The 72,089-nt window shown below is 46.3% G+C and overlaps 1 protein-coding gene and 1 pseudogene across 1 annotated transcript; both read right to left on the reverse strand.

The window, feature by feature from the left end:
• Positions 1-12,150: 12,150 nt before the first annotated feature.
• LOC120639746 lies at positions 12,151-14,448 on the reverse strand. The gene has a single exon (XM_039915630.1). It carries the CDS (start codon positions 14,396-14,398, stop codon positions 12,419-12,421), a length of 1,980 nt encoding a protein of 659 aa, XP_039771564.1. The 5' UTR covers positions 14,399-14,448; the 3' UTR covers positions 12,151-12,418.
• Positions 14,449-38,991: 24,543 nt separating this feature from the next.
• On the reverse strand, positions 38,992-46,044 carry LOC120639901 (annotated as a pseudogene).
• Positions 46,045-72,089: the final 26,045 nt, after the last annotated feature.

The following is a 72,089-nucleotide window of genomic DNA, read 5'->3' on the forward strand; positions in this document are numbered from 1 at the left end:
ATCCTAGCGATGATGCTGGTAGATGCCAACAAGCATTTTTAGTGCGGGCAGGCATAGGTTAAAGTTAAATAGGCAAGGTAATAAACAAAATCGAAATTGATATTCGGTTGCTAAACAGGCTAACTTGGCTTTGTTTTCTTTTTTACGTGAAAACAAGGTAGTGTATGACCAGTTTCGATCTGCCGTAAAATTTCACTCCAAATCCAGAGTCACTTTTGAGAAGAGTTTGACCTCGTGTCGTACCTCCTCAGATCTCACTCTCAGCAGTCGAACCAGTCACCCCAGCATCATCTGCTTCTCATGCCATGGCCCAGAAGATGCTTCACAATTACTCTACTCCCTCTGCTACCCAGGTCCCTACCAGGCCTGAGGTCAACACTGGAGGAGAGAATTTCAAGATCAAGATGGGTCTCATTACGATAGTGCAGGCCAGCCCTTTTTGTGGCAAGGCCAACGAGGATGCTGGCGCTCATCTTTAATAGTTCTTGGAGCTTTGTAGCACTTTTGTTATCAAGGGTGTCTCTCAGGATGCGATCTGGCTCCGTCTGTTTCCGTTCTCTCTAATAGGGAGGGCGAAGCAATGGTTCTATGCTAACAAGAGTTCGGTAGACACTTGGGACAAATATGCCAAGGTGTTCATCATGAAGTTCTTCCCGATGGGCAAAACCAATGCTCTTCGTGGAAGGATTTCGAATTTCTAGCAGGCATCTAATGAGTCAATTACCGAAGCTTAGGAGAGGCTTCAAGAATACATCCTTGTGTGTCCGCACCACGGGATGGACAACTGGCTCATTCTTCAGAATTTTTACAACGTGCTGACTCAGACTACCCATGATCATGTGGATGCTGCTGCTGGTGGAGCTCTCTTCTCGCTGACCACTGATAGAGCTACATCACTAATCAAGAAGATAGTGTCCAACCAAGGTTGGAGCGATGATCGACTCCAACCACGCCAGCGGGGCATGCACACCATCAAGGAGATGGACATGCTCGTTGCGAAAATTGATCCCCTCCTCAAGAAGTTTCAGGACTATTCCCAGGACAAGGCTCAGATGTGGACACTTCAAGCCTTGAATGCTCGCATGATGTGCGAGGCCTGTGGGAACACCAGACATTTGGGCAATGACTGCCTAGAAACCCAAGAAGAAGCAATGTACCTTAACGGCAACAACAACAACGGGTTTCTTCCACAAGGAGGTCAGGGGTGGAATCAACCATGCCCATACTACCAAGGAGGTAATGGAAATTCAAATTCTTTCAATCTTAACCAACCTACCTTGAGGAATCTTGTCTACGGCCAAGCAAATATCAACAAGTCAATTCAGAAGAAATTGGCCGCCAACAACAAACCCTTGGAGACTATCCATGCCAAGATGGATGGCTTCTCCATTGCCATTAAGAACCAACTGAGTTTTAATAAGATGCTTGAAACTCTACTTGCTCAGCTGGCCACTGCTACTCCTGCTACTGAATTAGGGAAGATCCTGGGGCAACTCGAATCTACCCTAGAGAGTGTCAGTGCTGTGACTACTAGATGGGGTAAGCCATCTAGGAAATCACCTTTTACAAGCTATGTAGAGAAACTCACACGACCCAGAAGAGGACCATGGGGAGAATTGGCAGCAACAATAACAGAGGATCCCGGAACACAAATGATCACTTGCTCAATATTTGATTGCATCTTCGATCAAGCTTTATGCGATCTTGGAGCAAGTGTCAACATTATGCCCAAGGTAACATTTGAGGAACTAGGCTATCCTGCACTTTCCCCTACCATAATGTGTGTGAAGTTGGCCGACTCCACCATAAGATGCCCCGAGGGAATCGTTGAAAATCTCTTGGTGCGAGTCAAAGACACTTTCATACTCGCGGACTTTGTAGTCCTGGATATGGAAGGAGACTTAGGAATTCCGCTCATACTAGGGTGGCCATTTCTAAGAGATGCCAAGGCCAGGATTGATGATGGAATGGAGAAGATCTGTCTCCGCATCATGGGAAAGAACATGGAATTCAGGTTCCAAAATAAGAAAGAATTGTTTCTGATTCATGAGGATAGCGAGAGACAAGGGCTATGGGCTGAGTCCGATTGGGAAGATTGGGAAATTCATGACCCTATATCCAAAACCGCATGGGAGGATTTAGAAATCCTCAGCCCTTAAACTTAGGATCTAGCTCCCACGCCACCTACAACACTAAAGAAGACCAAAAAGGTGTGGCGCAAGAAGAAGATGTCGACGTCCACTACTACTTCTCTTGGTACGGACGAAACGACCTCAACCTGATCGGGTATGGAGAAAAGTCCTGCTCGTCGGACCCTAAACCAAGTGCTAGCTTGGGAGAGGTCCCCTCCCCAAAGTCAACTGTATCCTTTATTGCTTTTGAATAAAATATAATAAAAACTCATAAAAATAAAATAAATATTTACTGCTTTATTTCCCTTTTTTATATGCCCGGTAAGAATGTTTTAACTTCTTTGAAGTTGAAAGGATGAAATTTGCTCAGTTCTGCTTAACCTGATATGTCTAGTTTATGGCTTAGTGTTCTCTTAAATTTGAGTTTGTTGGCTTTCTTAAATCTTTGCCATGAGCTTTGAAGTTTTGTGGGTTGCGAATGTTTGATCCAAGTCTAAGTTGTTGTGAGAATAGATATGGTGACTAGGGATTTACAATCTTGTTCTAAGTGATGCTTAAAATCTGGAGTTTTGTTTTTAAAAATACAAAGGAAGACAAGTTCCTCAATGATCATAAATTCCTACTAGAGCAATATGTCTTATATCATGAAAAATCCTATACATATGCTACTTGTCATTTCATTGAGTTTTGTCAAATTTTATGACCCTAGTGAGAATCCTTTCATGCTCTCTTGATCAAGATCATGCACACGCCCACATCCACTTGCGAAATTCCTACACTGGAAATTAGCATTTCCACCATCCACAAATAAAAGCTCCATGGGTTGGCAAACTCTCTCTTGGTAACATCTCTGGAATATAAAAGATGTACACTATGGTTACCCCAAAGAAAAAGAAGGCATGCTGAGAAGCATGACCCAAAAAAAGGGGGGTAGCCACGTCTGAAAAAAATGGGGATGAAATAAAGAGAGAGAAGGTCAATCACAATTAGGAGTAAGTCATACCATTTTCCATCCATCCACTCACACACATGCACATCTTGATCTTGGTTGTATGATTTGCTTTTCCATGGATCCACTCTTTGACTTTACAATATATGGAATTTGTCAAACGACCATCGTAGGGAGGATATGAAACAAGGATTAGGGTTTCATCTACGCCATGCATATCTCCATATGCATGCACCACAAACCTATAACCAGCAGCATCGGCTCTGATGCCACTGTAAGGAAACGGGCATCGAAAATAAAATTTTTTACCCATACCCAGGAACTGCTGCTGTTATAGATCACGGGATTACCACTAGACGCGCGGGTGCGGAACTTCTGTAGTGCATCGGTGTAGTGCAGATGGAAGCCGGCAGTGCAGTTGCGTGAACCACCTCACGAACAGCTCGTCCTTATGCAGCAAGCGTAGCACCTCCATGAAGTCCACACGTACGGGAAGAAGCGTCGCACTCCGGATTGCTAGATCCGCGAGAACAACTAGGGCTAGTTGCATGAGGAACGGGCTGGGGCACCAACTGTAGGGAGGAGGGGGCGGTTACTGTAGCGGCAGCGGTACTGTTCACGTAAGTAGTACCACGCCCCCACCCCTATATTTATAGCCCCTTGGGCATCCCCTAATGGACCAACTGAAGCCCATTAGTGCATCTAAGCCTAGTCTAATTTGGATCTCATTCTCATTAGGCTTCTGGCCCTTAAGTGTGTGACCCTATGGGCTCACACGCGAATAGACATGGCCGAGTACTCCTACTCACCAATAGTTAATAGCGGTCTCTAGTAAGACATGTCAACTCCTATGCACACGCAAAGATCATATCAGACGAGCCGTCACAATATCATATACATGTTGTTTCATTTGCCTTGTGATATTTGGTCTTGCTCTAAGCTGACCTCTCTTTCTCTATGCCATGATTCAGATCCTTGGTTAACTCTTAACCTTCGCATGGCCATGCACTTCTTGATCTGAATCACTCGAGGGGCTCAGAGATATCTCTCTCAGGTAGAGAGGGGCAAATCCCATCTCGACTGTCCATGTCTCATAGCATGCTTCTTGGCAAATCCAAAAAACACCTTTATAACTACCCAGTTATGGAGTAGCGTTTGATGGCTCCTAAGTAAGTCAATTCACATCTTGAGTACATGCAACAATCTCAGGTCTAAGGACACAACGTACATATTGTGTAATGAGAAATCACCATCTCTTATGTTGGGTCAGTTCAGACTCATGTCCTATATGAGTTCACACTATTAGTTTGACATCTCTATGTCCATGACCTGTGAAACATAGTCATCAACTAATACATGTGCTAGTATAATATTCATGTGTGTCCATGCATGAACTCCGACTAGGAACATCTTTAGAATATCCATACAAGTAAAGAGTTTCACAAACAATTCACATAATCGTTAATCAATACAAGTTGCCTTTTATGGATATTCAATGAACACTTTATTAATCATGAATACAAGGAAATATGATCATCTCTATGATTGCCTCTAGGGCATATTTCCAACAGGCGTGCCCTTGGAGATGGTATTGTTCATCCCGGTGACATAGTAGGCCTCCGGGTTGCCGATGTCGGCCAGGTGAGCAAGGAGGGCGGCGTAGCCATCGCGGTCATTCGGTAACATGGCGGCGGCGAACCGACGTACATCGATGCGCTGGCCGACGCTGCGGTCGCTGGTGATGCCGCGTAGGAAGCGGCACGTCACCCGTATACTGCGGAGGTCGTCCATGGGAGACACCAATGTCACCGCGAGGTGGCCCGCGATCTGAACGGCCACCTCCGTCGGGAGGTCCTGCATCGATAGCGTGTGCCTTCGCGCCGCCATGTGATTGCAGGCGTCGATGTAGGGCTCGCGCGGCGGCGTGGACGTCTCGGCGTGCGGAAAGAACTCGCTTGTGGATTGTCTCATCGCTTCAAGTTCAGGCGGCGCCTCGTCTTGGGAAGGAACCGTCTTGGGGAACAAGACCCTATAACTTACTCCTAGGTCACCGACGTGTGGGTCCGGATCCACGAGTCAGTGACTAATGAATCCTATGGGGCAATATAGTGGTTTGGAACCACCACCGTGGTGACCTCTGTGCGGCACCCTTTTGTCCATAGGCCGATGCCCTGCAGGTTCTGTAGCGGTGCAGCCACACTGTGCGGTGCAGTCAAAGTGGAGGAGGATGAGTTACTCTACACTACAGGCACACTCCTGCTGGAAGATCTTTCCATAAGATCTTGATTCCTTGAAATACATTGAAATTTCTACTGTAGGCTTTGGTTGCAAATATCAATGGTAGCGATAAATTACATATATACCCCTATAAAATATAATCACTGCACCTTGGGAGAAGAGAACTATAGGTACTCTAGTTTCTTCTATTCATGTATGGTCTTTTTTTTTGCGACAAATTTTGAACTATAAAATAAGTCTAGAACAGTAGGGTTCATTTTATATGGAAGACCAACTGTCGGCCCACTACTACCTTTTTCACCGGTTGCACGTCTTCTCGGTTGCTTGTGGGCCTTGTCTTGTCGGCCCCATATGTCAGTGGCTTTGGGCGAAACAAACGGACCTACATCTCACGTTGAAACCCAATCGACGCACTAGTTCAATGAGTCAGCGGCTCCGTGATTATTGCAGGCATCCCGCAGTGGAGACGATTGCGCTTCTTCTCGGCCTCCCTGTAACAAACGAAATCGAGGGCAAGAGGGCCGAGACGGAAGTAAACCATGGACTCGTCCTCACGAAGAAGTGAACCATGGATCATGCTGCAGCCATAGGATCTGATCATCCTGATCCTCCTTCTCGACATTGACCATCCGCACTGGATCGGGGCACTACGTGGAGTCTGCATCATGTTTCGGCAGATCTTGGACTCCCCCGAGGTGCTCCGCCACCTGCCGCTCTAGGAGCTTCATCAGCGCCTGAGCCGGCCCGAGGTCGGGTGGTTGGGCTTCGAGGAGCGCTTGCGCCTCGCCGGTAATCGCAAGGCCGTATGCTATGCTGGGATGGAGATGTTGATGACATGGCGGGATCGCGCCGTCGGGCTGGCGCTCGTCAACCAAGCCGCTGTCGATGGGGCCTCCGGTGTGGTGTACTTCTTGGCAATGCTGCGGTACCGTTCGAACCCCGTGGACCATGAAGCGCTGGCAATGCTCCATGGAATTAGCGGCGGCCCGTCGCTCCGTGACGGCCGGTGGGAGAACCACGGCCTGTCGCTGCAGCGATACTTGGTCCAGCAGGACCTCCACATCATTGCCTACCGGCTCTGGATTCTGGACCGCGACGTCGACCCATCGGGGCTGCTCGTCGAGGATCCCCACGTCTGCACATGGGCACAATGCCGGTGCTGGGGGGATGCGAGGAGCTGCATCATCCGGTACTGCAGTGCGGAGTGCTGCATCCGCCATGAGTTCGACCTCTGGACGCGGTATTTCAATGGCCCGGTGAGTTATGCCTTCAGCAGGATGTGAGATGCGCCGCAGCATTGTCGGAGCATAGAAACAAGCAAGTGATGATGCATGGTGCAAGTTGTATATATGTTGTGTGTCTGTGTTTGTTTAATTATATATGATGTTGTGTGTCTGTGATGTTGTGGTGATGTGTCGTATATCTAGTTAGCTATCTGGAATGTTCAAATTTGTATTACATATATTGGCTTACCAAAATTAGGGTATGCCAAAGTATATATATCTAGCTATCTGGCATGATCAAACATGCATGGTCCACCCTGCATGCAGTGTCCTGGACCTTATCTCATGTGTGAGACCTGCATGTCAATCTCACAGAATAGAACGCGCGCAAGGAAGGCACCTCCTGGTCAGCGCGACGGGTTGTTGCCCCATCATGCGGTGTGGCTGGCTGGCTGGTGCTGATTTGTGAGAGAAAAATACTGTTGATTTGATGTGAATGATGCAACTTGATGTTGTGACATAGCATGCTCTCTCTTGTCGCCTACCACGCCTACTGACGTAGTTACATACTAGTGACGAGAAATGGGGATTCTTGAAAATAACCCCATTTTTTTTGAATGGGAAAGGAAGTTCAGGAGGCGCCCCAATGTCGGGGGATGGCATCGGTCTCGGAGAAAGTTCATGAAGCAAAATGAACTAAATAATTCATGAATTAAAATAACTGAAAAGCAATATACACACATAGTAGATTAAAACAATTCATGAAGCATAAGCAATAATAATACATATACATATCTACACTACCTTTACTAGCTACTATTTCTCTACTAATAATATTCCCTTTGGTCAAAAATTCCAGAGAACAACTCGATTTCACCATGAAGCCGGCAGTCCTGGCTGCAAAATCGCTTTGTCATCCAAGGAACTCCACCAAAGTGGATGTAGGTGCCGCAATTCTCACTTGCGCACAGATGATCGTCGGCTCGCGTCAGTAGCACAGGCTTCTTCGGGCGCGGCCAGTCCCAGTTAATCAAATTCCAGATCATCTGCTGGGCCGCATGACGACACGAAAGATAGTCCAACCACATTGTGCCTCCGCCCCCTGCTGGCGCCGCCACTGAATCTTCCTCGCCCATGCTGCCCGCCTGTCTCATGTACTGCCTAGAAGTTGCGTCGATACCGGCACCGCCATTGGCCATGTACAGGAGGACGGCGGCCACATAGGATGTGGCTTTGTGGCCGCCCGCGGCAGCGCGCTCGAGATCCTCGTCGAGGACTGGCCCTGGTGATGTGAACATAGGTCCAGGGAAGATGGCATGCATCCCAATGATGAAGCAGGCCTCCGGATTGCCAATGTTGGTCAGGCGATAAAGGAGGGCCAGGTACGTTATAGTGTTCCTCCACCTATTGGAGCTGGACACCCGCCCTAAGTTGATGCGCCGGCCGACTTTGAGGTTGCGGCACACACGGCGCATAAAGCGGCATGTCCCCCGAAGTGCACGGAGGTCCTCCATTCGCAACCATGAGGTCGCAGCGATGTTGCCCGCGATCTGAACGATCACATCGGAAGGAAGATTCCCCAGCCATGACCGGCGGTGCTGCCTTGCCTCCATGTGATTGTCGGCTCGACGACGTGTCGGAACTAGAAGCGGTGCGAGATGAGGCGTGCATGGAGCTGCGGCGGAGCGTGGGCGGTGCAAAAAACCCTCGTTTGGAGCTCTTGAATGTGTCGCCAGGAGGTGCTACAGTGGGGATGGTGTGCAGCCGCGTGGACGTCGACGAGCCAGAGCCGGTGATCGCGAAGGACGCGGTGGATTTTGGTGGGGGCTGAACTACTCTTGCTCTCTCTTGCAACTAACACGCCGTCGCAGTGGATTTAATTTGGAGAGTTGGGGATTTTTTGGGAGGGGAGGGGAAGTTGAGTCGGCGCCGCGTCTCGGGGGATGGCAACGATCTCGGGAAATGTGGTTGGGAGGAGTAACTGGCCCCTCTTCGCCGGTCGCCAATAATTGGGACCCGCATGTCAATCTCAGGCGTGGCCAGCCGCACCTCCTATATCAGATCACGATTGTGGAAGAAACACTCGTTTGGAGCTCTTGAATGCGTTGCCAGGAGGTTCAGGCGGCGCTGTGTCTCGGTGGAATTGCAACCGCATCATCAAGGTGTGCGGAACAGTAACCGGTGCGGTCTTTGGTATGGGAAGGTCACAGAGTGCGATTGTCTCACCCGTGTTCGATCCTTTGGAGTAGAACAATCATTCAGAAAATTGAAATATACAGTAACCGGCCCCTCTTCCCAAGTTGCTGATAGGTCGGACCCACCTATCAATCTCACAGAACTAAAGGGACACGACGAAGGCGCCTGGTCAGCGTGTCGCGTCCTCGTCTCTTGCTTGTGGCCCCTAGTTCCTGCGCCCCATATGTCAGTGGCTGTTGGGTGGAAACAACTCGGGATACCGACAGCGTGGATGTCGTGTCCCCAAAATTCATGAAGTAGAAGCAATAATACAGTATATATATCTACACTACTTTAATTAACTACTCATAATTAATTCACTCTAAAATTCATGAAGCAAAAGCAGCATAAAAGCAAAAGCTACACTACTAATAATTCAGTCTAAATTATGCTGTCCTCAGGAATAATATAGTGCAGTGGATAGACAAAAGCAAAAGGAAAGTAATCGTCGTCCCAATGCAAATTTACAAAAAGCCAGTCAAGAACAGCTTGAGCTTGCCACGAATCCGGCAGTCCTCGCTGCAAAACACTTTGCATCCAAATTGCAGCCATGGTAGAACAACAACAGAATCGCACTTACCACGCTTGCAAGGATCAAGATCGGCGCGCATCGGTAACGCCGCCTTTCTCCTCATCCGGAGCCAGCTTACCAACTTAGTGACCCTCTCGCGGATCTGGTAACACTCCTCGTTGCTCAGCATTTTGGCACCGCCCCACGGTACCTTCACTGGTTCATCGCTGATGGCCTGTCTCATGTACTGCCAAGTTCTATTGTCGATGCCGGCGCCACCATTGGCCATGTACAGGAGGACAGCAGCCACATAGGCAGCCACTTTGTGTCCACCACGGGCGGCGCGCTCGAGATTCTTGTCGATGACTGGCAGGGGTCGGATGACAGGATCACGGAGGACAACAATCATCCCGACGATGAAGCAGGCCTCCAAGTTGCCAACTTGGGCTAGGCGAGGAAGGAGGGTCAGATAGCCATCGTGGTCGTACCAATACATCCGGCCGACTTCGGGGTCACGGCACGCGCAGCGCATGAAGTGGTAGGTCGCCCGAAGCGAGCGGAAGCCCTCCATTGGCCGCACTGAGGTTGCAGCAACGCGGCCCGCGATCCGAATGGCCAACTCAGTAGGGAGATCCGCCAGCGACGACGGGCGGCGTCGCCTCGCCGCCATGAGAGCCGGCCGGTGAGGATGGAGCTTTGTCGTGTGCACGTAGGCGAGCCGGAGATGAGGCGTTCAGATTACTTTAGCTCGAGAGGGGCCAGGCAGAGGAGAGAGTTGTGGATTTCTTGAAAAAAGGACCACCAATTTTGGACAGGGCAGACGAAGTTCAGCCGGCGCCGCCGACAGCTTTGGCGGGAAGATGCGCGGGAAAAGGACCCGACCCCTCTTCGCCGGTTGCCGACAGATGGGACCCGCATGTCAATCTCACAAATCACAAAAGAAAACGGATGGTCCCCTATCCTTAAGTAGTCGGGGGGCCATTCCAAATAGAATGCGAGTATGGTCTTGACAAAACTCTTGAGTAGTGCAGAGCCGGAACCTGTTTTCACATTGGGCCTTTCTTCTTCATGGGCCGGATCGAGTGGATCCTGGTGGCTCTCTCAAACCTCTCTGCTAGCACCACAACAATTTTGTATCGGGCCTGACTTTGAAACGGACCCAGGCCTTATATTTGCGGGCGCACCTGGCCACGGTGCACGCTGGACAGGCCAAACATGATAGCCATGGGCGACGGCTTGTTGGCCCACACTCGTACACGTGAATGTTGGCTCACTGCTATCCAGTGGAGCCCGCGTTGATTTGACCCACAACCCTAACACGTGGACCTTCTGGTTTGAGTCAGCACACGTGGCTGCCAGCTAGACATACTGGACCAGTTAATCGGGGCCTACAGTTGCACGTGTTACCCACATCAGCCTGCTGGGCCTGCACTTGTACAAGTGGACGCCCGGTCAAACCTCTCGCAACGGACTCGTGTTGATATAGTTGACCAGCAACCGTTCCATGACGAAGTGCCCCGGTCTGGTTCTATGACGAATCGTCAGGCGTGGCAGCCGGTTTGGTTCTATGATGAATCGCGTCGATCATAGGTACGAGGACTAGATGGCGCACCTTTTTTGTGACGATATGAAATATTGTTCTGTGACGTGCGTTTTACTTTCGTTATAGTTCCGCAGGTGCTGAGGGCTGTGCCGATGAACTATGACGGAACCCAAGGTGTACTGTGACACGTGTTTTGCTTTTGTCACGATTGTGTAGTGTCCGAGGGCTGCCGACGAAGACCTATAAAGAACCTATTTTTTTGTCATAGATGTGGTCTGTTTAATGATGAAGCTAAAAACGCCATGCGAAAAAATGTCAAGGATGCTACTATTTCTACTAGTGATAGCTAGCACAGGTGAGACCGTTGAGATCACCAGACAGAGACTCCGGTCTGTCCGGTGAGACATCGAGCGGTGAACATGTCCGGTGCTCACCGGTCGGATTGGTGCATGGTAATAACAGTTGCATCTGCATATCCCCCAAGTCCTTGAAATTATCTGGCCCATATTGGATGGTTTCTTCTAGTAGCAAGATGGTGGAAGAACTAGACTAGTAACATAACTTAGTTCTGAAGACCAACCTGCCTGATTTTCTGAACTAAGTATGCAATAATAAGCAAACTGCTTCGGTGGCAAGGTGGCTTGTAATGTTTGGGACATGTCCTGAACACCAAAAATCACTATAGCCATAATATGCTAATACTTTAATCTCCAGTGATTCGGGGAAATGATCTAATGCGACTCTTACTTTGCATCGGCTGCTGTGCTTGTTGTTGCATTCCTAGAATTCATAGTGCCATGGTCCTAGAATTCAGGCTACCCGCGGCGAAGTGGGGCGACGTCCTCTATGTAGGGCTGTCAACAATGAGGGAGTGAGGGCAACGGTGAGAGGCAGCCCTGCGGACACACCAACTACCGAAGGCGATGTCCTCTGGAGGCGGCTGGCGACGGCGACGGCGAGGGCATGGATCCCATCGGCGAGGGCGAGGGAGGCAGCCCTGCGGACAGGCATGCTACCGACGGCGACGTCCTCTGGCGGCGGCTGGCGAGGGTGACGGCGAGGGCATGGATCCTGTCGGCGAGGGCGAGGGCGAGGGAGAGTAGCGGGGGCTAGGGCATGATGGAGGCGCGGGCGGCTAGGAAATGTGCGTACGGTTTGTGGTGGGGGTGGGTTTTGAGGTGGACAAATGACTATAGTGCCCTTGGCGGATGAAAATTCTCAAAAGCAATTAATTTAGGGAGGTACCTCTAGATACCTCCCAACCACAGTAAAAGAACTCTTATTTCTATTGTAAGCAATGCATGTGCATTCTATTATAGTATATAACACGTCACACTTTTATAAAATCATGTTTAATATTACAGTGCAATATATGAACCTCTGCCCATAGCAACGCACACGCATTTTTGCTAGTCAATGACTCAATTCTAATGCGCAGATACAAATGACGAATTGCAACAAGCCCCTCCCAGCCAATGAGAAGCCTGCAACTAACTCAAAAGTAAGCACACGTAAACAATGCAAGGGCGTCTTACGTAGAACACCCTAGTGTCAACCAAGCACGCCAGAAAACAAACACACTCAGTTTCAATCAAATTTAGACAAGTCGATTCCTTGAGTGGCTTCTTGGGCGGCTCCTGGGGTGGCTCCTTCATCGTCCGGCATCTGAAGCTTGTCGGCCAATGTCTTGGCCCCCTTGAGCGCGATGACGAGCCACACGAAGGAGAGGAACTCGCCGCCTTCGCCGAGGCTCTTGGCGTGCTGGTAGCCCCTGCACATGCTGGCCGAGTAGCAGAGGAGCCCAACCCACACCCTGTACATGATCTCCCACCGGGTCTTGTCGTCGCCAAGCTCCACCAGCTCCTTGGCGAGATTCCAGGACTCCTTGATGAGGGCGTGCTTGCTGCAGGCGTCCTTGGCGTCGTCGATGCTCCGCCATACCACTCTGCCCATGGAGCCCATGCTCCGGAGGGCCTCGTTGAAGAGGTGCTGCCGGCTGCCGGTCATCAGCATGTCCGGCCGGCAGTTGAGCAGGTGCGCCATGTAGTTGGAGATCTCCGCCGCGCATTTGCTGTGGGTGTAGGTGAGGGCATTTAGCCCCTTGGGCGGAGGGCTGAGGCGGCAGCAAAGGTCAGTGGCGATGTGCCACCGGAGGACGCTCTCGTCGAATGGCAGCTGGCGCAGGCTCTTCCAGATCGCTGTGTCGGTGTTGATGAACAACACCTCGAGCTTCTTCAGAGCCCAATTCTTCTTCTTGTCTATATCCCTGTAGCTGGCGAGGTCAAGGCCTTGCACCTTGTCCCCCAAGAGCTCCGCTACCACAAACCCGGCGACCTTGCCGTAGAGATTGTTGCTGCGGTTGTCGCGGTGGAAGAAGCGTCCCTTGTATCCGAGGCTCCTAGCCCACTTGATCAACCGTCCGGTTCTGGGGTTCTTCACCTTCTGGACCGCATCGATGAGATTGTCGCCCGGGAGCATCTCGCACAGCGCAGGGATCTTGGTCTTGGACAGGACCCAGTACAGGAGCTCGCTGATGGGCACCCCGAAGACGTCGAGCACCGCGGTGAAGCTTAGGATGACGTAGGTCATCTTGACGTCGGCGGCATTGAACTGCTCGTATGCGTGCTTGTGGCTCATCGCGAAGAGGGCGATGGCGGTGGCGTGCAGTGTCGGCACCAGCAGGACATGGCAGGCCAGGTATGCCGGCGTGGACACCACGTTGGCCCTGGTGTAGATGAGCCCGAACGCCCGGCGCAGCCAGCTCTTCATGTTCTTCTCCGCGCCGGGGTCGAGCGTGCCCAGGACGTCGTCCTTCGACAAGCCCGGGTTCTTCTGCGCGGCGGCGGCGGCGGCGGCGCCCAGTGACATGTCGGAGAGGATCATCTGGACCTTGTCGCCGTCCGACAGGATCGTGCTCCGCGGCTTCTTCTTCATCCTGACAATGGATCCGCCGCCGAAGTCGAGCTCCGTGAAGAGGTACTCCCACGCCGACGTGGGCTTCTGCCGCTCCCCGGCGGCGAGCGAGGAGTAGACGGAGACGAGGCGGTTGATGCTGGCCCGCCGGAGCGCCCACGGCTTCTCGCAGAAGCTGAGGATCCCGATGAAGAAGAGCACGACCGCGGACCAGAGCAGGCGGCGGTCGCCAGAGTCGGGCCACGTCTTGTAGAAGGCGTAGAGGGCGACGGTGACCTGGGACACGAGCGTCACCGTGTGGCGCGTCCACATCTCGTTGTCCTCGATGTGGTAGGCGGTGATCTCCTCCCGGCCGCCGAGGTGGATGAGGAGCACCGGCGCCCAGAGCACCTCGAGGTAGCTCGCCCTGGCGCCGGTGTAGCAGGGATTGCTGGCCTTGGTCTGGCGGTTGAAGAGGGTGGCCAGCGCGTAGATGGCCAGGGCGTCGCAGCTGATGTACGCCAGCCAGATGAGCCACCGGAGCCAGGTCCCGATGGTGTACTTGCGCATCGGCGCCGCCAGCAGGAGGAACCACTGTATCAGGAGGCTGGCGGCGACGAGGACGCGCATCTGCCATTCGTCCCACCACCGCACGGCGCTCCAGATGCCACTCATCGCCGACTCGATCCCTCTGTGTGTGTCCCGGCCCGGAGCCTGCTGCTGGATTGGTGCGTGGCATTCTTCATGCAATCCCTTGCTCTCAAATAAGGACGAAAAGGAAACAAGATAAAGTCGTGGCAGTACAACTTTGATAGTGTCGATACGCTGCCTTTGCGTGTCCATGGAAATGTTCCGAGAGGCCTCACGTTGTTGGTACTTGGTAGTGATGATGACGCCTGTTGCCCGCTTCTATCTTTGAACTGATTCGAGTTATGAACTTTGTTCAACTACAAGCATGTTTGCGCGCCTTAATTTCGTGGATAACTTGCTGCAGGTATATAACCGGCCTTCATTCCCAATATATTGCGAAAATGTCTCATTTTTCATATACAAATACTACAAGAACACTATTTTTTCTGAACAGTTTCTTTACAAATATGGCCAACGGGTTCTTGTATATTTTGCTGGTGATTTTGTAAGGGTCTGTCTCAATGTAAAGTGACTGATTTTTTGTTAAGCATAAGTGACTGTATTTTTTTCAGTAACTTATTTTTTGTTAGGCGTAAGTCACTGTCTTTCTTTGATTGACTTATTTTTTCTTATGTGTAAGTCACTTCTTGGGCTGCACAAAACCAGATTGGGTGCTGCAGTGGGCTATTATTTGAACTGCTTTTGGTTAGCAGTTAGTCTCTGGTGGGGTCTTAATTGGCCTGTGGGCTCTATTGACTGTTGGTTTGGTACTGTGCCCATTAACAATTTTTTGAACTATTTTGGACTAGCTGTTGGTCCGAGGTGAACTTGTTTTTGGACTGTGAGCTCTCTAGGCTAGCCGTTGGTCTGTGGTGGACTGGTTTTTGGACTATGAACTCTGTTGACTGTCTTAATCAACAAAAAATCGGAAAATATAGCCCCCGAAAAATATAGCTGAGCTTCACTTTGTTTTGTAAGTGTTGAATTCAAATTACAAGACAGCATAGCGGAAACGTGTATTAACAACCGTAATCCCCAAATATGGACAGCCAAAATAACAAAAATGTAATGTCACTATAAGTTAACTAAAAGTTATACAAACAAAACAGAAATAATTTTGCCTCAAGATAGAAGACCATGAACCACAATTGTTAGTGGATCTGGTTAGATAAAAGGCTTCCAGAAACCAAAAAAATGATAATTGACTAAAGAAAAACATTCCAACAATGAAAATAGCCACACTTAGTGGATCTGAACAGATTTGATTTCAATTTAGACTTAAATATTAAACATATGGTTGCTTGCCAAAAGTAGATAGTAGAATATCAGTTTGCAACTACATTTCAAAAGCAGGTCTTTTCCTCACCAACTCTGACATTATGCCATCCAAAATAACAAACCAATCAAACTACTATACAACTATACTACTGTCCGACTCAGTTGCAGGCCCTTGGGTGCTGGTTGGTATCATCATAGTAAGGCATCTTCATAACACTTTTCACTAACTCGAAGAAGAACTTGGTGTCGCCAACAATGACATACCTAGCCCTCAATTCCTCAGCATCAACATGTTCAGGGCATAGAATGAATGCAAAGTTGCCATCTGGATCAAAAACACAGTAATCTCGAACATTGGAAACCCAACTAACCTCTCTAGAGCACGAACAAACCGCATCCAAAAATTAAATGCATTACATATATAATTTACACAAAGACAATTTGTTGTAAACAGAGTACAAATGGACTGTAAATTCAAAGTAAACATTAATTAATAGTATTGAACAAACTACAAATAAGCATACTAAATTGTAAAATGAACATTTCTATGAGAAGATAAAATTCCTCACCTGAGTTCTCCTTCCCTCAACTGATCAACTCCAATCCTACAAATCCCAGAAAGTAATCAGATCTGGTCATATGAAACAAAAATAGTAAGCTACAACAGAAACTCCAAAAAGTGTATCATCCTCACTAGAGAGCCAATAATCAATAAATCAAAACCAAATCTACAGTTAAATGAATAACGGCGGCCCATCTGGATTTCAAAGTGATGTATGTGTGAGAGATCAAAATCTGAAACTCTATATCAACAAGAATCCTCAGCCGATCACAGACAAAACTCGAGATCACCCGCAATAACTCTAGAACAATAAATATGGAGTGAAGGATAGGAAGATGAGAGTAGTAGTATAGACAAAAATATTGTCAAGTGACTTACTTTTGCTTATGTATAAGTCACTGTCTTTTTTGCATAAAATGACTTATATATTATTTTCCCGTAAGTCACCCATCTTTCATGTAGAGTGCTTGCCTCTGCATACAAGTCTTAATGTTCCTATAGCGTGGGCCTGTCCTTAACAGGTCTGCTATATAATGTGTTGCACCCGTTAGATTTATTCGGGCTGCTATGAAGCATCTGTTGGCAACAGACCCAACAATAGTGTAAGGGCAATGCAGTTCATATCTTTTGAATGAAAATTTGAAAAATAATAGGCTGGCCAATTGTGGCGCAATGAGTCAGTACTAGGTACTATTGACACATAGTATTTTTGAATAAAAAACAAGCCTAAAGTTATGTCTGTGCATTCAGAGATAAAATGAAAAAAAAGGAACACCAAGTAAAATTATACAATACAGAGACACTACCATACTAGCTTGTCCAGCTCTAGAAGTCTAGGGCAAAATTAGTTGGGACAGAAATGAAGTGACCACTCACCTTATTGTCACTGCAACACTAGTAGCACAACATAGGAAGGCCATGGCCAAGAATGACAACACCATCGGCCATGGTAGCACTGAGAAATGGAGCAGTCATATTAGACTATATCCGTACGAGCACCTATGGAAATAACAAGTAACAAAATTCAACATTTAATGATTAGTTTCTGGATATAATAAAGCTAGACATGAGAAACCTCGCCCACTAACTTGTGCACAAAAAAACCTAGCATATTTACATTGATGAGTGCACATAAGTAACACACACACGCATGCACATCATTTTTACCTAGATTTTCATATTTATAGTAATAAATGAGAAAATATAGATCTCACATGCCTATCAAAATACCTGGACTTTCATATTTACAGTAACAAATGAGAAAATTATACTGAAAATCATATATGATTTTTACATGACAGAACTAATTTAGTCTTATGAATTCATGGAATACCTAGATGTATATCCACAGCAAAGCCCTGCAAGCAATATAATAGCAAATGTTACTCAAAAAGGGAAGTTATAGTGACCATAAAAAATTGTCTATTATTTAAGAAATCAGAATCCTCCTCACTAATAAGGCTCTGCAGTGCCAACGGTAAAACTTGAGATCCCTGGTTCCATAATATGATAGTTATCCTATATGATTGCAAGGATTGATAACCATGGAAAGAGTGCACAAGCAATATGAGTAATTTATTTAGAAAAAATAAAGCACCAAAAATAACAATCAAACTGGTGAAGAAAAGAAAATTATTGCAGTTACACAAAAGCATTTATGAAATTACAGTACAACATACTATAGTAATTTTTTCTCAGTTGGACTATAATTATTAATGCTACGACTTGAGAAGATTCTTTGTGTAGTAATACAATGATTATTGCTAGCCAAGACACATACAGACTTAGTGAGTACCTTCGAAGTAAAACATGGACACTGACAACTTTGAAGAATTATAAAGGGGATAAACATTGTCTGAAAAAATTCCTATGAATACTAGAGACCAATGCCTCTCAATACAAATGGACAGCCAGTTCTCCTATTAGTTTTTATTTTCACAAAGAAGACAAGAATAAGACCATGAGAGCATACAGAGCAAGTCGTGCATGATGGGCATACCAATGGTAGACTACCTTTATCCTTCCCCTTGGAAATGTGGAATTTCGTCAAACACCTGGCAAGCACATCTGCTAGCTCCCAAACCAAAGACACAAGAGCGCTGCAACACTTGAAAAATAATGAATCTACTATACAGGTTGGCCATTATATCTCACAAATATAATATAGTGTGAAAATCAGTGTACAATAAAGGGTAACTTGTACTTTCATAAGACAGAAAAGCTCCCTAATTAATTCACAATTTTGATAATTAAACTAGAAAATTATATTATTAAATGTGAGTGTAATTATAGTATAAGTTACTTGTAGTTTTCTAGACATTGATCAGGAGTGCTAATTAACCAAAAACAAAACTGACCAATCAGCAACCACAATGAACAAATATTGTATGTAAGACCATACTACTCATTAACAAAAGTAAGAGTTAATATATCAAACTAATAATCCCCTAGCCTCTAAAAAATGCTTCTATGGTAACCAAAATAGAAATGCAAAACTCTGAAACTAAAGTATGTGTAGAAAAAACTTTAAACTCAAAGTATGTTCATATAACATTAAAAAGTATACTATATTCTAAGATGAATATTTGCAGCAAAAGAGAAGTTCTTCACCTGAGTTCTCCTCAACTCATCAACTCCATTCCTGCAATCCTAGAAAGTAACAAGTCAGGGAGAAACTAAAATACTTGGGTATATTTGGCATCTAAAATCCTAGTGAAGTATTGCTCACTATTATGTTTTATAGTAACAAACTACAGAATTACAACACTAAGGAGGGTGTATTTGCAGATTGAGTCCACAATAAATCTTAAGCTCTCAACTTACCAAACTATTCGAATAGGTTCTTAACTCTGCAGAGATGTGCAACTTTACCCACAAGTGGGATACCGCAACTCGATCATCTTAGTGTCGGTGCAGATCCCAACAAAGCCAATACCCACCTTAGCTAAACCTGACTAGCCATCACGGGATGCACCAAGGGGGTCATCGACCGTTCACCTAGGTATAACCGGGCATAAGTCACTCGGGGCTTATCCCTTCTCCTTTGTCACCCATTGCTCTCAGCTCTCCTGATGGCTATCAAATTAGCTAGTGGGATTTATGCTAAGCCGTTGCCCATTCAACGGTCGAGTGGTTTGCACGAGAGTGGAGTTAGGTGAGATGTAACACCAACTCGGTCCTTAGTTGTGACAAGATGGATATCTCCCTTCCTTGCCCTGCCACATTGGCACGAGCACACCAAATGGCAAATCCGTAGAAATGCCATCCATCCCGTCTAAACTTTCTTTACAAAAACACCACATTTATCCCATCCCACATACGCACGCATTTTATTTATAACATAAATAGTATTATCAGTAAAGTCCTTAAGTGTTCTAATATCGATTAACGTCCAAGCAAAATCAGCCATTAATCTAGGTGGTCAAGGAATGGTCATCACAAATCAAGGGGTGGCTATCCAACCGTGTTTTTATGCAAGCAAAACATATGCAATTTTTATAAAGCAAGCCATTAGGTTGTGTTTATAAAAACTAGGACAGAAACATGCATCAAAGGATGGGATTGAACTTGCCGTCTTCGAAGCCCTCGGGGGGGTCCTGGTCGAAGCACTGTCCTTCGGGCTCGTGGTCGCGGAGCTGGTCCTCGTTCACGGGCTCGCAATACTGCTCGTCAACGGACTCTCCTTCATTCACACCGTGGTCTACGACACGCACAAACAAACACACAATCAAGAAAAGGGAATAAAAGTTTTATCATTGAGCTCGAATCGGAAAAATTAAGATATGGAGTTTGGAATAAAATTGTTGAGTGATTTCCTAATGGCATGGCCAAAACTATGACACGTGAGGCGCGGTAAAGTTTCGGGTTGGTCGGAGTTGTTTTGGCGCATGAAATGTTAGGTTTTATAAATGTTCAGGGGCTAGATAAGGGGTCAGGGACCTAGTTGTAATTATTCTCAAGAAGGCAGGGGTCTGATTGTAATTTTTGGAGGTATCTGAAGGGTTAAGGATATATTTAGAATTATGTTTGTATGTGGAAGGGGTTTATTTTTAAATAGGGTAAAGGGCAGGGTTTCTTTTGCAAAATAGCAAAGAGTGGGGAGTTTCTTTACTAAATAAAGGGCAGGGGAGGGGCCTTTGAGTTAAATGCCCTGTCCCCTTCCTCCACCCCCCGCGCTGGGAAACAGGGGAGGGGGGAGGGCTCGCCGGCGGCGGCCCGACCGGCGGCTCAGGGCGCGGGTCTGGCCTCGGGGTGAGGGGAAAAGGAGGAGTGAGGCGGGAGGACTCGGTCCCCTGCTGCGGCTCAACCCGAGGCGGCCCGAGGTGGCATAGCCACGGTGGCCGGTGGCAACGGGCGGCGGTGGTGCTTGGCCGGTGGCCCTGGGCCATGATAGCGGATGGACGGAGGGGGAAAACGGAGTGGGAAGGTGCGGGGTCCGATCCCCGGCCTCACCTTGAGCTGAGGCGGCGCGCGGAGGCGGGTCGTCGAGAGCGGTGGTGGCGGGCGGAGGGGCTGCGGTGGCAGCATTGGAGCTTGGGAGGAGGCGCGGCTCGTGGCGGTTGCGGAGCTCGAAGGCGGGGCTGGGGTCTATTTATAGCGGTGGGAAGGTGGTGGGGAGGTCGAGCGCGGTGGTGGCGGGTAGGTGTGGCCAGTGGGCGTCCGGCGAGCGGTGCGGGGCGGAGTTATGGCGCTCCGGCCGCTTGCTGGCGTTGGGACGCGGCGGCGCGGCCGGCGAGGACGGGCCGAGGTGATGTGACGCGAGCGGTAGCGGGGGCGAGCGCAGGGCAGCGGCTGCGGGCTGCGTGCTGGCACGCGGGCAGGGCTCGTGGCGGTGCTGTAGCTAGGCGACGGGCGGCGCGCGAATGCACATGGGAGCAGGGCAGCGCTGGCCGTGTCATGGCGCGCAGAGGGGGGTAATGGCAGCGAGCTCGGGCACGCAGCGGCGGGCGTCGCGGTGAGGCAGGGAGCGGCAGGCGGCGGGTGCACGTGGAAGAGCGTGTGGGCGGGCGGCACTGCTGCGTGTGCATGCGGCCGGAGTCGTGCGCGTGCGCATGGTGCAGGGCGCGGTGTGCGGGCAGGGAGCGGAGGCGCGCGGCGTACGCTGCTCGGTGCGCCGCGGCGCGGCGACTGTGGCTAGGGCGCGCGCGTCCGCACGTGTGGGCGCTCGCGGGTGCAGGCGAGGGGGGGAGGTCGGGCCGAGCGCGCTCGGGGAGGAGGAGCCGGGCATAGGCGGCCGCTGGGCGCGCGCGTGGGAGCGGTGCAGAGGAGAAGGGGGAAGCGGGAGAAGGAAGGAGGGGGAAGAGAAAGAAAGGAAAAAGAAAATGGAAAATGGAAAATGGAAAAAAGAAAAGAAAAATGAGGGAGAGAAAGAGAAAGAGAGAGGGAGGGCGGGATTCGCGCCGATCGCGACGCCGACCGCGTCTGCTCGCGCACGCGCGTCGGTTGGGCATGGCATGGCGGTCGGTGGTTCGTGACGCGCGGCATAGAAAAAGAGAGGGCCGCGTCAGGAATTGGACATCGGGATGTTCGGAACAGGGACAGTACCTGAAATAATAGGGTTAGGGTTTTAAGGGAAAACTTTGAGCTCAACGACGAAAACTCAATTTTGAAATTAATTAGCGCACGATTTAACTCAGCGAATTTTGGGATGTTACAAACCTACCCCACTTAAAATGAATCTCGTCCTCGAGATTCGGCTGGTTCCTAAATAGGTGGGGAAACTCCTTCTTTAAAGCGTCTTCGCGTTCCCACGTGGCTTCTTCCACTCCGTGTCTACTCCACTGGACTCTGCATATCCGCACTTCGGAGTTTCTGGTTCTCCTGGTGACAGTGTCCAGAATCTTGACCGGTATCTCCTAATATCGCAAGTCTGGCTGCAGATCTATTGCTTCTATTGGCACATGTTCTGTCTCGGGTACCTTTAAACACCTTCTTAATTGCGAGACATGAAATACCGGGTGTATATCCGACATTTCTTCCGGTAGTTCCAGACGGTACGCTACTGCTCCGACTTTTTTCAGAACTCGATATGGTCCAATGTACCGAGGGGCCAACTTTCCTTGTATTTGAAATCTCCGAGTTCCCTGGATGGGTGAAACCTTGAGATAGACGAAGTCTCCTGGGTTGAAACTGATTTCGCGTCTTTTCTTGTCCGCGTAGCTCTTCTGTCGAGACTGGGCGGCCTTTAACTTCTCGCGGATTTCTGCTACTCTTTCCTCGGCTTCTTTTATGAGTGCGGGCCCGACTAGGGCACGTTCTCCAACTTCTGACCACATCAGAGGGGTTCTGCATTTTCTTCCGTAAAGAGCTTCGAACGGCGACATGCCCAAGCTTGCTTGATACCCGTTGTTGTATGAAAACTCGGCATAGGGTAAACTCTGCTCCCAATCTTTGCCATTGGTGAGGATCATATCCTCCATAATTTGATTCACCCTTTCTGTCTGGCCATCCGTCTGTGGGTGATAAGCAGAGCTGAAATCCAACTTGGTGCCCATGGCTTTATGCAGACTTTTCCAGAACCTAGAGGTGAACTGGGTCCCTCTGTCTGAAACAATTCGACCGGGCACACCATGCAACTTCACTATATTTTCCACATAGAGCTTGGCTAGCTTCTCTCCGCCGAAGTTGGTCCTTACGGGTATGAAGTGAGCCGCTTTAGTGAGTCGGTCCACTATTACCCATATGGAATCGTGTCCTTTCTGGGTTCTGGGGAAGCCTACTACAAAATCTATCCCTATCTCATCCCATTTCCAAACCGGGATGGGTAGGGGTTGCAACAATCCCGCCAGCTTTTGGTGTTCAGCTTTGATCCTTTGGCAAGTATCACAACGGGCGACAAATCGTGCAATATCTACCTTCATCCCATTCCACCAATATTTCTGTCTTAAGTCTATATACATTTTGGTGGATCCTGGGTGAATGGAGTAGGCCGAGTTGTGAGCTTCATCCATGATTATTTGCCTGAAGTCTCCTTTCAGGGGCACACAAATCCTATCTTTATACCATAATGTTCCCCTATTATCCACTCTAAAGTCTGGTGCCTTATTTTCTCCGGTTTGCCTCCGGATTTCCATCAGTCCCTTGTCCGATCTTAGGGCTTTCCTGATCCTTTCTTCTAGGGTGGATTGGACGTTCAGCACTTGGCTAGAGCCTCGAGGAACAATGTGCACATTTAATTGTTCCATTTCCTCTCGTAAATGGTCATCCTTGGGCCCGTAGGATTTCCGACTTAGGGCGTCGGCTACTACGTTTGCCTTTCCCGGGTCGTAATGGATTTCCAAATTATAATCTTTGACTAATTCCAGCCATCTTCTTTGTCTCAAGTTCAAGTCGGGCTGGGTGAAGATATACTTCAGGCTCTTATGGTCGGTATAGATTTCGCACTTATTTCCAATCAAATAATGCCTCCAAATTTTAAGTGCGTGCACTACGACTGCAAGTTCCAAGTCATGGGTTGGATAGTTCTGTTCATGAGACCTGAGCTGGCGGGAAGCATATGCAATGACTTTCCCGTCTTGCATCAGTACACAACCCAATCCTTGTCGGGACGCATCACAATAAATGACAAAATCTCGATGAATATCCGGCAGGGTTAGTACTGGAGCTGTCGTCAATCTCCGCTTCAATTCCTGGAAACTCCTCTCACATGACTCCATCCAGGTGAACTTCTTCTCCTTTTTGAGCAGCTCAGTCATGGGCCGGGCTATCTTGGAAAATCCCTCGATGAATCTCCGATAATACCCAGCTAATCCGAGAAAACTCCTGATCTCACTGACATTGGTTGGTTGCTGCCAGTTGGACACTGCTTCGACCTTCTCGGGGTCCACTGCTACTCCTTCTGCAGTCAGAATGTGACCAAGGAAGGCTACCTTCTCCAGCCAAAACTCACACTTACTGAATTTGGCGTATAACCTATGCACTCTCAGCTTTTCCAAAACCACCGTCAGGTGTTGCTTGTGCTCCTGAATACTCTTCGAGTAAATAAGTATGTCGTCGATGAAGACTACGACAAACTTATCTAACTCGTCTATAAACACTTTGTTCATGAGGTTCATGAAATAGGCAAGTGCATTTGTCAGTCCAAAAGACATCACTGTGAACTCAAACTGCCCATATCGGGTGACAAAGGTTGTCTTCGGGATGTCGCTCTCCCTAATCTTGAGCTGAAAGTACCCGGACCTCAGGACAATCTTGGAAAAGTACTTGGCCCCTTTTAACTGATCGAAAAGATCATCGATCCTGGTGAGGGGATACTTGTTCTTAATAGTGACTTCGTTCAGTGCCCGATAATCAACGTACAGCCTCATACTTCCATCCTTCTTCTTGACAAATAGAACCGGGGCTCCCCAAGGCGACGAACTTGGCCTGATGAAGCCAATTCGTTGTAACTCCTCTAGTTGTTTCTTTAACTCTGCCAACTCGGAGGCTGCCATCCTATAAGGTCTCTTGGCTAGAGGGGCGGTTCCAGGAACAAGGTCAATAACAAACTCTATGTCCCTATCCGGTGGCATACCGGGAAGTTCTTCGGAAAAGACATCGGGGAACTCATTCACTACTGGTAATTCTTCCAAGGTCTTGGTTTCCATGCTAAATACCATCGGGTTTGCTCCACTTTCCCGAGTGTGACAGGTCACTCGGACTCCCTCTGGGTTTGTTAGACGCACTACCTTGTCTGAACAACCTATGAGGCCATTGTGTTTGCTTAGCCAGTCCATTCCGAGGATCACATCTATCCCTTCTGACTTAAGTACTACTAGGTCTGCTAGAAACTCTACCCCACTTAAATTGATCCTTACCCGTAGACAACCCAGTTGACACCTGATGTCCCCTCCGGGCGTCCGGGTTAATAGGGGTGTTTTTAGTAGTACTGTAAGTATTTTATGTTTCTCCACAAAACTTGAGGATATGAATGAGTGTGATGCTCCAGAATCAAACAGTACTATTGCAAGAGTTAAGCTGACTAGGTACTCACCGAGTACTACGCCCTGAGCTCCTTGAGCTTCCTTCGCGTCGATGTGGTTGACGCGGGCTCGTCCAAAAGACTGCTGGGGTTGCCTCTGCTGGCCGTTGTTGTTGGTGTTGTTGTTGCCGCGAAGAGGCACTCGGTTGGCACCGGTCAGAACTGGCTTGGGTCCGTTCACTGTGTTGGAGAAGGCTGAAGTAGCCGGCTTGTTCTTGGCATAGGGGCAGTCGGCGATGAAGTGTCCCGTCTCACGGCAGTTGAAGCAGGCCCTCACATTGCCGTTGTTGTTAGTGACCTGGCTTGCATTACTCAGAGGGGCCCTCATGGTGTTCTGGCTTCTGGGCTGTGTGTTAGGGGCCCATGGTCCTGTCACTTGAGACTGAGTTCTGTACTGCATTGGGGCTTGGGACCTTGATGCGTTATAGCTGAAGTTTCTAGGCTTCTGGAAACGATCTTGCTGGCGGGCCTTGCTCTCCAGAAACTTGCGCTTGTTATCCTTTCTTTCATCACTCTTGGCCTTCTCAGTGAGGATTGCCTTGTTCATCAAGGTGTTGAAATCAGGATAGATCTGATGGGTGAGCAGGGTCTTGAGTTCCGGGTTTAGTCCCTTTTTGAACATATCCTGTTTCTTCTCGTCGTCGTTCACTTCGTCTGGTGCATAACGAGCCAGCTCCATAAACTGGTGTGTATACTCTTCTACCGTCATACTCCCTTGCTGAAGTGCGCGAAATTCATCCGCCTTGCTCTTCATGGTAGCCGAGGGAATATGATACCGTCGGAACTCCTTCACGAACTCCTTCCATGTGATGGTGGAGGCATCCTCGGCGGCGGCACAGTAGTTCTCCCACCAGGCTAAGGCAGTCTCGGTGAGTTGATGTGCTGCCAGCAGAACTTTATCCCGATCCTGGCACTCGAACGGTTCAAGCTTCCTTTGGATCACACGGAGCCAGTCAACTGCATCCAAGGGGTTCCTGGATCCGGCAAAAGTGGGCGGCTTGGTTCTCAGGAAAGCCGTAAGCTTGTCATTAAAGGTCTGCTCTCGTGGCCGCTTGTTTACGAGAGCATTGGCCAGTGTCTCCAGTATGAGAGTCTGCTTATGGATTATCTGTGCCAGGTCTGTGAAAGGGTGGTGGTGGTGGTGGTGGCAGTGGCGCATCTTGATTTTCTCCTCTTCCCTGGCTCACTTCTTGCTCTTCCAGAGGAGGGTTTTGCCCAAGAGGCATTGCTCCTGCATCAGCGGCTGGGGGGATCCGGTTGCGGGAGGCCCTCGTAACGCTTCGGGAAGCCATCTGTAGATCGAGTGGATTGGGACCAAGATTAGATGATGTTCAAGTTGTTTAATTCGTGTAATAAGGCAGAATCAACCTTTTGCCGATAAGCACACAACCAGAAACACACAATCATGGCAAACAAGCACATGCAACTTTATTATAACAAGGCAGGGGTACAACACGGGGACACGACTAGAACGCGTACTACACGTCTCGGTACAGATTCATACTTAGGGATACAACTTAAACCGAAAGGGTTAGAAGGGTACAACACTATGGTAGGGTCGGACATTCTACTCGTGGGGCGAGCCTTCTTCTGGGGCGGAGTGTGTGAGTAGTCCTTGCTCGCCGTCCTCTAAGTTCACGTTCTCCCGGGGTTGCGTAGCAGCTTCTCCTTCACCGACGGCAGTAGACCCTTCGGGGTTCTCGGGTGGGGCTTGTGGGGTTATCACGAGCGGTCCCCATCCTATGATGGGTGTCCCGAGTAGAACTTGGTTTTCCCCAATTGCCGGGACTGGGGTTCCACTTCTGGTCCATTATTGGATACGCCGGTCTCGGGCTTGCCTGAGGCTCTCCTGAGCAACTGCTTCGCTGCTGACCGCGGCTGCGGCTCTTGCCTCGGCTTGGGCTGCTCGTACCTGTTGCAGTCTCACCGTGAGCTCTGCTTGCTTGGCTCGATGGGTCTGCTCCCTCAAAATGTTGGCCTGCTCATCAAAGAGCTGATCCAAGGCGGCTATGTAGGTAGCCACTTGGTACAGAGGGTCCACTTCATGGCGGCGCCGTTCCAGACTTCTCATGCGTGCTTCCCAAACTGGGGTTCTGATGGCCGGTGGAAAGAACCTCATTGGCATAGGGGCTAGGTGTTCTTCGAAAATCCGGCACAGGTAACGGAGTGCCTTTCTGATAGCCAAGGGGTAGGTGTCTTGGTGCCTAAATCCCGTAGCGGTCACACGCCATGACTGGATGTCGGGGTAGCGATCACTTCTGGCGATGACTATGATCACCCTGCAGCGGAGAGTGCCATGATGCTCGTACTCTCTGCTATAGAACCTTGGGCGTTCCGCAATGCCAAGGCTCTCCAGGGCATTGATCAACAGGCTGGGGAAACCAGGTGCAGCTTGGCAGTCGCCCTGGGTCCATCCTTCCTCAGCCATCTGAAAACAAAGATAAGGTGAAAAACTTGCACAATTATTTGGGGTACACAAAGGGAGTAGGTGATATTTATTATTACAACATGGTGGGGTACAAACTTCATGGTTACACGATCATTAGGGCAAAGGTTCTAGCTTGGGATGCTACTCCTATCATGGGGACTCTTCCTCGATCTTAAGAGGGCGCTTCTTCAGTGGAAGATACTGATCCATCGCGTCATCTTTGGTCTGAGTACCTTTATCCCAGTGGGTTTCTTCGGGTTCTTCTTCTTCTGTCTGAGTACCTACATCCCAATGGGTTTCCATGGGTTCTTCTTCTTCTTCTTCCTCTATCCATCCACCTATTCCTCTACGAGCCTCTTACTCTCGCATTCAGGCTTGGAGGGCGGCTAGGGATTCCTCGGCGCGTGTGGCTCTTGCCTGTTGTTCTTTCAGTTCTGCCTCTTTTCTCTTGCATTTGGACTTGGAGAGCGGCTAGGGAATATTCGGCATGTACGTCTCTTGTCCGTTGTTCATCCAGCTCTTGGGTTGCCTTCTCTGCTCTGTGGACTTGTTGCTTCAGTTGTGCCGCTTGTTCGCGGTAGAGCTCATCCAGGTCGGTGTGATAGATGGATAGGTGAGAGACCATGTCTTCTAAGTCTTCTTCTTCTCTTCCAAGTCATCTCATCTGGGCAATCCATGTGCGTCCTCTTCCTTCAGTTGGCGGGAAAAATCCCATAGGAGTCCGCTGAAGGTTGTGCCTGTAGATCACGCGTAGACGACGGAGGGCTTTACGGGCGGCTTTCCGGTAGGTGTCCGGGAAACGGAATCCAGTGATGGAGATGAACCAAGGGTCCACATTAGGGTAGCGGGTGCTTCTTCCTATGAAGATCATCAGATCACACCGAAGAGTGCCCTTGGAGTCGTACTCCCGATAGAGAAACTCTGGTGAGTCCACAACTCCGATGCGTTCCAGGCTGAGGATCAGTATCTTGGGAAGGCCGGGCTCTGCGTGGCAGATTCCGCCAATCCATCCATTGTCAGCCATCTGGAACAGGGCAAGAACCAGTGGTGAGTGTTTGTGTGAAAGAAAGATTAAGGAAGGAAAAGTCCTAGGGAAAAAAGGGCCAAAAAAGAAGGTTTCGCTCCTAGGGTCACATCCTACGGCCAACCTACGGCTCTGATACCACCTGAAGCGTCCCCTCATAAGAGAAGACTTAAATGTGTTCCAAACATCAGTCCCAGGAGGCTGATGACACATTTATTACATCAGATGGTCCATTACCATACAACTGTACGCAGTAGTGAGCAGAGAAGCGCCACTATCGCGAGGATTACAATCCACACACACGCAACGATATTAAAAACATACAGAAAATCATCAGAGTCTTGCGCCATGCGGTAACTCCTGCGGGTGACCCAAATCCACAGGCAAGGCTGGGTGCAGGACGGTACCCCTACTCAACGTCGTCAGGCACAAAGTCTGGATCTTCTTCTGTAAAAATAAAGAATGGGGTGAGTACGAACGTACTCAGCAAGTCCAACCACACCCACGGAGGGGGTATAACAGAATATCATGCACACGGTAAATCAAGGATAAGGCTAGGGTTCGATTTGCGGAAAACAATATTTTATGCATGGGTTCATTTGAAAGGAAGTATTATTCCAAAACCAGTTTTCTTGTACCGAGTTACACAAAGGGTTGATCCACACTGGATCCAGGTTTTAAGCTGCTACCAGACTCCTCATCCGCCGTAGCACATGGCACAACTGCCGGACACAATTCCAAAACAACTCACGCCAACCCATCCCGAAGTAAACACTAGTTGTGAGACCACACCGTAACTCGCCCAGTACCGTGGGCACGGACTATTAGAATAGGTTCTTAACTCTGCAGAGATGTGCAACTTTACCCACAAGTGGGATACCGCAACTCGATCATCTTAGTGTCGGTGCAGATCCCAACAAAACCATTACCCACCTTAGCTAAACCTGACTAGCCATCACGGGATGCACCAAGGGGGTCATCAACCGTTCACCTAGGTATAACCGGGCATAAGTCACTCGGGGCTTATCCCTTCTCCTTAGTCACCCGTTGCTCTCAGCTCTCCTGATGGCTATCAAATTAGCTAGTGGGATTTATGCTAAGCCGTTGCCCATTCAACGGTCGAGTGGTTTGCACGAGAGTGGAGTTAGGTGAGATGTAACACCAACTCGGTCCTTAGTTGTGACAAGATGGATATCTCCCTTCCTTGCCCTGCCACATTGGCACGAGCACACCAAATGGCAAATCCGTAGAAATGCCATCCATCCCGTCTAAACTTTCTTTACAAAAACACCACATTTATCCCATCCCACATACCCCACATACGCACACATTTTCTTTATAACATAAATAGTATTATCAGTAAAGTCCTTAAGTGTTCTAATATCGATTAACGTCCAAGCAAAATCAGACATTAATCTAGGTGGTCAAGGAATGGTCATCACAAATCAAGGGGTGGCTATCCAACCGTGTTTTCATGCAATCAAAAACATATGCAATTTTTATAAAGCAAGCCATTGGGTTGTGTTTATAAAAACTAGGACAGAAACATGCATCAAAGGATGAGATTGAACTTGCCGTCTTCGAAGCCCTCGGGGGGGTCCTGGTCGAAGCACTGTCCTTCGGGCTCGGGGTCGCGGAGCTGGTCCTCGTTCACGGGCTTGCAGTAGTGCTCGTCAACGGGCTCTCCTTCATTCACACCGTGGTCTACGACACGCACAAACAAACACACAATCAAGAAAAGGAAATAAAAGTTTTATCGTTGAGCTCGAATCGGAAATAATTAAGATATGGAGTTTGGAATAAAATTGTTGAGTGATTTCCTAATGGCATGGCCAAAACTATGACACGAGAGGCGCGGTAAAGTTTTGGGTTGGTCGGAGTTGTTTTGGCGCATGAAATGTTAGGTTTTATAAATGTTCAGGGGCTAGATAAGGGGTCAGGGACCTAGTTGTAATTATTCTCGAGAAGGCAGGGGTCTGATTGTAATTTTTGGAGGTATCTGAAGGGTTAAGGATATATTTAGAATTATGTTTGTATGTGGAAGGGGTTTATTTTGAAATAGGGTAAAGGGCAGGGTTTCTTTTGCAAAATAGCAAAGAGTGAGGGGGTTTCTTTACTAAATAAAGGGCAGGGGAGGGGCCTTTGAGTAAATGCCCTGTCCCCTTCCTCCACCCCCCGCGCTGGGAAACAGGGGAGTGGGGAGGGCTCGTCGGCGGCGGCCCGACCGGCGGCTCAGGGCGCGGGTCTGGCCTCGGGGTGAGGGGAAAAGGAGGAGTGAGGCGAGAGGACCCGGTCCCCTGCTGCGGCTCGACCCGAGGCGGCCCGAGGCGGCCTAGCCACGGTGGCCGGCGGCAACGGGCGGCGGTGGTGTTTGGCCGGTGGCCCTGGGCCATGATAGCAGATGGAGGGAGGGGGAAAACGGAGTGGGAAGGTGCGGGGTCCGATCCCCGGCCTCACCTTGAGCTGAGGCGGCGCGCGGAGGCGGGTCGTCGAGAGCGGTGGTGGCGGGCGGAGGGGCGGCGGCGGCGGCATTGGAGGTTGGGAGGAGGCGCGACTCGTGGCGGTAGCGGAGCTCGAAGGCGGGGCTGGGGTCTATTTATAGCGGCGGGAAGGCGGTGGGGAGGTCGAGCGCGGTGGTGGCAGGTAGGTGTGGCCAGTGGGCGTCCGGTGAGCGGTGCGGGGCGGAGTTATGGCGCTCCGGCCGCTTGCTGGTGTCGGGACGCGGCGGCGCGGCCGGCGAGGACGGGCCGAGGTGATGTGATGTCAGCGGCAGCGGGGGCGAGCGCAGGGCAGCAGCAGCGGGCGGCGTGCTGGCACGCGGGCAGGGCTCGTGGCGGCGCTGTAGCTAGGCGACGGGCGGCGCGCGAATTCACATGGGAGCAGGGCAGTGCTGGCCGTGTTGTGGCGCGCAGAGGGGGGTAATGGCGGTGCAGGTGCGCGCGCGCGTGCTTGCGGGCGGCGCCGAGCGTAGCGGCGAGCTCGGGCACGCAGTGGCGGGCGTCGCGGCGAGGCAGGGAGCGGCAGGCGGTGGGTGCACGTGGAAGAGCGCGTGGGCGGGCGGCACTGCTGCGTGTGCGGGCAGCCGGAGTCGTGCGCGTGCGCACGGTGCAGGGTGCGGGCAGGGAGCGGAGGCGCGCGGAGTACGCTGCTCGGTGCGCTGCGGCGCGGCGACTGTGGCATGGGCGCGCGCGTCCGCACGTGTGGGCGCTCGCGGGTGCAGGCGAGGGGGGGAGGTCGGGCCGAGCGCGCTTGGGGAGGAGGAGCTGGGCATAGGCGGCCGCTGGGCGCGCGCGCGGGAGCGGTGCAGAGGAGAAGGGCGAAGCGGGAGAAGGAAGGAGGGGGAAGAGAAAGAAAGGAAAAAGAAAATGGAAAATGGAAAAAAGAAAAGAAAAAGGAGGGAGAGAAAGAGAAAGAGAAAGAGAGAGGGAGGGCGGGATTCGCGCCGATCGCGGCGCCAACCGCGTCTGCTCGCGCACGCGCGTCGATCGGGCGTGGCGCGGTGGTCGGTGGTTCGTGACGGGCGGCACAGAAAAAGAGAGGGCCGCATCAGGAATTGGACATCGGGATGTTCGGAACAGGGACAGTTCCCGAAATAATAGGGTTAGGGTTTTAAGGGAAAACTTTGAGCTCAATGACGAAAACTTGATTTTGAAATTAATTAGCGCACGATTTAACTCAGCGAATTTTGGGATGTTACAGTAAACATATTGGGAAAAAGGCAAATCGCACTAGAAAAGCTTTAAGATGGGGCGCTATTAGCACTAACATGTGTGACTAGCTGCAGAACTATCGCAGAAAAGGGACCGTGGGCCGGCCCACGTGTGTACCTCCTGAGAGGAGAGGTTCAAAAGAAAGATATGAAGCAAATAAAATTGTAATTTTCAACTCAAATATCCAAATCAAATCCGGATTGTACCATTGAATTTCTTATGACGAAATCTTCAAAATAATATCCCAGTTGACTATATTTAAATAAGTTTTAAGGTGGAACATTTTTTCTAAAGGGGAACAACTTTATTAAGAAGTTGGAACTTTTTTATTAAGAAGCTGGACAAAATATTCTGGCTTCATAATTTTATTAAAAAGCTGGAATATTTTTTTCAAGCTGGAACAATTACAAAAAATATGTTTCAGAAATAAAATTCATCTAAATATAGCCAAGTGTGATCTAGTTTTGAGGATCTCATTATAAGCAACATAATGGTGAAACTGGAATTTGATTTGGATCATTGCTTTCTAAACTGTTGCTTTTTTTGTTTGAATCTACGTTTCGCGACCAGGCGAGCGGCAGCGGCAGCAGCGCACGGCACAAGAAGGGGCACAGGTAGCAAGGGGACAGCGAGAATTGGGGTGCACGGTCCCCTGGTGCATCGCAAGCAGGCTGGAGGAAGAGGGCGCTACATCCTGGCGAGTAGGGGAGCAAATTGGTGATCCTTGGGTGCACCTTCAACCCTCTGTAGTTCAAATATTTGTGCTACTTCTTTAAAATTAAATTTTATTTTGAAAAATTAGTATAAATATTTAAACTAAAGAGAATTGGAAGTACCCCTAAATGTCACTAATTTGCACCCTTATTGGCGACGCTGCGTGGGAGATGGACGAGCAACAATTCACGAGGAGGCGATGCAGGGGGGACGAGAATTTGGGGGTTATGGTCGTGTGGGGTAAAAAGGAGCCGCGAGTGGCTCCTAGTCCATCTCTGCGTGCCGGCTGAAGGCGCGACTGAGTCCAGGTCCTGCTCAGCTCGACAAGAGGAGGGGGATGACGACGCGGAATCCACCGACAAATGAGAGGAAGAGAGAGAACGGGCCGGCAGAGGAATTGAGTTGGCCCGAGAGAGAAAGGAATTTCTGATCCGGGAGAGAAAAGGAGTAGAGAAAAAAAAAGATAGAACATGAAAAATAAATAAGGTCAAAAAAGAATTTTAATCCTCAAAAAATTAGGTGAAATTTCACAAAGAAAGTTTATGACACGAGGAGCTCAAACAAAATATTTCAGGGCTCACGAAAAAGAATCTAGATGCTTCCAAAAATTGGATTAGCTCTAGAGAAATTGAGAATAAAAACCACCAAAATCTGGAAAAATTCTCAAAAAATTCAGAGGATGATAAATATATTCAAAAAGATATTCACAACCCAAAATTGAAATGTGACATCCTCACATTTATACCCCGAATTCTGTGGACTTGTTGGAAAATTTAGTTTTTTATGATGGCTTTTCAACTTGTGCTTATTAATATTATTAACAGTCTTTTCATCCTTTGGCCTGCTTGGGATGGAAAAGAACTTAGCATTTGTGAACAGGACTATATTTGATTCAACTGAACTTACTCCTACATGCCCCACCACAGCTATTATATCAATATTTTTCTTTAATAAAAGAAAACCCACAATTACATGAGCATGTCATCCTGCAACTTCGAATAAATCAAATGTTTACTATGTTTACTTCGGTACTCGTACATAACTGAAGTCTTTGTTTACTCCTAGATGTGAAGTGCTGCAGCAACAAAATTGTGCATCCTTCTCATTTCGATCTGTGTGTCCCCGGAGCCTGCTGGATTGGTGGCATTCTTCATGCAACCCCTTGCTCTCAAATAAGGACGAAAAGGAAACAAGATGGCAGTACAACTTTTTTTTGAAATAAAAGCAGGAGCACTGCTCTGTCATTTAAGAACAAGAAGCATTCGTACATAACGCGTCGAAGCGTACACCATACAAACAAATGCAATTTTCTCCTTCTTCCTCCCCTACCCAATTTATTCAGCTCATTTGTTTTTGTTGTTCTTGGCCTGGGTAGGGGAGGTCATGTCCATTTTCTCCATGATTTGTGGAGGCTCTTGATTCCCTCACCATCTAACAGTTTAAAAGGTTAGAAACTTAATCCTGACATGTTCAATTGCTATTGTAGCTCATTTACATAAAGTTTGCATACGTAGATGTGATTTACTTGTATTAGTTGATCAAACTGAGTCTATTTAGCTCGCTGCGAGCTGAATAGCAGCTTAGAGCAGGTACAATAAGGGTTTATTAGCCCATCCATATCAGCGTCTGTCCTACATGGATGAGAGAGAAATGAGGTGAGAGAGTGATGCAGGCTCTTATGCAAGAGACGCCTCCAGCACTAGAAACAAAGCACAAGAGTCGATTTTGGAGCCGAACTCGTCTCTTGTGTATGTGTCTCATGAGCTCATGAGAGAGTATTGGAGTAAGTGCATGAAATTTTTTAATGTTCCTATGCTTCATAGGAGACGGTCTAAGAAACAGATTATTGTAGTATATGTCTCCAAGTGGTGTCTCTAGATGATGATTATTGTATCAGTACTGTAGATAATGAGGGCTTTGACCGCATGATTAGATGATGATTAGAGTATGATCATTGTAGCATTACTATATCTAATCATGGATTAATTAGACTCATTATATTCTGTTCGCAAAATTGCACCAATCTGTGAAAAGGTTTTGCAAATAGACTTCATGCTAAAAAAATGAAAACCACATTACTTAGGTCTAATCAATCAGAATACTCCTAGCTTAAATAAGGATTTGTGGAAAATGAAAAACCCTCTCAAGATAAAAATCTTTCTCTGGTATCTTAGGCGTGAAGTTGTATTAACAAAAGATAACTTAGCCAAACGAAACTGGCATGGAAATCAATAGTATTGTTTCTGTCATGAGAATGAAACGATACAACATCTGTTTTTTTTATTGTCGGTTTACAAGGCTGGTATGGGCTACTGTGGTTGCAGCATGGGGTCTCCCACAACCTCGCAATGTTTCAAATATGTTTGGGAATTGGACGATTGGTGTACCTAAAGAGTATAAACAATTAGTCCGTGTGGGCGCGACAGCCTTGTGTTGGTCTGTTTGGCGCTGCAGAAACTCTGTGATTTTTTATAACAAACAACCATAATTTTTGTAGGTGATCTACTCTACAACACACTAGCTACGCACGTGGGCCATCCTTCAGCCGTCTACCTCGCAGGACGTTCTTGTAACGGTGTCTCATTTTTTGGAGCAGGTGGCTAAGGAACTTTTTTGTCAGGGCACATGGGTGGCGGTCTAGTCTTAGGATTGACTGTCATTAGTTTGTCCGGTTTTGTAAAACTTTTGTAGGCTGTGTGTCTTTTTGGCAGAGGTCGGGAAAATTTCAAAACGATGTATCATCTTGATGTATCACTTTGAAATTAATAAAATTTCCCTTTTCCAAAAAAAAAGTTTACACTGGATCTCCATTACTTCTTTTATCGTTCTGCACGTGTCCGTTTGAACAGAATCTGCAAATTGTTGCGTAACTTCAATGCAAATTGTTACTATGAATCGTGCCCCTGTGATTCTGTAATGTACAAACCACATGGAGAAGTTATGCCATAGGTACCAAAAAACAGCCAAGTTATAAGTTTGGTACAATCATCAAGCTAGGACTGTATGCGCGATCAAATTTCCATGTGAGCAGCTTATTACAAGTAGAGTTTATGTCCCCTTTGCAAGGTTCAAAAGATGTGCGTGCTTACATTGTTGATAGAGCAAAAAAATTTAAGCTGAACTTCTTATGGTTACACGAACTGACAGATCCCAACCTTAAAAGGCAGCGCAATAGAGAGCCAAGAGTTTCCATCAGACAAGCAATACAATATTCATGGGCAACCACAAAACTAAAGCGTACTGCTGAGACGTGTTGGATGCCCTTTGATCCCTGGGTTCAAATGAATGTAGGATTGGGAGGTACAGGGATTCAAAAAAGCTACGCCATGATTGTGCAAGCATCATCAGCCCATAAAAAAGTTGGAGAGGTCGATCACATGAGTGTGGAGCGATCAGCTGCTGATTCTCTGTGAGTATGGATGCAAGATTTTACATTTCTTTGATGAACAAGGAAATTAAAAGGCCGGTAGGGAAAATCACTTCCCTGAGTTCTCTACACACTAAATCGCCACAAAATGCTGAGGAAAGTAATTGCTGGTTGCGGAGGAAAATCACGTTGAAGAAATTTGAACTTCAAATAATGTGGCTGAGATATCTGGTTGCGGAGGAACTTCAATTTATTTGGTTGGCAATCTGGGAAGTAACCCTTTAGATATCCTCGCCTTCCATTGCACTTTAGAAAGCTTAGCAATACATATTGGAGGATCGTAAAGAAGTTTAAAAAGAAACTAAGTAGTTGGAAAGGGAAGCACATGTCGGTAGGAGTACGGTTGGTTCTAATAAATTCAGCCTTAACTAGTTTAGCCATGTTCATGTTATCTTTTTTTGAAGTCCCAAAAAGGATACTTGAAAAATTGGATTACTACTGGTCAAGGTTCTTTTGGCAATCTGACGAACATAAGAAGAAATCTTGATTAGCCAAATGGAGTATTCTATGCCAGCCACAAGGAATTGGGGGGTTAGGCATTAAGAACCTTGATATACAAAATAGGTGTTTATTAAGTAAATGGCTTTTTAAACTTATCAATGAAGAGGGCATTTGGCAAAGTTTATTAAGGAACAAGTACTTAAAGAACTGGACTATTGCTCAAGTGGAAAAGAAAGCAGGGGACTATCATGTTTAGGAGGGTCTCACAAAAGTTAAAAATACATTCTTGAACTATGGCTCCTTCCAGTCAAATGATGGTAATCAAACAAGATTTTGGGAGGACAAGTGGTTGGACAATCATACACTTAGAGAGCTTTATCCTGACCACTTTAATATTGTGCGAAAAAAGCATGCGACAGTAGCATTACTTTTTAATAGAGTACCTCTTTTAGACGAACTTTGACATGTCATACACTCACTAAAGACAACCTAGCAAGACGGGATTGGATTGGTAACAAACAATGTTGCTTTTGTTCTAGTGATGAAACTAGTCAACATGTCTTTTTTGATTGCCATGTAGTCAAGTTCCTATGGAGAGCCGTACAGTTCGCCTTTGATTTAAATCTGCCTCGCAGCATTACTCACTTGTTTGGTAATTGGCTTAGAGGGGTTGGAACCAAGTTAAAAAGGAAACTATTAGTAGGAGCATCTGTTTTATGTTGAGCCATTTGGCTTAGTAGGAATAATGTGGTGTTTGACAAATCTCCAACTAAAACTTACATATATATAGGTACTATATCGGGGCACCCATTGACTCAGATTCTGGGCACAGCTACAAAGGCGTGATGAAGAAAAGGAGACGGTACATGAGGCATGTCAAACCATGAAAGTCTTGATCATACAGTTATTTGCCAACTATAGATAGAGGTTTAGTAATAGAATTGGTCCTTAATAAACATCTTCATCAAATTTTTGGGATGGCCATATCGCCTTTTGTTTAATCTTGTTAGAGTGATCGTAGACGGAAGAGCTGCAAACTTTGTAATCATCGGCTGTAGCCTCTCCTGAGGTCAAGGCTAGGTATTCTTTTTCCATTATTAAAAAAAATAATGTGTCTTAGATACGGCAGTGCTTAGGCACATCCACTCTACTAACTAGTAATCACGATCGTTAAGGTTTGCCAGCGGAAGCAAGGGTAGTACAACTGCAAAAATAGGTTACATATGAAGGTACCAAATCGCTGCAACTGCAAGACACGCGCTGTTGTACACGATATCGAATTATTGGTATTTACGACCGCTGCTGCTTGATTGCACCAACCAAAAAAACAAGATCTTAAAAGGCAGCTAGCGCCGCAGTATATAGAGAGCTAGCCGAGAGCTAGCGCCCATCTCGCAAGAACTAACAAAATACACAACTGCAGAGCAAGAGACAGAGGCATAGATACACTGATGAGAAGTGCCTGGGCTCGAGGGGATTGAAGAACTCGCGGTGGAGTGTATCGTGGATCGGGAGGCACTGGGATTCCAGCCAGGGTTTTCAATTCCGGTAAACAAAAATTTTCGGACCTCACTGATAAACACGAAATATCAGAAATATTGGATCAAATTCAAACAAATTTGAACAAATTCAAACAATTTTTAAACAAATTTAACACGACTTTATTAGGAATGATCACGATATGATATTTTTTTGGACCCTGCCGATAAACACGATATATCAGATTTTCTGGCAAAATTTCGCCGAAATTGTGAACCCTGAATTTCCAGCTTCAATGCTACAATAGTAGTGTCGAATCCTGGTTGTTGGGGGCGTTGGAACTTATTGATGCTGCGCTGCATCGACTCGTGGAACACAGGACTACACGAGTTATGTCTGCGAAGTTGGAGGCATACATCTGAGGGCAGATTTTGTCCCGCAGGCGCCCGATCCGCCGGTAATCAATGGTGCGGAAGACGTCATGATTCGTGATGCAAGGAGGCTGCAGGGCGGCAGCGGGGTATTCCGAAAGTATTTTGGTGCAGTGCATCTCGTATTTCGAGTTTATAAAATCATGTTTAATATTACAGTGCAATATATGAACCTCTGCCCATAGCAACGCACACACATTTTTGCTAGTCAATGACTCAATTCTAATGCGCAGATACAAATGACGAATTGCAACAAGCCCCTCCCAGCCAATGAGAAGCCTGCAACTAACTCAAAAGTAAGCACACGTAAACAATGCAAGGGCGTCTTACGTAGAACACCCGAGTGTCAACCAAGCAAGTCGATTCTTTCTTCTTCCTTGGTCTCCCCGGTGGGATCTTGGGTGGCTCCTTCATCGTCCGGCATCTGAAGCTTGTCGGCCAATGTCTTGGCCCCCTTGAGCGCGATGACGAGCCACACGAAGGAGAGGAACTCGCCGCCTTCGCCGAGGCTCTTGGCGTGCTGGTAGCCCCTGCACATGCTGGCCGAGTATCAGAGGAGCCCAACCCACTGTTAGAAGCGACGGCGAACAAAACGATGAAAAATAGAAAGATCAAACCGCAGAAAGACACGAAGATTTAACGTGGAAAACCCCTCCAATGCGAAGGGTAAAAAACCACGGGCGCCAGCCAGCAAGAACTTCACTATATCGGGTGTTTGTGTACAACGCCTAGCGGCGGCTTACAAGAGGAATAATAGGATTGATATTCTCCGGTGAAGCCTATGGGTTAGATATATAGGAGAGTCACGTGGTCTCCTCAACTTCTACTAGCAATGTGGGATTAAAAGTTTGCACCACATGGGCCTTAATGGGCCAAGCCCAAATTCCAACACTCTCCCATCAGAATTTGGATCACAATATAACATACTCCACCTTGAGACAAATTCCTTCTTGTAGCATATTAAAATCATCACCTGAACACAACAAAGAACAGAACTTCTGGCGCCAAATAGCCTCTTGGGCTAAACTGTCAAACCAACTAAGCTTGAGCAAAGCTCAAACTTAGCTACAGGAACTGGTTTAGTCATCATATCAGCTGGATTATCATGAGTACTGATCTTGCATACCTTCAATTTACCTTGTGAAATAACATCACGAACATAATGGTACTTGACATCAATATGCTTTGTCCTTTCATGAAACATCTGATCTTTAGTGAGGCAAATAGCACTTTGACTGTCACAGAATAGATCAATGCAAGAACCAACTCCACACAGCTCAGTAAACAAACCTTTCAGCCAAACTGCCTCCTTGCACGCTTCAGCAATAGCCATATATTCTGCTTCTGTGGTAGACATAGCAACAACAGGCTGCAAAGTAGCCTTCCAACTCACAGCACAACTGCTAACAGTGAACACATAACCTGTGAGTGACCTGCGCCTATCCAAATCAGCAGCATAATCTGAATCCACATAACCAATGAGTCCCTGATCAGTTCTCCCAAACTTCAAACAAGAATCTGCTGTTCCTCTGAGGTACCTGAAAATCCACTGAACTGCCTTCCAGTGTTCTTTACCAGGATTAGACATGTATCTGCTAACCAAACTCATAGCATATGATAAATCTGGGCGAGAGCAAACCATGGCATACATCAAAGAACCAACAGCACTAGAATATGGGACTTTTGACATGTATTCAACATCCTCCTCAGAAGTAGGGCACTGAGCAGCTGACAATTTAAAGTGAGGTGCAATAGGAGTACTAACTGGCTTTGAATCATGCATATTGAAACGCTGAAGAACCTTGTTAATGTAATTATGCTGACTAAGAAATAATAAACCAGATTTTCTGTCTCTAGTAATCTCCATACCTAGAATTTTCTTAGCAACACCAAGATCCTTCATATCAAATTCACTACTCAACAATTTCTTTACTGTAGTGATTTCTTTTCTGCTCTTGGCAGCAATAAGCATGTCATTAACATATAACAGCAAGTATATAGGTGATTCCTCAACAATCTTAATGTAAACACAGCTATCATATTCAGATCTTTTAAAACCATGTAACAACATAAATGAATCAAACCTCTTATACCACTGACGAGGAGACTGTTTCAAACCATACAAGGATTTCTTTAATTTGCAAACATAATTCTCTTTGCTTGGCACTATGAATCCTTCTGGCTGATCCATGTAAATTTCCTCCTCAAGCTCTCCATGTAAAAATGCAGTCTTCACATCTAACTGCTCAAGCTCAAGATCATGCATAGCAACAATACTAAAGAAAATCCGAATTGAGCTATGCTTCACAACTGGAGAGAACACATCATTATAGTCAACACCAGGAATCTGACTGAAACCTTTTGCAACTAACCTTGCCTTAAATCTTGGAGGCTCACTAGAAGACAAACCCTCCTTTCTCTTGAAGACCCATTTGCAGCGAACAGTCTTCTTTTTCTCAGGCAAGCTTACAATCTCCCATGTGCCATTCTTCTCAAGAGACTGCATCTCCTCATGCATAGCTGAGATCCACTTCTCCTTATCAACTGAATCAATGGCTTCAGAATATGTTGCTGGCTCACTAGCATCCTCCACCTGTTCAGCACAACTCAAAGCATAATAAGTCAGATTACACTCCTCAATTAAACGGTTTGGAGGTCCACAACTCCTCTTTGATCTGCGAAGAGCAATAGGTAAATCTACATCCTCCTCATGCTGCAAATCAGACTGTGAAACTGGAGGTGAGTGCTGAACAGTATCAGGAACACTATCTGAAACATCATTACCAACAACTTCATTTTCCTGGTCATCCATAAGCTCCACCTGCACACTAACTTGTGACTGCAATTTCTCAACTAAAGCATCATCTGTGGACAAACTGTCAGTAAACATCACAGATTCATTGAAAACAACACTTCTGCTCATAAAAGTCTTTCTAGTTTCAGGATTCCACAATTTATATCCTTTGACTCCCGAACCATAACCAAGAAACAGACATTTAATAGCTCTAGGCTCTAATTTTCCATTATCAACATGAGCATAAGCAGTGCAGCCAAAAACTCTCAAGTGTGAATAATCTGCAGGTGTACCAGACCATACCTCAATAGGAGTCTTCTTGTTGAGTGGAATAGAAGGCGATCTGTTGATCAAATAACATGCTGTATTAGCAGCCTCAGCCCAAAAACGCTTGTTCATATGGGTATTGGACAGCATGCAACGAGCCTTCGAGATGATAGTCCTGTTCATACGCTCGGCCACACCATTCTGCTGAGGAGTGTATGGTATGGTGTGATGCCTAACAATGCCTTCTTTTCTGCAATAATCATCAAAAGCATCCGAACAGAACTCTCCACCATTATCAGTTCGAAGCACCTTGACCTTCTTCTCAGTTTGCCTTTCTATCATAACTTTCCATTCTATAAAAGCAGCAAAAGTATCATCTTTGCTTTTCAGAAAATAAGGCCAGACTCTTCTAGAGTAATCATCAATAATGGTAAGCATATAACGAGCACCACCATATGAAGGCTTACGTGAAGGACCCCACAAATCAGCATGAACATAATCAAGTGTACCTTTTGTGGTATGAACAGAGGTATTGAATTTGACCCTCTTATGCTTACCAAATACACAATGCTCACAGAACTTCTTGCCACTCAGAATGCAGCCATCCAGCAGGTTTCTCTTCATCAATTCTGCCATACCGAGTTCACTCATGTGTCCAAGACGCATATGCCAAAGGTCAGTCTTACTAGGTTCAGCATTAGCAACATTAGCAGCAGAAACAGAACCATGCAAAGTACAACCTCTGAGAACATATAAATTTGAAGGATTGAGATCACCCAGCAAACATACAAGAGAACCTTTAGATACCTTCACAACTCCACCTGAACCGGTGTATTTGAGTCCTTCTTTATCAAGTGTGCTCAACGAGATCAGATTTCTTTTCATCCCTGGTATGTGCCTTACATTCTTCAGTATGCGAATCATGCCATCATGGGTCTTGATTTGAACAGAGCCAATGCCAATAATCTCACACGGGTTATCATCTCCCATGCGTACAAAATCACCGTTCTGCAAAGACTCATAGGAACTGAACCAATCTCTATTAGTGCAGATATGAAAAGAACATGCAGAATCAAGAATCCACTCATCATGACCAGCAACACAACCAGCAAAGACAACCAAACAATCTGACTCAGAGTTTTCACCAGCAGAAGCAACACTAGCCTTACCATCAGATTTATTTTTCTTCTTCTCCTTATTCTGCAATTTCCAGCAATCCTCAATCATATGAGATTTCTTCTTGCAATACTTACAGAATTTCTTCTTGGGACCTTTGGACTGGGAGCGGCCTCTACCGTCATTGCTCTTGCCACGATCGTTGTTATCACTTGAGGATCTTTGCTCTGATCTGCCTCTGACATGCAAAGCGTCGCCCCTAGAGGACGAGCCATCTGTCTGCACCATGCCTTTCATCTTCTCCTTAGACTGGAGTGCCTCACAAACTTCCGCAAGGGTTAGTTCATCACGGCTTAATAGTATGGTGTCACGGAAACTTGCATAAGAACTTGGCAAAGAGCATAATAAAAGAAGACCTAAGTCCTCATCTTCATACTTAACCTCCATCGACCCTAGGTCAGCAACGATCTCCTTGAAGACAGATAGGTGACCCATCACCGAATCACCCTCCTGCATCTTAAGCGTGTACAGCTTCAACTTCATATGCAATTTACTGGTAAGATCCTTCGACATGCAGATCGATTCCAGTTTTAGCCACAATTCTGCAGCAGTCTTTTCCTGCAGCACTTCTTGTAGAATATCATTAGATAGATGAAGCTGAATAAGAGAAAGAGCCTTACGGTCCTTGCGCTTCTCCTCATCGGTCCACTCATCCTTCTTTTTCTTCCCGAATTTTTCCAGCGCCTCATCAAGATCATTGGTTTGCGCCAGAATAGCTCTCATCTTGACTTGCCACAGCGAGAACCTTGTCTTGTAGTCCAACATCGGTAGATCATACTTCATCGACGCCATCACGAAACCCTAACTTGAAACCACGGCTCTGATACCACTTGTTAGAAGCGACGGCGAACAAGATGAAAAATAGAAAGATCAAACCGCAGAAAGACACGAAGATTTAACGTGGAAAACCCCTCCAATGCGAAGGGTAAAAAACCACGGGCGCCAGCCAGCAAGAACTTCACTATATCGGGTGTTTGTGTACAACGCCTAGCGGCGGCTTACAAGAGAAATAATAGGATTGATATTCTCCGGTGAAGCCTATGGGTTAGATATATAGGAGAGTCACGTGGTCTCCTCAACTTCTACTAGCAATGTGGGATTAAAAGTTTGCACCACATGGGCCTTAATGGGCCAAGCCCAAATTCCAACACTCTCCCATCAGAATTTGGATCACAATATAACACCCACACCCTGTACATGAGCTCCCACCGGGTCTTGTCATCGCCAAGCTCCACCAGCTCCTTGGCGAGCTTCCAGGCCTCCTCGATGAGGGCGTGCTTGCTGCAGGCGTCCTTGGCGTCGTCGATGCTCCGCCATACCACTCTGCCCATGGAGTCCATGCTCCGGAGGGCCTCGTTGAAGAGGTGCTGCCGGCTGCCGGTCATCAGCATGTCCGGCCGGCAGTTGAGCAGGTGCGCCATGTAGTTGGAGATCCCCGCCGCGCATTTGCTGTAGGTGTACGTGTAGGAATCCAGCCCCTTGGGCGGAGGGCTGAGGCGGCAGCAAAGGTCGGTGGCAGATCCAGATCGAATGGCAGCTGGCGCAGGCTCTTCCAGATCGCTGTGTCGGTGTCGGTGATGCCCTTACCGTCCTCCTTGAACAACACCTCGAGCTTCTTCAGAGCCCAATTCTTCTTCTTGTCTATATCCCTGTAGCTGACGAGGTCAAGGCCTTGCACCTTGTCCCCCAAGAGCTCCTGTACCACAAACCCGGCGACCTTGCCGTAGAGATTGTTGCTGCGGTTGTCGCGGTGGAAGAAGCGTCCCTTGTATCCGAGGCTCCTAGCCCACTTGATCAACCGTCCGGTTCTGGGGTTCTTCACCTTCTGGACCGCATCGATGAGATTGTCGCCCGGGAGCATCTCGCACAGCGCAGGGATCTTGGTCTTGGACAGGACCCAGTACAGGAGCTCGCTGATGGGCACCCCGAAGACGTCGAGCACCGCGGTGAAGCTTAGGATGACGTAGGTCATCTTGACGTCGGCGGCATTGAACTGCTCGTATGCGTGCTTGTGGCTCATCGCGAAGAGGGCGATGGCGGTGGCGTGCAGTGTCGGCACCAGCAGGACATGGCAGGCCAAGTATGCCGGCGTGGACACCACGTTGGCCCTGGTGTAGATGAGCCCGAACGCCCGGCGCAGCCAGCTCTTCATGTTCTTCTCGGCGCCGGCATAGAGCGTGCCCAGGACGTCGTCCTTCGACAAGCCCGGGTTCTTCTGCGCGGCGGCGGCGGCGGCGGCGCCCAGTGACATGTCGGAGAGGATCATCTGGACCTTGTCGCCGTCTGACAGGATCGTGCTCCGCGGCTTCTTCTTCATCCTGACAATGGATCCGCCGCCGATCTCGAGCTCGGTGAAGAGGTACTCCCACGCCGACGTGGGCTTCTGCCGCTCCCCAGCGGCGAGCGAGGAGTAGACGGAGACGAGGCGGTTGATGCTGGCCCGCCGGAGCGCCCACGGCTTCTCGCAGAAGCTGAGGATCCCGATGAAGAAGAGCACGACCGCGGACCAGAGCAGGCGGCGGTCGCCAGAGTCGGGCCACGTCTTGTAGAAGGCGTAGAGGGCGACGGTGACCTGGGACACGAGCGTCACCGTGTGGCGCGTCCACATCTCGTTGTCCTCGATGTGGTAGGCGGTGATCTCCTCCCGGCCGCCGAGGTGGATGAGGAGCACCGGCGCCCAGAGCACCTCGAGGTAGCTCGCCCTGGCGCCGGTGTAGCAGGGATTGCTGGCCTTGGTCTGGCGGTTGAAGAGGGTGGCCAGCGCGTAGATGGCCAGGGCGTCGCAGCTGATGTACGCCAGCCAGATGAGCCACCGGAGCCAGGTCCCGATGGTGTACTTGCGCATCGGCGCCGCCAGCAGGAGGAACCACTGTATCAGGAGGCTGGCGGCGACGAGGACGCGCATCTGCCATTCGTCCCACCACCGCACAGCGCTCCAGATGCCACTCATCGCCGACTCGATCCCTCTGTGTGTGTCCCGGCCCGGAGCCTGCTGCTGGATTGGTGCGTGGCATTCTTCATGCAATCCCTTGCTCTCAAATAAGGACGAAAAGGAAACAAGATAAAGTCGTGGCAGTACAACTTTGATAGTGTCGATACGCTGCCTTTGCGTGTCCATGGAAATGTTCCGAGAGGCCTCACGTTGTTGGTACTTGGTAGTGATGATGACGCCTGTTGCCCGCTTCTATCTTTGAACTGATTCGAGTTATGAACTTTGTTCAACTACAAGCATGTTTGCGCGCTTTAATTTCGTGGATAACTTGCTGCAGGTATATAACCGGCTGGCCTCCAATATATTGCGAAAATGTCTCATTTTTCATATACAAATACTACAAGAACACTATTTTTTTCTAAACAGTTTCTTTACAAATATGGCCAACGGGATCTTGTATATTTTGCTGGTGATTTTGTAAGGGTCTGTCTCGATGTAATGTGACTGATTTTTTGTTAGGCATAAGTGACTGTATTTTTTTCAGTAACTTATTTTTTGTTAGGCGTAAGTCACTATCTTTCTTTGATTGACTTATTTTTTCTTATGTGTAAGTCACTTCTTGGGCTGCACAAAACCAGATTGGGTGCTGTAGTGGGCTATTATTTGAACTGCTTTTGGTTAGCCGTTAGTCTCTGGTGGGGTCTTAATTGGCCTGTGGGCTCTATTGACTGTTGGTTTGGTACTGTGCCCGTTAACAATTCTTTGAACTATTTTGGACTAGCTGTTGGTCCGAGGTGAACTTGTTTTTGGACTGTGAGCTCTCTAGGCTAGCCGTTGGTCTGTGGTGGACTGGTTTTTGGACTATGAACTATCTGTTGACTGTCTTAATCAACAAAAAAGCGCAGAACAGCTCTGAATCAAGTGAGTAGCCCCCGAAAAATATAGCTGGGCTTCACTTTGTTTTGTAAGTGTTGAATTCAAATTACAAGACAACAGAGTGGAAACGTGTATTAACAACCGTAATCCTCAAATATGGACAGCCAAAATAACAAAAATGTATTGTCACTATAAGTTAACTAAAAGTTATACAAACAAAACATAAATAATTTTGCCTCAAGATAGAAGACCATGAACCACAATTGTTAGTGGATCTGGTTAGATAAAAGGCTTCCAGAATCCAAAAAAATGATAATTGACTAAAGAAAAACATTCCAGCAATGAAAATAGCTACACTTAGTGGATCTGAATAGATTTGATTTCAATTCAGACTTAAATATTACACATATGGTTGCTTGCCAAAAGTAGAAAGTAGAATATCAGTTTGCAACTACATTTCAAAAGCAGGTCTTTTCCTCACCAACTCTGACATTATGCCATCCAAAATAACAAACCAATCAAACTACAATACAACTAAACTACTGTCCGACTCAGTTGCAGGCCCTTGGGTGCTGGTTGGTATCATCATAGTAAGACATCTTCACAACACTTTTCGCTAACTCGAAGAAGAACTTGGTGTCGCCAACAAAGACATACCTAGCCCTCAATTCCTTAGCATCAACATATTCAGGGCATAGAATGAATGCAAAGTTGCCATCTGGATCAACAACAACACAGTAATCTCGAACATTGCGAAACCCAACTAACCTCTCCAGAGCACGAACAGACCGCATCCAAAAATTAAATGCATTACATACATAATTTACAAGAGCACGAACAGACCACATCCAAAAATTAAATGCATTACATACATAATTTACACAAAGACAATTTGATGTAAACAGAGTACAAATGTACTGTAAATTCAAAGTAATCAATAATTTACAGTATTGAACAAACTACAAATAAGCATACTAAATTGTAAAATGAACATTTCTATGAAAAGATAAAATTCCTCACCTGAGTTCTCCTTCCCTCAACTGATCAACTCCAATCCTACAAATCCCAGAAAGTAATCAGATCTGGTCATATGAAACAAAAATAGTAAGCTACAACAGAAACTCAAAAAGTGTATCATCCTCACTAGAGCGCCAATAATCAATAAATCAAAATCAAATCTACAGTTAAATGAATAACAGCGGCCCATCTGGATTTCAAAGTGATGTATGTGTGAGAGATCAAAATCTAAAACTCTATATCAACAAGAATCCTCAGCCGATCACAGACAAAACTCGAGATCACCCGCAATAACTCTAGAACAATAAATATGGAGTGAAGGATAGGAAGATGATAGTAGTAGTATAGACAAAAACATTGTCAAGTGACTTACTTTTGCTTATGTATAAATCACTATCTTTTTTGCATAAAATGACTTATATATTATTTTCCCGTAAGTCACCCATCTTTCCTGTAGAGTGCTTGCCTCCGCATACAAGTCTTAATGTTCCTATAGTGTGTGCCTGTCCCTAACAGGTCCGCTATATAATGTGTTGCACCCGTTAGATTTATTCGGGCTGCTATGAAGCATCTGTTGGCAACAGACCCAACAATAGTGTAAGGGCAATGCAGTTCATATCTTTTGAATGAAATTTTGAAAAATAATAGGCTGGTCAATTGTGGCCCAATCAGTCAGTACCAGGTACTATTGACACATAGTATTTTTGAATAAAAAACAAGCCTAAAGTTATGTCTGTGCATTCAGAGATAAAATGAAAAAAAGGAACACCAAGTAAAATTATACAATACAGAGACACTATCATACTAGCTTGTCCAGCTCTAGAAGTCTAGGGTAAAATTAGTTGGGACAGAAATGAAGTGACCACTCACCTTACTGTCACCGCAACACTAGTAGCACAACATAGGAAGGCCATGGCCAAGAATGACAACACCATCGGCCATGGTAGCACTGAGAAATGGATCAGTCATATTAGACTATATCCGTACGAGCACATATGGAAATAACAAGTAACAAAATTCAACATTTAATGACTAGTTTCTGGATATAAAAAAGCTAGACATGAGAAACCTCACCCACTAACTTGTGCACAAAAAAACCTAGCATATTTACATTGATGAGTGCACATAAGTAACACACACGCATGCACATCATTTTTACCTAGATTTTCATATTTACAGTAATAAATGAGAAAATATAGATCTCACATGCCTATCAAAATACCTGGACTTTCATATTTACAGGAACAAATGAGAAAATTATACTGAAAATCATATATGATTTTTACATGACAGAACTAATTTAGTCTTCTGAATTCATGGAATACCTAGACGTATATCCACAGCAAAGCCCTGCAAGCAATATAATAGCAAATGTTACTCAAAAAGGGAAGTTATAGCGACCATAAAAAATTGTCTATTATTTAAGAAATCAGAATTCACCTCACTAATAAGGCTCTGCAGTGCCAACGGTAAAACTTGAGATCCCTGGTTCCATAATATGTTAGTTATCCTATATGATTGCAAGGACTGATAACCATGAAAAGAGTGCACAAGCAATATGAGTAATTTATTTAGAAAAAATAAAGCACCAAAAATAACAATCAAACTGATGAAGAAAAGAAAATTATTTCAGTTACACAAAAGCATTTATGAAATTACAGCACAACATACTATAGTAATTTTTTCTCAGTTGGACTATAATTATTAATGCTACGACTTGAGAAGATTCTTTGTGTAGTAATACAAAGATTATTGCTAGCCAAGACACATACAGACTTAGTGAGTACCTTCGAAGCAAAACATGGACACGGACAACTTTGAAGAATCATAAAGGGGATAAACATTGTCTGAAAAAATTCCTATGAATACTAGAGACCAATGCCTCTCAATACAAACGGACAGCCAGTTCTACTATTAGTTTTTATTTTCACAAAGAAGACAAGAATAAGACCATGAGAGCATACAGAGCAAGTCGTGCATGATGGACATACCAATCGTAGACTACCTTTATCCTGCCCCTTGGAAATGTGGAATTTCGTCAAACACCTGGCAAGCACAGCTGCTAGCTCCCAAACCAAAGACACAAGAGCGCTGCAACACTTGAAAAATAATGAATCTACTATACAGGTTGGCCATTATATCTCACAAATATAATATAGTGTGAAAATCAGTGTACAATAAAGGGTAACTTGTACTTTCATAAGACAGAAAAGCTCCCTAATTAATTCACAATTTTGATAATTAAACTAGAAAATTATATTATTAAATGTGAGTGTAATTATAGTATAAGTTACATGTAGTTTTCTAGACATTGATCAGGAGTGCTAATTAACCAAAAACAAAATTGGCCAATCAGCGACCACAATGAACAAATACTGTATGTAAGACCATACTACTCATTAACAAAAGTAAGAGTTAATATATCAAACTAATAATCCCTAGCCTCTAAAAAATGCTTCTATGGTAACCAAAATAGAAATGCAAAACTCTGAAACTAAAGTATGTGCAGAAAAAACTTTAAACTCAAAGTATGTTCATATAACATTAAAAAGTATACTATATTCTAAGATGAATATTTGCAGCAAAAGAGATGTTCTTCACCTGAGTTCTCCTCAACTCATCAACTCCATTCCTGCAATCCTAGAAAGTAACAGGTCAGGGAGAAACTAAAATACTTGGGTATATTTGGCATCTAAAATCCTAGTGAAGTATTGCTCACTATTATGTTTTATAGTAACAAACTACAGAATTACAACACTAAGGACGGTGTATTTGCAGATTAAGTCCACAATAAATCTTAAGCTCTCAACTCACCAAACTAAAAGAGTAAGACACGCTAGTATTTTTGTTGCAACCACAGCTTTGGTATTATCTTGTTCTCTTACATATAGAACGGTAAAAGAAGGCCTTAGTGGAAGATGCTAATGGCCATGATGGCCTCTAAAAACTGAGGATACATCCTGAGGAGAACAAGTGGCTCTCCTGACTCCACTCCCTAAAGACTAGGAGCTGCTAACAACACTGACATGTTTAGCTAATTAGCTCATCAACTGCTAACTGAATTAAAATAGAAAGATACACAAAGACTCGACACTACATACTTAACACGAGACATGGATTACTGTCATAAAAATATAATGGACATAGGAAGAGGAACCAATCTGTTAGGTTATGGAACACAGAGAATGGTCAGATTGCTAAATAGGAAACTGGTGTTGCAAAAAGTCAATTTGAATAAGCTAATATGAAAGAACATTTAGCAATGTAATTGGCCCTACTTCAAATATTCTCCCATAACGTGATTTGGATATATCAACAATCATGTTTCCACAACCTATCCCAAATACAGCTATATGAAGAACTGATGTGAGAAAATTACAATAACCAAAATACAAGCTGCTCTAACATTTTACAGTAACAACCAAGAAAATTACAATAATGAGTCTGGTTGTAATTCTAGTATAAGCTATTTGTAATTCAAAGTTTCAATGAATGACGTTTTCAATGTGGAATGAGTAAACCAATAAAAGGGATAGGACAGGCAAGAAAGGAAAAACATTCAGTCATAGAGTAGCGTATTTGAAAGAGTTCGCATGGACCAAAATGCTCTACTTATAATTGCAGTAGTACTACATGACTCAGGAAATCAGACAGGGCAAACTATAGTGTTAATTGTATGTACAAATTATATATTGCAAAATAGAGTAAACGATCCACTGGATGTAATGACAATTTGAGAAGGAAGTGAAGTTGCAAACAATCTATATATATCACAATAATTCAAGTCTAGGTAAACATTGTTGTATTTCTCAACACTTAACGAAGCCCCACTCAGAGTCGGAAAGCAAAAGGATGGCAAAAATATATATATTGCAACTGACCAGATTAAATGAAACATTTTAGACCAGAGTGCAGATAATCCAAGTAAAAGATGGAGCATCACAAGCGTAGACGCAAAAAAAAAACTGGACTTGGTAGTTCCTCAGCTTATAAACTACTAGACCAACAATCAAATACATGTTAGCTTGTAGCCTGGTGGATGAAACAATGTTTAGTATAGATAAGTGACAGACCCTAAAGTCATCCAGAAGGGCCCAATCTAAGAGATATAGCTTGCTAATGAGCATATACAAGAAAAATCTAGCTGCAGAAAGGAACACTCTCCGGTGGCAAAATAGCGACAGTAATAGCTATGCAAGAAGTTTTGCAAAAAAAACTCTTTTACTTAACTTAATAAATCATGAGATACAGTCAGAAAACAAGAGACACCAAGTGTATTTTTAAGAAGCTTGACAGCTAAACAAAAGAAAACATCAAATTCCATGGTCTATTTGACAACATTTCTCATAGATAACATTTGAATAAGAATAGACAGCTTACACATAGCTTGCAGTTTGGCAAAATATCAAATTCCACTAAGACAGATTAAATACAACACTTCAGATATTTCAAGCCAATGCAAGTAGGGGTAGGAGATAAATAGATGGCAAACATACTTCACCTGGTACTTCCTCTAAGCCAAAACTGTAACACTGCAGATAAAAACTCTGACCTTGACAACTTCTAGTCTGATGAAAACAAAAGGCAAATAGAACTACAACCTTGACAACATCTATCAGACTGCAGATATTTGAGGCCAATGTTGGTTCATTACAAGCATAGGTGATCAGGTGGCCAAAATATAAATTGAAACTGGATAAATTAAATACAACATTTAAGATCAGTTAGCGCATCACAAGCACTGGTTTAGGGTTTACTGGTGTTCAGGATTCCAAACCACATAAAAGCCTAACCAAAACCGCAATGAGAGGTGTGCACATCTTGCAAACGATCCATACACATCCTGAACATAAGTAAAATAGTATTTAAATGCACATGGAAATAGGTTTATGCTCTCGGTGATGCCATTTTAAAGGCATAGAAAACAAGACAAACAGCACACGAAGGTGTGAATTAACAGTGAAAAAAAACTCTGAAGTAAGCGTCCAAAAACAAAGATCAAATTTCCAGAAACAGGGGGAGGGGGGTGGCTGATAGAACAACAGGACTTATACTCGTCATATAATATGGGGGGTAATGGACAGACACAGGGGAAGAGAATCCCCAACATCTGAAACCTGACTGTTGGAGATTAATTGCAATCGAGGTCGATGACACAACAGCCTAGGCCTCTGATTCACACCCGACTCGTCGATCTCAGTTCAACAACTACAAAGACCCTGAACTTGGAACACTAATCAATATATAATCCTCAAATCCAAACCACATACATCTCAATTCAACATCGAACACCTACAATCTCGATTCGAACCCTAACAAATCCCAAATCATCAGTCTAACTGCTGCTCACGAGAGAGGAACAAGAGAACAGGGGAGAGGAAGAAGTTGATGAGGAAGGTACGCATTGCCGATAGAGTTGAGACCGAGGTGGTACACCCACCGGAGTACTCCGCCAAGCTCCGGCCGATGTCGCCACCGGCGCGGGCGGCTTTGCAGCCGTGGCCATTTCTCTCTAGCCGCGGCAAGGAGGCCCGAGTTCCCGCCGGCCAGGGCGGCGACAGAACAGGCAGAGGCAGCCATGAGGAGCTGCGAGTGGAGGGACCGCAGGGGCATCACAGGGTGCGCTGGGTGGAGTCTCGGCTCGGCGAGGCTAAGTGGCAAGGGCGCATGGAGGCGAACGGGAATGGATAAGAACGAGAGGAGGAGAGAGTGGATCGGCACACTAGTTGAATGGACACCAAGCAAACCGGGCAAACAGATAACTACTTACCACCAGCCGACTCGGCGTACAGCGCAGGATAGAGAAAGCCAGACTCGGTTGGCCATAGATCGAACGGCTCTCGCGATCGACTTACACAAATACAAGAAATAAGTCACCTTAAAAGGAGTAAATCTGATTTTATAAACCTATTGGGAAAAAGGCAAATCGCACTAGAAAAGCTTTAAGATGGGGCGCTATTAGCACTATCATGTGTGACTAGCTGCAGAACTATCGCAGAAAAGGTACCGTGGGCCGGCCCACGTGTGTACCTCCTGAGAGGAGAGGTTCAAAAGAAAGATATGAAGCAAATAAATTTGTAATTTTCAATTCAAATATCCAAATCAAATCCGGATTGTACCATTGAATTTCTTATGACGAAATCTTCAAAATAAAATCCCAGTTGACAATATTTAAATAAGTTTTAAGGTGGAACATTTTTTCTGAAGGGGAACAACTTTATTAAGAAGTTGGAACTTTTTTATTAAGAAGCTGGAAAAAATATTCTGGCTTCATAATTTTATTAAGAAGCTGGAATATTTTTTTCAAGATGGAACAATTACAAAAAATATGTTTCAGAAATAAAATTCATCTAAATGTAGTCAAGTGTGGTCTAGTTTTGAGGATCTCATTATAAGCAACATAATGGTGAAACTGGAATTTGATTTGGATCATTGCTTTCTAAACTGTTGCTTTTTTTGTTTGAATCTACGTTTCGCGACCAGGCGAGCAGCAGCGGCGCACGGCACAAGAGGAAGAAGAAGGGGCACAGACAGCAAGGGGACATCGAGAATTGGGGTGCACGGTCCCCTGGTGCATCGCAAGCAGCCTGGAGGAAGAGGGCGCTACATCCTGGCGAGTAGGGGAGCAAATTGGTGATCTTTGGGTGCACCTTCAACCCTCTGTAGTTCAAATATTTGTGCTACTTCTTCAAAATTAAATTGTATTTTGAAAAATTAGTATAAATATTTAAACTAAAGAGAATTGGAAGTGCCCCTAAATATCACTAATTTGCACCCTTATTGGCGACGCTGCGTGGGAGCTAGACGAGCAACAATTCACGAGGAGGCGATGCAGGGGGGACGAGAATTTGGGGGGTATGGTCGTGTGGGGTAAAAGGGTGGCGCGAGTGGCTCCTAGTCCATCTCTGCGTGTCGGCTGAAGGCGCGACTGAGTCCTGGTCCTGCTCAGCTCGACAAGAGGAGGGGGATGACGACGCGGAATCCACCGACAAATGAGAGGAAGAGAGAGAACGGGCCGGCAGAGGAATTGAGTTGGCCCGAGAGAGAAAGGAATTTCTGATCCGGGAGAGAAAAGGAGTAGAGAAAAAAAAAGATAGAACATGAAAAATAAATAAGGTCAAAAAAGAATTTTAATCCTCAAAAAATTAGGTGAAATTTCACAAAGAAAGTTTATGACACGAGGAGCTCAAACAAAATATTTCAGGGCTCACGAAAAAGAATCTAGATGCTTCCAAAAATTGGATTAGCTCTAGAGAAATTGAGAATAAAAACCACCAAAATCTGGAAAAATTCTCAAAAAATTCAGAGGATGATAAATATATTCAAAAAGATATTCACAACCCAAAATTGAAATGTGACATCCTCACATTTATACCCCGAATTCTGTGGACTTGTTGGAAAATTTAGTTTTTTATGATGGCTTTTCAACTTGTGCTTATTAATATTATTAACAGTCTTTTCATCCTTTGGCCTGCTTGGGATGGAAAAGAACTTAGCATTTGTGAACAGGACTATATTTGATTCAACTGAACTTACTCCTACATGCCCCACCACAGCTATTATATCAATATTTTTCTTTAATAAAAGAAAACCCACAATTACATGAGCATGTCATCCTGCAACTTCGAATAAATCAAATGTTTACTATGTTTACTTCGGTACTCGTACATAACTGAAGTCTTTGTTTACTCCTAGATGTGAAGTGCTGCAGCAACAAAATTGTGCATCCTTCTCATTTCGATCTGTGTGTCCCCGGAGCCTGCTGGATTGGTGGCATTCTTCATGCAACCCCTTGCTCTCAAATAAGGACGAAAAGGAAACAAGATGGCAGTACAACTTTTTTTTTGAAATAAAAACAGTAGCACTGCTCTGTCATTTAAGAACAAGAAGCATTCGTACATAACGCGCCGAAGCGTACACCACACAAACAAACGCACACAACACAACACTACACCACCACCACCTGGGAGAGAAGCTGAAAGCAAGCCGTCAAAACTGCGCCGTCGTCACCAACGCTGGGCCACGCCATAAGCCACAGCCCGCTGCAAGCCCGAGCAGCCACCTGGACTCCTCCACCACGAGACTATCACCCTCAAGCAGCACACCCACGATCGTCGATCCCCCTGCTCCAGCGTTGCGATAGCAGAAAACTCCCATCACGGCACCAATGAAAAACACTGATCCCGGCCACTCTGCGTGGGGGCCTCGCCTCTCCCACCGCCTCACATTCCTATATGCCTCAGATATCTGAAACCGCTTTGAGAGCACCACTTTCGCCCAACCGTCACCGAGGTCACCACTGCCATGCGTGCCGATTCAAGACCTCCAGCACCCATAAGCCCTCTGCACCTTGCTGCCAACATAATGACCAGCCATGCTTTGAGAGCACCCATGTGGCATTGTGGGGTGGTCTTGATGGCCCGTGTGCAGCGGCAGAGGAGGTGCGCAGTACAACTTTGATAGTGTCGATACGCCGCCTTTGCGTGTCCATGGAAATGTTGCTAGTGATGATGACGCCTGTTGCCTGCTTCTATCTTTGAACTGATTCGAGTCATGAACTTTGTTCAACTACAAGTATGTTTGCGCGCTTTCTTGGATAACTTGCTGCTGAACTGATTCGAGTTATGAACTTTGTTCAACTACAAGCATGTTTGCGCGCTTTCGTGTGGATAACTTGCTGCTGAACTGATTCGAGTTATGAACTTTCGTGTGGAAAGTAATTGCAGGTTGCGGAGGAAAATCACGTTGAAGAAATTCGAACTTCAAATAATGTGGCTGAGATATCTGGTTGCGGAGGAACTTCAATTTATTTGGTTGGCAATCTGGGAAGTAACCCTTTAGATATCCTCGCCTTCCATTGCACTTTAGAAAGCTTAGCAATGCATATTGGAGGATCGTAAAGAAGTTTAAAAAGAAACTAAGTAGTTGGAAAGGGAAGCACATGTCGGTAGGAGTACGGTTGGTTCTAATAAATTCAGCCTTAAATAGTTTAGCCATGTTCATGTTATCTTTTTTTGAAGTCCCAAAAGGGATACTTGAAAAATTGGATTACTACCGGTCAAGGTTCTTTTGGCAATCTGACGAACATAAGAAGAAATCTTGATTAGCCAAATGGAGTATTCTATGCCAGCCACAAGGAATTGGGGGGTTAGGCATTAAGAACCTTGATATACAAAATATGTGTTTATTAAGTAAATGGCTTTTTAAACTTATCAACGAAGAGGGCATTTGGCAAAGTTTATTAAGGAACAAGTACTTAAAGAACTGGACTATTGCTCAAGTGGAAAAGAAAGCGGGGGACTATCATGTTTAGGAGGGTCTCACAAAAGTTAAAAATACATTCTTGAACTATGGCTCCTTCCAGTTAAATGATGGTAATCAAACAAGATTTTGGGAGGACAAGTGGTTGGACAATCATACACTTAGAGAGCTTTATCCTGACCACTTTAATATTGTGCGAAAAAAAGCATGCGACAGTAGCATTACTTTTTAATAGAGTACCTCTTTTAGACAAACTTTGACATGTCATACACTCACTAAAGACAATCTAGCAAGACGGGATTGGATTGGTAACAAAAAAATATTGCTTTTGTTCTAGTGATGAAACTAGTCAACATGTCTTTTTTGATTGCCATGTAGTCAAGTTCCTATGGAGAGCCGTACAGTTCGCCATTGATTTAAATCTGCCTCGCAGCATTACTCACTTGTTTGGTAAGTTACATATGAAGGTACCAAATCGCTGCAACTGCAATACACGCGCTGTTGTACACGATATCGAATTATTGGTATTTACGACCGCTGCTGCTTGATTGCACCAACCAAAAAAACAAGATCTTAAAAGGCAGCTAGCGCCGCAGCACCGTGTATATAGAGAGCTAGCCGAGAGCTAGCGCCCATCTCGCAAGAACAAACAAAATACACAACTGCAGAGCGAGAGACAGAGGCATACATACACTGATGAGAAGTGCCTGGACTCGAGGGGATTGAAGAACTCGTGGTGGAGTGTATCGTGGATCGGGAGGCACTGGGATTCCAGCTTCTAATTTGCTACAACAGTAGTGTCGAATCTTTGGTTGTTGGGGCGTGTGAAACTTATTGATGCTGCACTGCATCGACTCGTGGAACACAGGACTACACGAGTCAAGTTGGAGCATAGACATCCGAGGGTGGATTTTGTCCCGTAGATGCCGGATTCGCCGCTAATTAACGGTGCGGATGACGTTATGATTCATGATGCAAGGAGACCGCAGGGCGGCGGGGTATTCAGTACGTATTTTGGTGCAGTGCATCTCGTATTTTGATGCTACTGGTGAATAAATTATGTGTTTGCAGCACGGGTTTCGAGATAGATCACTTAGGAAGACAGGATGTACCAAGGCAGGCGGGATGGATCGAAAAAAGAATCTAGCTCAGTAGCCTGATTTTTTCCCAGGCGCTCCTAAAGCTCACGTCCTCAAGATTTTTTGCGGATGCATCCTGAACCAGGCCCATGTGTACCAGATGATTTATCGCTGAAGAGACTTTTTTGGGATGATTATTACTCAAGAGTTACATCATATTTTTTTTTACATGAATGCCTAGCAATTTGTCATACCAACATAGTTCAAACTTGAAGTGATTTATATGTATGCCTAAACAAACTCAAATATGTTTGCTTGATAATTATTTTGCCTAAAAAAATAATGAGATGGGTACAAGTATATACAGGCAATGTTTATTTGATGAGTTATTCTGAAAGCATGCATATATCATGGTTGAGCCAATGACACGTGGGCCCCATTTCATTGTTTATAGAAGAGTTTCACTTGCAGGTGCTATCCTGATCGGAGTTGTGTCACGACTGACGACCATGACAAGGTGAAGGCGGCAACGGCGTAGGCGTGAACGAGAGAAAGAGGCGAGTGTGTGTGAGTCTCCAGCTGTAATGTGGGTCCATGCGACCAGAGAAGGGGATATAATCCCAAAAAGAGATGTAACAAACTCATGAACAATTTGATTACGGAAACACTATCGTGAGGAAGGCGACCTCCGCCTGCCCTCTCCCTGCCAATCCTTTTTGCTTGTGCGCGTGCTCACGTCGCCGGCGATCACCGGCGGCCACGGGGGCGTTACAAGTTGATTAAGTTCATTAGTCTACAAGCTGGCCCGCCTGTCAGTGTCCATGCAAGTGCACGAATCCAAGCTCCTAGAGATAGTTGATAGAATCTGCTAGAATCCTCGATTGCCTTGCGGATAGAGTTAATCAGTTTTGTTTCAATAGAATACACAGGCTGATCTCGATATAATGGAGGTAAAGATACCCACGCTGGAGATAGAATCCAATTAATTTAAACAAAGCTCCTACACGGGCTGCAGCTCTATCCCAACAAATACAAGCAGAGTCCGGCTGATTTAGTAATCAAGCCGGCCCACATGTCATTCCCTATGTGAATAATCCTAAGATGAGATTGTCACGTACGTTGCTAGAGATAAGTATCTTGATTGATTTAAACTTGCACGTGAGCTGTTGTCTAGATAGAGATAAGGCGCTGCTTGCTTGGAGATAACTAACACCGGCCGGTTAGTTTAAACAGAGGAGATTTTACTTGGCCGAGGGTCAAAGCACCGACCTCCCTGCCTATATAAAGCAGCCAGGACCCCAGGGTCAAGGGCACCTATACGCGGCAGCGCCACGGAAGGAGCTCCCAGCTTGCCGCCGCCGCCGTTGAGCAACGCCGCCGTAAGCAGCACCTCGCCGCCGGCCAGCAGTTCATCAGCTCGCACCTCGCCGCCGGCTAGCAGTTCGTCAACTCAAAAGCTGTCGCCATGATTTACGGTGAGACTACGGCGGCGGATGCTCCTGATCCATACATGCTCCCGGTAATGACCCGAGCAAATGAATCAAGCGGCGCGAGATACTTTTCCTCGTCGACGACGAGAAGGGCCGGAAAAGGTGCCATGAATCGGCGGCGCGAGTTACTTTGTCTCGTCGTTGTCAACGATGAGAAGGGCCGGAAAAAGGTAAGTCAATGCCATGAATCGGCGGCGCGAGTTACTTTGCAACGACGGCGCTAGTTACTTTGCTTCGTCAATGACGAGAAGGGCCGGAAAAGGTCAAGTTAAATGCCAGAAAAGAGAAGTCCTTGATGGCTTGTGACTTGTGAGAAGTTTTGAAGTTTATGCGTGCCGAGAAGCTAATAAATAAAATAAGAAGCCCTGGCGAGCTGCGTATATGCGTGAATGCCAGAAAAGAGAAGTCCTTGATGGCTTGTGACTTGTGAGAAGTTTTGAAGTTTATGCGTGCCGAGAAGCTAATAAATAAAATAAGAAGCCCTGGCGAGCTGCGTATATGCGTGAGCTCCGCTAGGTTCTAAGTCTGCCGAGTGCCGAGTGCCGAGGCTTGAGCAAGCTGAAATAAAAGATGTTTTGAGGTGCCGGAAGGCTGATTTTTGCCCCGTTGCACGGGAGCGTGAAAGTAAGAAAAGAATCAGATCGCAAGCATTGCATCGCTACTACTTGCAAGAGTTAGATTGAGAATTGATATTCTTGTTAGGCTGCACATGCAAGTCGCCTCTTAAAAAAAGAAGAATGAGAAAAGAGCGTTTTGCTCTATGATTATTTTGGCTAAGGCCAACTCCCATGGAAAGGGTGACGAGCTGAAATAAAAGCCGGAAGGCTGTTGAATCATTTCATCTTGCTAGCGTCGTCCAAGCATGATCCTAACACCGCAATTGCAGTCGATTTCTACATGTCTAGTACCGATGAGGCTAGACAATCTTTTGGCTAAGTGCCGACGAGGCGAGGCCACGATTTCATCGGCATGTCCCAAATAACGGGATTTGGATACTATTTTACTGGGTACCGACAAGATGATGGCAACACACATATATCTATGTTGAATGAAGCTGGGCCATATGACTGGGCACCGACGAGGCGAAAGTCACCCCTTCATCAACGTTTTCCGTTTATCACCGACATGGCGACATACTATCGTGACTGGGTTTCGGTGAAACAAGCCACTCACTTATTCTACGCTCCATATATTGCATATGGATGATGACGAGCAGATGAGTTGATAATGGCCATAAAAGCGCAGCTTAATCGAAGGTTTTTTGTAGACTCGCTCTACAGATGTAATTAACCGGACGCGCCCAATCGGCCTTGGGAATCAGTGAACTACGCAATCTCTACGAGTTAGACCTCTCCTTAAGCATCGACGAAGAAGACAGAAGAAGACGAGCTGTCGCGAGTCATGTATTCATGAATTTTGTAAATGATTGAAATTAATGAAATATGTGTTCTCGCAAATGTGTGCATGTGTTCCCTTGTGTGTGCAAATATTATTTATTTTCTCGTCGCCTTCGTTTTGTTTTCGCGAACAAAATGGCACGCCCAGTGGGACCTCATTCTCCTCCCATCTTCGCTGCGCTCCGTTGGTCATCATTAAAAATCTCATCGATTGTTCATCTCATGCTTAGACGATGCTTGCTAAAAAAAGAGCTATGAACTTCTGGCCGTCACAAGATTGACTTTCAAAAATAAAAAAAGGCGCTGAAATATGACCTTAGTAGCATGCTCGTTGCTGAAATTTTCGGCTCGACATGTATAATTCTCGCATGTATGCTGCTTCCTAAGCAAAAATGGTTTAAGGCCCAAATTATTTGCGAACACGCTACGTGGCTAAACTCTAGCACGAATAAAGGGTATATGCATACCTGTTGGTTGGAGTCTGCTGGCTAAAAAAAAAAGAGAGAGCTATGAACTTTCAAGTGTTACAAATTGAGTTTACGAAAAAAAGGGGCTAGAGAAATAAATGGCCTACGCAGCAATGTTCGCTACGGCTCGACATTTCCTTTTTTTTTAAAAAAAAAGAAACAGCTTACATCTAGGTGTTCCAGCGCAAGGCAAACGTGCCAAAAAAAAGGGCACTAGTGGACACCCGATGTGCTGTGTTAAAACAAAAAGGAGATACAACATAGAAAGGCTTTGCGTTGCAATTGGCATGCATGCGGCCGGCCGGAGCTAAAAAAATAGAAGGCCAAAACGACGCTTCCCTGCGTCGTGTGTTGCTTAAAAGAAAAAAAAAGAAAGCACGTCATTTTTGTTTACTTGAAGCTTATACCAACAAGAGTTTCCTGCCATTATTTACATGAAAAAGAAACTAATCGAAGGATTCCCTCTTGTAGGCGAGTCCTTCTTGACCATCTCCGCCGAGGAAGCTCTGAAGTTCTCGACCGCTCCAAGCCTCATCCAGTTCGGCACCATTGCACCTGTGGCGATCTTCCAGTACGGCGATAAGACGTACTATCACATGACGCAAGACCCCACCCAAGTGCAAGTTGTGGAGTCAAAGAAGGTGCGGAAGCGCACAGCTGCTAAGGCCAGAAAGGCCAGGAGGGCCGCTGTCTCCAAGGCCCGTGAACTACTGAAGGCACCGGAGATGCTCCCGGTCGCTAGCTCAAACAGAGCGTACTCTCCAAAGGCCGCACAACTGGCCGAAGCTGAAGTGTTAGAGGCACTCAATGATGCTGCCTACCACCTATCTTGGTCGGTCTCGAAAGCCCGATCAAGGAACAATAAACATGCTCTCCGGAATTATCGGAGAAAGAGAAGTCAAGTGAAGAAACTTCATGCTGATCTAAGTGCTCGTGTTTCTCAAAACACGTCTCTTGAGGAAGAAAAAATAGGTTCTAAATCCTTAGATCCTATTTCTGAATCTTATGTGCTATCTGTTGAGGCAAAGCGGCCTGATGAGGTGAAAGGCCTTGTTAGGCAATCGATAATGAACGAGTTTTGGTCTCGCACCTTAAAACGTGCAGCCAAGTTCCCTGGGTGCAGCCAATCTGCTCGCACCAAAAACAGTTTATTCCGCCCTTCGCTTATCGTCTCCGTGTGTCACACCACAGCAGGTGACAAATCGGAGGAAAATAAATTTGCTGGATTACCAAATGAGGTTCCGGCACCTCACACAAATCAACTCCAGCAACAATTCCAGCAGCTGCAAGCTCAAATGAGGCAGCTGCAGAGACAACTGCAAGATCGCCCCGCACACACTGGGGGTATGTCGAGAAATACTTCCCCAAGGCGTAACTCTCAAGTGCCCAATCCATTTGCACGGGCCGGGAGTAGGTTCAACTACCAAGGTCCCAATCATTATAACAATGCTCCAGAATCATCTCGCCAAGCTAGCAATAGGCATCATGCTGCTAGCTATCGTCCTCAATTTAATCAAAGGACCTTAGCGCCGCGGAGAAACTCCCCCACGCGTCCGTCTCAACATGTGAGACAGGGACCATTGCCAGCTCGCTGGAATTCTTGGGCGCGCCAAGAGTGGCGACCAAGACCTTTGAGACAACAACAATGCCAAGAAGGGCACCAGTTAGAGCATACTGCTCCACCTCCTGTCGCCACAGAGCAGCACGTATCGCGGAGCGAGCAGCGCCCGATAATGGCATCTTCCCACGATGTGTCCTCCTCGGGCCCTCAAGTTAGTTCCTCATTCCTACCGACTCCGGCAATTTTGCCACAAGCTCCGCGTCAACCTTCTGCGAATCAACGCAAGCGCGAAAATCGCAGAAGAAATCGGCGTGCCATGTACAAAGAGCTTCAAGAACCTGTGCTGGGTAGCGTGCACGTTCGGGTTCGTCCCGACGGGCAGGTTCACCCATTCTATGATAAGATCACACTACGCCTCTCTCCAAACCTGTTGCAAAACGAGAGGTACCAATATCTCGTGGACCGCCTTGTGCAAAGGCCACGACTACCACAAGAGGTTACTGGGCCAATTGCGCCCATGCAAGAAAATCAGGCGTCACGACGCTCTTACACGATACCCATGGGAATTGCACAAGCAGAGAAGGTCCCCATGGTTAATCCCTCAAGGCATTCGGTGAAAATGAAGTCAACATCGCCTACTCCAATGGAGGAAGATCAAAGGAACGTAGTGCAAACATTGAGTGTTCCTCAAATGACTGAACAGTCAAATGGGATAGCCATCCAAACAGGGGGTGATGGGCTTGATGCGATGAAGGAAACAAACTCACATGACCCAGAAACAAATACCAATGAAGCTGCTAACAGCGATGTTGCCATGTGTAGCGAAGATGATAGCCAAAATGTTGCACCGGCTAATATGGCTACTGATTAAGGTCAAAATTCAGTCAATCCGCTAGACCCTCAAAATAAAGACAAACAGGCGCTCCCTGCAGCAACTGATTTGAGCAAAAAGGCGCAAGATCCGCCAGAATTTTTTGACAACCGATGTAGGTACATCAGGAACAAGTGGTCCTCAATTGGACGAAAGGTTGCGTTTGCAACAGGAACAAATAAATAACTTGTCTCTGAATTTTGATCAACTCCTTAACATCTTGGGGGCGGGACGTGGTGCTCCCCAAAGTCCACTCGGACCAAATGTTGATCCACAAATAGCCGAACTAGAGGCTGCGGGGCTCACTCATAAATTAGGTGGTACACCAAGACCTCTTCCTCAAATACGCCTCACTCCGCCAGAAGTAACTAATGTCGTACCTCCACCAAACGCGCTAAAAGATTATCACAGCGTGATTGAGGACATGATCAGTAAAAAGATGAAACAAATAAGTGCTGATCAAGCTCCACAAACATCTGACAATGAGCTTGACAAGCCTTATGAGTCCTGGCATGACTTAGTACCATTCCCAGCTGGGTGGCACCCACCAAAGTTCCGTCAATTTGATGGGACTAGTGATGCAAGAGAGCACTTGGTGTACTTTGAGGCGATGTGTGGAGATACTGCTTGAACACCCTCTCTTTTGTTGCGACAGTTTTCAGGATCTTTGACTGGTGCTGCCTTCCATTGGTACAGCCGTTTGCCTGTAGGCTCTATACCTGATTGGAAAACCATGAAGGACTTATTTAAGGCACACTTTTGTGTCCATGAAGAAAGACTTCTCTGTGATTGAGTTAGCGCAAGTTCGACAAAAGCGCGATGAAAAGATTGATGACTTCATAGTTCGTTTCCACAACAGCTATGTAAGACGTGCAAGAGAGATGGACCCTAAAGACTTAATTGATATGTGCGTCTACGACATGCAACAACACTGATCATTTGAGGTATCTCGACGCCAACCAAAGACCTTTAGTGCCCTGAGTATTGCAGTGGCGGCAACCAAGCTGGAATTTGAGAAATCTCCTCAGATTATGGAACTCTATAAAAATGCCAGGACCTTTGATAATGCCAAGCGGTACAATACAAATACCAAGCCCTACAACAATAATGGCAAACAGAAGGGTGCGGCAGAAGCTAATACCGCAAGAGTTGGACCCTCAACTCCTCAAAATAATGTGCCTGTATTAGCACGAGAAATGAAAGCACTGGAGGAAGGTCACGACCCTCAATTCAAGAGCTCCTCAAAAAGCAATACATTTTCTGTCGAGGGGTGGTGAAAGCCTTCTTCCAGCAAGTTGTGGATCACAACTACATTACTCTCCCTGAGCCTAAGAGGCTAGGACAAGTCGGAAGGACGGACAATCCTCTATACTGCCCTTACCACCGGTATGTTGGGCACGTGATTGAGGATTGTGTCGCCTTTAAAGAATGGTTGCAAAGAGCCATTGATGAAAAAAGATTGGCTATCCCACCTGATGCTGTTAATTTAGATTATCATGCGGTGAATGTGGTGACTGTGAAGTCAAGTACTTCACATGAATATGATGAAGAAAGTTGGGTTCCACTAACACAAGTCGAATGCCAATTCTCAAGTTTAGGACTTGAACAAGAAAGGCTCATGCTCGACCCTAATCCTTGGGAAACTGTAAGACGTCACAACATTCCAGTAAGAAATACCCATGGGCGAGGAACATATCCTTGAGTAACTCATTCCATAACTACATCTTTAGGCAGGAGGTATGACCCGAGTCGTCGTCGTATGCCGCCTAGGTTTGTTCCCAAATTAGAAGGGAACAAATCATTTCCTCGACGATCCGGTTTCTTCCTACTCTAGCACAATTCATGCCCCATAACTGGGGGTATCAATCTGAGTGTCCAGAGGAAAATAAACATGATGTGGAGGAGAAAGAGGTGCAACAACCTCAGGATAATATTACCACGTGCAATGTGATCCTTGACTATAAAGATACTACAATCACAGATTCAGATGAGGCACTTACACCTCTCGAGCGGGAAGTGCTTCAAGCCGAAACTGCTTCAGAAGATTCAGAGCTGCCAGAAGCTAACATGAATCTACGAACTGGAAAGGTTTTGCCTGATCCTCCAAAACCTCCACCAAGAAAAGGCAACAAGGAACGCACTCCTCCAGTCGATCCTATGGCTGAACCAGAAAAACAAGAAGAACCCGCCACGGGTGAACGAGATGCTCGTAAAATTGATTACAATGTGGTCGCGCACTTGAAACGCATCCCAGCATCATTAAGCGTTTATGATACATTGTTACTAGTACCAGAGCTACGGCATGCTCTCGTCAAAGCACTACAGACGCCAGAAGTATATGAGGTTACTATGTCAAAACATCAACTCCTATCTAATTCATGTCACACCAATGAAATCACTTTCACAAATGAAGACAAACTAGTGGATGATGATAATCATAATCGTCCACTATATTGAGGGAAATATTGGAGCAGCTCATTTGCGCCGTGTCCTCATCGCCCCAGGCTCTGCAGTGAATATTTTACCAGTACAAAGCCTGACAAGTGCGGGATATACTGTCAATGACCTCGAGCCAACTGAGGTGGTGATTTGCGGGTTTAATAATCATGGCACCGCAGCCTTGGGCTCCATCACTTTGAAAATTCAGATGTCCACTTTCAGCTTCAAATTGCGATTCTTTGTTATTGAGGCGAATACATCATACTCCGCTCTTTTGGGTAGACCCTGGATACATAAGTACCAAGTAGTCCCCTCAACTCTCCACCAATGCCTGAAGTTTCTTGATAATAAGGGAGTGCAACATCGAATAGCGGCCAATGTTGCCCCATATACCATACATGAGACAAATCATGCTGATGCAAAATTCTACTTCTCCAATGGAGAAGCAAGTAAGTTACAAGGGAGGGTTGCACCAGCGGCTGATATAGTCACGCCTGGCTCACTTACATCATCAGAAGCAAAGGCTTTCCTTACTCCTCATTCCAATAGGAGAACTCAAAGGAAGGATGGGCAAATGAAAAGACATGGAAAGGCTCCAGCAGCTGTCTCGCACAATACTTCAAGCAAGCGAAGCATTGAACCATCCATTGATGCCTTAAGTACTCCCCAAGTGTTGGGCTCCGGACATTCTTCTACGCCTCTCCTCTTGAGGTCGGTAATAGATTCCCAAGTAACACTCGGGGATGAGACAAAACGTCCTTTAATTTTGACGACAACGACGGATAATCTAACTCGTCAAAATTCTGCAGGCGCTCGAGGAGCTCCTGAGCTTCTCACATCCAAAGATGGTCATGCTCCTCCACTAATGCTGCGAACAAATGCTAGCATGGAGGGAGGAAGCACGATCCTACCGCAAGGTTCGGTACGAAGAAGGGTGGCGGAAATAGAAGACTTACGGGAGGCTGAGCTCAAGCAACCCCCATCAATGTATATATCGGTGACGACACCATTGGAGGTATGGTTGGTCCCTGGCCATGTCAGCTACAAGTCCCCAACGCTGTTCTACAAAGTTCCTAAGGTATTACCTTTTGATTCTATCATCAGGTTACCTTCGCCAAGTTTTAATCCAGAAGTGGCTTCTACTACCATAAAGGCAGAGCCAAGAATGGCTCGCCTACTTGAAAAATGTGGGATTAACCTACTAAGGAATTGCAGGTTGCCATCACCACCCCCCGTTTGTGAAGAATGGTGGGAGGAAGCTGAAAAGATTGTGAGAGAATGGGAAGAAAAAGAGTAAACCCCGACCGAACTACGGCTTAGGGTTTATCCCCACCAAATCCTCTGATAGCGAAGACGATGAGCATGATGACCCACGGCGAGTGATGTGTCGGATGGCGTCTATCGTCTCAAATGAAAGTGATGTAAATGAGCCAACTCCTACTGAGGATGATGGTAACCCATATCCTACTCCACACCACCCACGTTCGTTCTTTGCTGCCGTTAATGCCCGACATGGTATGAGAGATGTACAATACCTTCTGTCGCAGGTTACTAAAGCTATGAATGTGAGCCAGGAAGAAGTACTTGATGCTGCTCCTGCACCGCAACAACTTGAAGATGGTGGCCAGCTTACGGTCGATGAGCTTGTAGAGATTAACTTAGGGACGGATGAAGATTCGTGCCCCGCCTTTGTCAGTGCGACTCTTACACCTGAAGAGCGAGAGAGTTACCGGACTTTCCTAATGGAATTCCGAGACTGTTTTGCATGGACTTACAAGGAGATGCCTGGGCTCGACCCGTGTAGCCACACACAAGCTCGCCATTGATCCTCGGTTTCGGCTGGTAAAGCAGCTTCCATGACGCTTCCGTCCAGAATTACAAGATGACATTATTGCTAATGTAGACAAGTTGATTACGGCTGGTTCCATTAAAGAGGTGCAATATCCTCGTTGGCTAGCTAACATTGTCCCCGTCATGAAGAAAAATGGACAAGTCCGTGTTTGTGTTGACTTTTGTGACTTAAACCATGCCAGTCCTAAAGATGATTTCCCAATCCCCATCACAGAGATGGTTGTTGATGCAACTACTGGTTATGGTGCCTTGTCCTTCATGGATGGGTCATCTGGTTATAATCAAATCAAGATGGATCCAACGGATGCGATGGATACCGCGTTCCGAACACCGAAAGGAAACTTCTACTACACAGTCATGCCGTTTGGCCTAAAAAATGCCGGTGCTACATATCAACGAGCAATGATGGTGGTCCTTGATGACCTGATTCATAAGACAGTTGAATGCTATATCGATGATGTGATGGTAAAAAGCAAAGATCGACAAAATCACCAAGATGACCTCCGTATTGTCTTCAATAGATTATGGAAGCATCAGTTAAAGGTGAACACTCTCAAGTGTACCTTCGGAATGCAGTTAGGTGTGTTCCTAGGCTTCATTGTTCGCCATCGAGGCATTGAAATTGAGCGTAAGAAAATTAAAGCCATATTCAATATGCCGCCTCCTAAAAACTTGAGTGACCTGAAATCCTTGCAGGGACACTTGGCGTATATACGTCGCTTCATATCTAACCTATCTGGACGCACTCAGCCGTTCACTAGGTTGATGAAAAAGGGTGTACCGTTCCATTGGGATGAGCAGTGCCAAAATGTGCTCGATAGCCTCAAGAGGTATTTGCTTAACCCCCCTGTCTTAGCGGCTCCCGTAAAAGGACGCCCTCTGATTCTCTATATTGCTGTGCAGCCTTCCTCGGTAGGCGCGCTTCTCGCACAACATAATGATGAAGGGAAGGAGGTGGCCTGCTATTATCTAAGCCGCACTTTGGCTGGCGCAGAACACAATTACTCTCCCATAGAAAAATTGTGTTTGGCCCTGGTATTTGCACTGAAAAAGCTGCGACACTACATGTTGGCGCACCCTATTCAGCTAATTGCACGAGCAGATCCTGTAAGGTACGTGTTAAATCAACCGGCCCTAATGGGACGCCTGGGTAAATGGGCTGTATTCATGATGGAATTTGATATTACTTACGTTCCACAAAAAGCAGTAAAGGGTCAAGTCTTAGCTGACTTTCTTGCAGCACATCCTGTGCCAGATGATTCACCGCTTGTGGTTGACTTGCCCGACGAGGAGGTGTTTGCCGTCGATGTTGAGTCACCCTGGGAGTTATACTTTGATGGAGCTTCTCGCACTGAGACGGATCCTAACGGGACACCAAAGAGAAGAGCTGGAGCTGGAATCGTGTTCAAAACACCAAAAGGCGAAACAATTTATCACTCCTCCCTTCTCAAGGAGGAGTGCTCAAATAATGAAGCTGAATATGAGGCCCTTATCTTTGGCCTCCTACTTGCGCTTTCTATGGACATTCGGAATTTGCAAGCATATGGAGATTCCCAGCTCGTCGTTCATCAAATCAACGGCATATACAAGGTACGTAAGCCTGAACTAGTGCCATATTATGTGGCTGCCCGTCGGCTCATGGAGAAGTTTCATAGTGTTGAAATCTTACATATCACAAGAGGTAAAAATGCCTTGGCTGATGCTTTAGCCAAACTTGCAGCAGCGCTAGTGCTCCCAGATGGAGAGCCCGCTCAAATAAGAATTGAAGAAAGATGGCTTCTTGCTTCTGTCTTAGAGCTCATCCCAGAAGAATATGAAGTTAACCATATTATGGTTATGACTGCTGATGAGGGTGACTGGCGTAAACCATTCATTGATTATTTTAATCATGGAACACTACCAGATGATTCTGTTGAATGGAGACGAATACAGCAACGCCTCCCGTCATATATCTACAAGGCTGGGACCCTATATCGGCGTTCCTTTGGCCAAGAGATTCTACTGCAATGTGTTTCTAGAAAAGAAGCTGATCAAATACTTCATGAAATGCATTATGGAGTGTGTGGTGGTCATCAGAGCGGTGCTAAGATGTACCATAGCATCAGACTGGCGGGATATTTCTGGCCAGGGATCATGGTGGATTGTCTCAAAATTGCAAGATCTTGTCATAATTGCCAAATTCATGGTGATTTCAAGCATTTGCCACCAGTCCCGCTTCATCCAACAGTCCCCTCATGGCCATTTGATGCCTGGGGAATCGATGTTATTGGCTCCATTGAACCAGCTTCGGCCGGGGGCCACCACTTTATCCTCGCCGCGACCGACTACTTTTCCAAGTGGGCGGAAGCCATACCACTACGAGAAGTCAAGTCAGACAACTTCATTAACTTTTTAGAATGGCATATCATATTCCGTTTTGGAGTCCCACGTCGCATTACCTCCGACAATGCTAAAGCATTCACGTCCAACAAAATGCAAAGATTCATTGCAAAGTATAATATAGCATGGAATTATTCCACGGGATACTATCCTCAGGCCAATGGCATGGCTGAAGCCTTCAACAAGACCCTTGGGAAAATACTTAAGAAGATGGTAACAAAGCATAAAAGAGACTGGCATGATCGTCTTTTTGAGGCCTTATGGGCATACCGTGTCACCACGTGAACACCAACCCAAGCCACACCGTACTCTCTAGTTTATGGGAGTGAGGTGGTTTTACCACTTGAAGTGTAGCTTCCGTCGTTAGGGGTAGCTATACATGACGAACTGACAAATGATGAGCAGATTCGGCTCCGCTTCCAGGAGCTGTACGCTTTGGAAGAAAGACGCCTTTGTGCAGTACAAAACTTAGAGCTTTATCGCCAGAACATGGTAAGAGCTTATGATAAGCTAGTCAAGCAGAGTTTTCCGAAAAGGTGAACTTGTTCTTGTTCTTCGACGCCCCATTGTCGTTACACACAAGACAAAAGGGAAGTTTGTACCGAAGTGGGAAGGGCCATTTATCATCGAACAAGTCTATGATGGTGGTGCATACCAATTGATAGATCATCAAGGACTTCACCCCATGCCTCCTATCAATGGCCGGTATTTAAAGAAATATTTTGCGTGACCGAAAGGTCGAGTGATTCTCCCCCCATTGTTGCTTTTATGTGGCTTTCTTCGAACATCTTTTCTTTATTGGTAGAAAAGGTGTTCTAAACTGAATGGACGTACACATCCAATATCAAAAGGCTTCTCCTATCTGTCATCAAGCTCAATCCTTTAGTGGCTGCCGCCGGGGGTTGTGTCCCTGGACGGGGAACGTCCCAACTGACCCAACTTGTGGTAAAGTGACCTCAACACAAAGCACATGGTTTGCACCAACAAGGGATAAAGCGGGTGGTTGAATCTCGACCTGTGCTGACTCTGGAAGTTGTGGATCCATCATGCCGCCTATTACTGTCCGGATTAAGGGGAATGAAAAAAAACCTCTAGGGAGACTGTAGGGAAAAGAGCTTGAAAGGGCTACCTAACTCGACATAAGTCAGAGCTAAGTGCGAAGCCGCATGCCATCCTACGAGGTAGCAACAAGGGCCGAATGCAAAATACATAAGCCTGCGAGGATTCAATAGATACACAAAGGTGAAGAACTACCCTCTGAATTCTATGAAGGCAAATGTCAAGTATTCCAAAAAAAATACAGGGTAACCAAAGAAGTAACCCTATCGTGAATTCCCAATCAACCAGTTGCAAGTGAAGGAGGAAGGTAGTTCTTCACCATCCTCGGCAAAAGTAATGGCAAATGGAACACGCCTTAGCCAATTGT

This window comes from Panicum virgatum, chromosome 7K, assembly GCF_016808335.1.
Source record: "Panicum virgatum strain AP13 chromosome 7K, P.virgatum_v5, whole genome shotgun sequence".
Lineage (NCBI taxonomy): Eukaryota > Viridiplantae > Streptophyta > Magnoliopsida > Poales > Poaceae > Panicum > Panicum virgatum.

Coding starts and splice junctions, on each gene's coding strand:
- LOC120639746 (XM_039915630.1), bottom strand. CDS start 14,398: ATGAGTGGCATCTGGAGCGCCGTGCGGTGGTGGGACGAATGGCAGATG.